The sequence below is a fragment of the Saccostrea echinata genome, unplaced genomic scaffold (assembly GCF_033153115.1).
Source record: "Saccostrea echinata isolate AGI-Se365-2 ecotype Australia unplaced genomic scaffold, CSIRO_AGI_Sech_v1 ptg000056l, whole genome shotgun sequence".
Taxonomy (NCBI): Eukaryota; Metazoa; Mollusca; class Bivalvia; order Ostreida; family Ostreidae; genus Saccostrea; species Saccostrea echinata.
Genome location: NW_026889805.1, coordinates 4,525,873 through 4,586,568, shown reverse-complemented (window position 1 = coordinate 4,586,568; position 60,696 = coordinate 4,525,873). Strand labels below are relative to the sequence as shown.

The window sequence follows — 60,696 nt, the reverse complement described above, 5'->3', positions numbered from 1 at the left end:
TAGGAGGAGTTGCTGATAAGAGATGGGGGTACCCCCAAATGTTATAGAAAGAATGCCTGTGTCCATGTTATCTCAAATATCTGTCTGATTAAAATGTAAAATAAGAGTTGCACAATGGGAATGTGTGATGAAGATTCTATGAGAATTAAATTTTATTCAGTGTTATAGGAGGAGATGCAGATAAGAGATGGGTACCCCCAAGTGTTACGGACGGAAGAACGGACAGACGGAAGGACGTACGGATGGAAGACAGGCACTCTTTTCACTATATAACCCCCCCCAAACTGGGGTTAATAATCAATAAATTTATTAGTTTGAATGAAACCACATCGGGATTTTCTCTACAGAATCGGAGCAGTATCTCCACCATTATTATCTTTTGGAAGCTTGCATCAATGAAGGCTTGCTTGCTAGATTTGAAACGTTCAGCAATTCCTAATTTTCAGGTTTATAATCCATGGGATGCTCGCTGTAGGACTTTGGTTACAAAACAAACAGCATTCGCAAAATTGCTGACAGTAAACCAGTTATCAACTACTTCTACCCGTCAACTGGTAGAAAATTTCCCTCCTAAGTACACCAGTGTTTAACAATTACCCTTATCTATCCTATCCTATCTTCTGAGATGAACTAGAATCTAAAACAAAGAATAATTGAAAAAAAAAATTCTCTGGCCATCCATGTGAAACCTACATGACGCATGATTTAAATCAGAATTCACTTAAATTTAACATTTTTCTGTCGAAATTAAAATCGAAGGAATTTTCAATTAATATAAAATTCATTTTCGTGCCAACAGAGCCTTAAAAAGCTGCCTGTGGAGTATGGAGATGAGATTTGATTTCACTTTTCAATCATAAAAGTGATTTCTTCACTATACTATCAAGAAAATTGGGAATCATTTCTTCGGTAAAAAAATTTGTATTCTAAAGAAGAACATTGATAAAATGATTATTTCATCGTAACCAGCCTACGTTAATTAGGATGTAAAAGTAATATCAAAATATAGTTTCTCTAACGTTTTGTGAGCAAACAAGGGTGGTTGCTCTGGTAATGTCAGAGGATGAGGGTGTAATGACTTTGTTGACGTTTCTGTTATAAAACACTTTTATCTTCAGAATTCAATGTGTCGTGTTGGATGTCATTTGCTGGCCAATTATAACACAGTAACAGAACATGTTAGTCGTAAAACTGTGACTTTTATACTCTATGCCCAGCCAGCTGTGGTAAGAGGCTGGCGAATGGCGGATGTTTATAAAGCCAGAAAGCACTTAGACGGGTAGCTGAAGGCTGGTGTCACAGAAACTTCTACATTGCTGGCTAACAGATGAATAGCAAAGAGATTAAAACTAAGTAAATTTAGATACTCATCTATTCGTTTTTCATTTTTCATTTGAAGATTCTTAATTAACTTTGATCTCTCTGTCAGGTGTGAGACCGCAGATTCAGTATGGATCATCAAGAACGAGAGTTTGGGATTCAAAGGTCATATTTCTGGAGATCAGACAGAAATTAATGGCAGACTACATTACAGAGATACTTCGGAGACCACCAGAGCTCCCACGTTGAAAAGACGCAGCCATTTTTGTCATAGAGTAAGTACTAGTACATGTTCCTAGAGTTAAATATTCTTATAAGGTTGTGATATATCACATGTCAATTATAACTATGAATTAGTTGTTCCCTCAATTACTCGCGGGTAATAATAAACATAACGTTATACACAATCCTTGGAAGTTTCGATTTAAATTTTTATTATTTTACAAAGATTTTATAAGGTACGATCAGAACAAATCAAACACTATTCATTCTGTTTATCGACAAAATAAAAAGGATTCTGCAAAATGAATTGCTTTCATATGATCTGGTATATAACGGAAGCGTAAAAACATTTCCTATGTTAATTGATTGATACTTTGACGTGATATAGATTCAGATCTTCTTGATCAATGTCTAAATGTGACATTACAAAATTGTTCTATTACAGTTCATAATGCATTCCGGCTTTCCCATCTCTGCATGAGTTGACATCGATCGCCACAATCTTATCAAATTTAATTGAAGGCATTTTTTTTAATTCCATTTTCTCTTAAAATTGTGGGATGAAATCAATTTTTTTTCTAAACATGAATAAAATTTCATTTCATTAAATCAAACATATATCCCGATCAGATCCCATTTTGACATGTACAATTGCAATAAGATATGTATGTTTTTTAATTATGTGCCTTAGTCACTCAAGTACATTAAGGGCGATGAAAAGCGCTTTTGAGAAGAGGAACGTATTGCTTTTTGTAGTAACTTAGACTTAAATCTTTTATCCTCTTGCCGCCCCCTCTGCTGGTTTGATTTGACACATCAAGTTTTAAGTAATTCTCCATCGGCGACACAGGGAATTATCAGTGGTTTAATAGAATTTTTACATCATTATCAGTAAGAACTTTGTCAACTTATAATAATGGCCTACACAAATTGTCAGCAAGAGAACTGACACAAGAAGCCCTTCAGGACAAGAGTTGACAGGACCATGTAAACCGGGCACCTAAGTCGTGTCTGTTGTCAACTCGTCACAGGCATGCTCAACTTCAACAATCCGGGTACTTTTGGAATTTTTGGAAGCCCCGTGCAATATAAATGCAAATGATTTCTAAAGAGAACACCTTCGCAATCAGGATTTTTTTTTTCTGTGATCGAACACATGTATGGAAATTTCAAGGAAATTTAACTTGAACAAAAACAAGAATCATATCCAATTTTATGAAGATTTTCTGTGATGGTATGTCATTCAGCAGATGCCATGAATAAAAAAACAGCCTTGAAGAAGAAATTTTTGAGAAGTCGCACGTTCGCTACCAGTGACAAAAAGGACAAACTGATTGCAAAAAGAACTAAAACAGACGTAGAAAATACACAGATATATAGAGAGAAATCGTCTTTATCGCCCTGTCCAGCGTCGCCATTCTTTAAAGGACAAACACTTAATGTTGTTCATTTGCTTAATACTGTTCGAATCTACCGTCAAGATAGTCAGGAGATAAAACAGCGAGCGAGGAGAGAAGCCGATGGGAGATCTCTACCCACCACTTCCTTACTGAATGCGGATAATAATGAATCAGAGAAAAAGAGAAAGCTCGAGGTAAAACTGATCTCCTTGCTTTCTTAATGTTTTTGTTGTTGTTGTTGTTTTTGTTTTTGCAAAGACAGCTTTAACCTGTAAGATTTTGTTTGTTTGTTGTATAACGTCCCTCTCGAGAATTTTTCACTCATATGGAGACGCCACCACTTGCCGGTGAAGGACTGCAAATTTATACCTATACTCGGCACTCAGGACTATTGAGCAGTGAGGGATCTTTTTCGTGCCAACACCTACTGCGACACGGGACCTCGGTTTATACGGTCTCATCCGAAGGACCGGTCTCCACGTCCTGCGACGTACGGATCAGCTCCTTACTCCGCGACTGTAGAGCAGACGCTCCAACAACTGCGCCACGCGGGCGACTTAACCTGTAGGGAATCCAATCTGTAAATAATTATCTTGTTTTTTGTAGGCCAAAACAACCAAACTAACCAAATAACCAAATAAAAAACAGTTCAATGTGTTTGATGTTCATTTGATTACCTCTCACCTGTTCTATAATTAATATATTTGTGACGATATATCAAACTTCTCAATACTGTTTACGATCGTTATTATGATTATTATGTACGATTTAGTCTGCTCACATGAGCACATATACACTGTACGAAGGTTGTCCCAGAAAAAAACGCAAACATTTTCAACATTTGTTGTTTCACTAATATAAAGTTAAAAATTGGCAAGCACCATAATCAACATTTTTTATGTGATACACAGAAATTTCAATAAAATATCTCTAAAAATAACATTATTTTCTCTAATAAATGAATCATTCAAAATAGCTATCGACGCAACTCCGACGTTTGTGAATTTGTTAAAAAAATCGTGCCTTTTTAAAATTCGTTCGAAGCATATATTCGATACTGCACATGATTTTCTTTTAGTTACCGAATTATCCATTTCAAACATACTACAGTTAAAAAAAATCAAGGAATTTCTTTAATAGACAATTTCCCAACCCTGACCATAAATTTAAGTGCTCGCAAAGTTATCGACGGTTTCCACCTATGACGTCCAGCACTAGACTTATCAGTTTGTTCATTTTTGTTGATCTACCAAACGCCTCTTCAATCGAATAACCAGTCCAATCTTTGAACATCTTTTAGAAAGTATAAACCAGTGTTCGATAAATGTGTTTGTGTCGTTCCTTCGTTCCCACTTCTTTTCGTATGAAAAGGAGTCAAATTTTGCACAACGTTGGCATATGATATTTTTGTCATTTCGACAGATTTCTGTTTCTAAATGCATAGTATAGTATTTGGTTACCTCTGCTACAGGTGGCAGAGGATAGTTTTTTTTAATGCCAAACATGTGCCGAGGGGGTACACATATACATGTGATCCATAAAAACATGTACATGGGGACAGTTTTCCAGGGGCTAATTAATTACACTTCATATGTCCATGGCTCACAAATTATGTCAACAAATTACATGTAATCTGCCTATTAGAGTGCACATGTACCAAAAATGCACCTGGGGACTCCCCAAATTTTGGCTTGTTTTTCCAAGATTTGGGCCTCAGTCGCACCCATACAACCCACCCCCAGGCCCGAGCGAGCAGGATAAAACACCCAGTAGTCTGTAAATCAATGCATGCCCTAATGAAAATTCACCAATTGATATGGGGTCATTCACCTTCCCTCTGAGATACACACCTTCTTCTAAGGCCTACTGCTTTTCAGCTGAATTTCCTCTGCAACTGACCACGTGTCTTAGTTTCGCATTTACAACTCTGTATATGATAAGCGTCATAGTGACACCTACATGTTGCACATCATTTTTTTCAGCAAACACTCTGCTACACTGCAAATGTGTCCCATAATTATTCTAATCATTTTTCTACATAAAATATCACATCAAACAGGGGATATCTCAGTTTTTTAAGAAATTTGACCGGGTCTTTAGTACGAAACTATCCCCTGCCACCACAACATAAATACTGTATGCTACAGATACATTAGTAACTTCTGTCACACAGATTTGCCCTTGACGTTATCGTAGAATTCACAGTGCTATGTTTGCAATTATAATACGTGCTTGAGTGCCTCAAGGGATCCATCCACATTTCAATTGTAAATCACATAACTTCAGTGAAGTATAAATCCAGAGTCCATATGCTATACATAGATATATCAATATACATGTTTGTCAGCCTTACCTTAGAATTTATTTACTATTATTGTATGAACTGCTATTTCATAATTTAATTACAAGCCATACAAATTTGTATTTCTTACTTTCCTGCCTTTTCATACTTAAATCAATGGTGACAAGTGAGACATTGTTTCAAAGCCTTATGTACAATTATATAAAACTTTTAAATGATATCATTTGCAAAGAGCATATGATTAGATAGCAGAAATATCGTCTATGCAAGTCCTCTCTCGGAGTTTGACACTTGCTGCATCTGTTTAAACGAACTGAAACATGTACTATTGCTTCCGTTAAATACCAGACAAATTTTATGCCTTTGTCAATAACAATCACTATAAAAGATTGGCATAAATAGAAATGTTTTTGTGAATCGACCGTAAGAAACACTTGAACACTATTGCAGCACTATTGACAACAACCTGAAATGTTAATCTCCTGTCAGAATAAGGAGTTCCTAATATTTCGTCCACCACGTGCATCTCATCTACTATACAACAGGTACGATAGCCAAAAACCTTGAAAGCAGCAACACATAACCAGGAAATATGATTTCCCTCTTTTACATGTACTTAAATTAAGGTTTCTGATTACAATGCATTGTTTTTGCAAGCAATTCAAGAGATATCCAATTTAGCAACACAATCATGTTGCAGGAAAATAAAATCAAGATATAAAAAGTTACTCATACCTGTCCCTGTGGGGTATGAGTGAAATTTAACCAAATATAGAATTGAGGACAATACTTTGCCGGTGTTACCGTGGAGTGTGATAGGGATTGATCTTCTTTACATAACTGTATTACCTCCTACATGATGTTTAACACTCGGGATTTATAGGGATAAACTGCACATTGAACAAAATATCTAGAGAACTTGATGACTTTGGAATGAATTACGCTAAAGGATGAATGTAACATTAATATAAGAAAATCTATAGATAATTGTGTTGGTTTTAGCTATAGTAGGCGATTAAGTCAGGCCTCCGAACCATGTACGGTCAATGGTTGACAAAATCTGTAATAAATCTTGTAGCACTGTGCGATTATTTCAATGTCGTCCAGACATATCTTGTCACCCGAATTGATTTAGATTTCCTAATAAATTTCACAAATATCAATAATCACCCAAAACGCGCCAGAAGTATGGATGTTGAACACCCTACATATTTACAATCGCATGTTTCCGAGTTACAGACAATATAAATTGTAACTGTTGAATTTATCGTGACATGATTCCATTCAACAGGAGGATTCTGAATTAATTTACAAGATGTACAGCCTAACTTACGTTGATGTGAGAACAACCACTATATACAAGTCCGGAGGTGTAATCATTACTTTTGTTGGGACTACACTTCTAGAAATTTGGACCAAATTCCGCAGTAATAATCCCACGTTGCCGATGTGTTTTGGATGACAATAAATACATATCTTCTCAGTAAACGACTTTTTCTTTCGAGGATTATTGAAGGAATATGAAGATAACAGTTTTTAATCAAGTCTCTCTAGCATACAGGAATTTTCAGTATTTACCAATACCACACAGAATCAATTGGAAAGTTTGCTCAGCCAATTGTAGAAGATAAGTCATCTGATATTCTGTTTACCATTAAGTGCAATTACAACTAATTGTTGCAGTTTGTCATTGTTCAAACATAATTAAGCGTTTTCTAATCATCAAATACCAGTATCGCTGGAAGATGATTCCCACAAGAAAATTAATTGAAGCTACGAAAGGCGAGGACAGAGTCTTCAGGCGTCGGTCAGATTCACAATTCGGGAGGAAGTTTAGTGATAGTAACATCCCTTATACATCGTCAAGTTCTAAATTGAGGAAAGATTCTCTTTCGGAGTTTCCACGGAGACTAAGCGTAAAATCGGATCAAGGTCATCAAAAGTCTAGGAGTAGCAGCATTGACGTTTTTTACCAAAGCAGACGATTTAGTCGAGATGACGTCATGGAGACATCAGGATTTACAAAGAGTAAGGTTTATCCAATAACCGAAAGGAAAATTTTAGAAAGTGTCGATGGACTGTACTTGTCAAAGACTAAACTGATGAAGACTAGATCAACAAATAATATTGGTCTACCACCATTGAATTCCTCAAAGTTATCGAAAAATTCACGAAAAACACAGCGGCCAACCGGAAAATTCCTAAGGCGGGTCAGATCAGAAAATAATGTCATTCCACCCCCTTTCAAGAACAGAATCTTGGTGAGTCTCTTAGTGGTGTTACTATGACAATTTGCTTATATCTTATTATTTAAAGTATTTACTAGTATTTCGTGCGGTTGCATTACACGTACCTGAGATATAGATATAACTATAGTAGTATAGAAACTTTGGAATATAAATGAAATACATGTGTTTGCCCTAAATTGTTGCGTAGTATCTTTTCTTCAGAGGACTGTCCAAATAAAAAATGCATCGTTTTATTGTATTATATTGCAAAAAGCATCCGTTGATACAACTAAACATGGATGACAAATCAGAAGTAATTGTTATGATGATGTTTTATATGATAGACACAGTAGCTTTGTTTACATACACACTGGTTTTACAATGCGCGTGCTAAATATACAAACATTTTGCAAAGAATGAACTATAGAGATAACGAACTGTATTCAAGCTCAAAGTCCATTAAAACAATACAAATTGGGAGCAGAGCAAACACGGACCTCCAAAAACATCAGAGGTTGGATCAAGTGGCATATTTTCTTCACTCTTATATTATTATTTTTTTATATAGATAGGCATGTTTCATCGTTGCTCTCATACAATTATTTTCAAAGGTCTAGTAAGAATATTGGTTAATTATTCTAGAGAGACAGCCACCACAGATCACAACTGAAATTGAAATAGACAACCTAGGCTATTTTGCATTTCTTTGTTATTTTTAATTCATTTTACTTTTTAAGGACACTTGCTACAAACCAAAAAAAGTCTGGTTAGTATTTTTGGACTTGTTTTGCTTATGAATTTTGCAAATATAAAATTAAAAGATATTCAGGAATTGTAGACCTTCGATGAAGCTCAAAATTCTCCCTCTCTGCTTTTCCCCTTATAAATCCATACAATATTTTTTTAATTACAGTATTGAAAAAATAACGAGAAGTCTTGACTTAAAAAAATTGGGTGGCTAAAAGGGGCATGAACACAGATTTGAAGTTTATAATCTTCAAAATTTTCGGTAGAATTTCATGACTTACATATTGCAAGTGCGTTTCAGGCCGATATATTATAAATACTCTTCAGCAACTTTTATCTGAAAATTAAAAAAAAAAGATGAGAATTTTAGGTGTTTGATTGTTATACATCCTTCAGTGCTCTTTCAGGAACTGAAGTAAAACTTGTCTTATTCGGACACCACTGGTTCCAAAGAAATTGACCGCATTAGACAATATTTCGGATAAGACAACATTTTAAACAAATGAATTTACTGAAAAGGACTGAAAGATAACATCGTATAGGGCAAGATTTTGGATTATACAACATCCGGATTAGACAAGTTTCATTGTAAAAACTATAATCAAGAAAAGTAAAAAAAGGAATGTAAGAAAGCAAAAAGAACAACCCAGTGTTGTCAGTTTGTGGTTATTGATGTGCGCAATGTTAGAAAATTTTCTTGATAAGTCAAGTCATTGAACTGAATTTAAAAAATAAATAAAGATAAAATAAAAAAATATTTAGAAATTCAAAATTGTAAACAAAACAGCAATGCAAGTGTGTCCATTATTTTACTTATACTTTTTATAATTTTCATTATTTTGAAAAAAAGGTTTGTTTGAAGCAAGTGGCCTTAATAATACAAATTTATTTGAATAGAAAATAATGTATAATCACTGTAAATCTTTTTAAATAAAATGTGGAAATTATGGAAATCCCCAAAGACTGGATAGCTGTTTTGCATGGTATTTTCTCTTGCTTCTATAAAACTTTCTAAGAGTAGTTTATCTTGATTTTATTTAACATTATCAATCTATATCATGTTTCAACGTAAAGACTAATTTTGTCAGTTTTTATACACTTTTACAGCAGCTATCTATATGAAACAAAATATTACCTTTGTAAAATTATACCTGTTTCTGGTGTTGTAAATCTCGCTGTACTTTTACATAAGGTACTTGTACTTTAGTTATGTTTATGACGTCGATAAAACAAAGTAAATTTTATAGAACATTATTTCTGTAAGCAATTTAATAAATCTCGATCGGATACTATATGATGTGATCAATTTATACGACATAAATATAGACCTTTCCCATTTTTGCAATTTCAAACAAATTTGCTGGCAAAAGAAAATATAACCGTACCTTATTGTGTTTTATTAGAAAATGACAACCCATTATATTAAGCTCTCTTGTAGAGTCTGTCTTTGAAGATTTACAGCACCCTAATGAGGAAAGTTAAATGGTTTAATGGGGATATTTCTGCCTTTATTATGAGACTGGAGGACGGGTATGTTTACATAGCATGAGAGTGTTATGCACGGAACACAGAAACAAATTTATTGCCACTACTGAAGATCACAATTAAAGCCTGCTGATAATTTAGTGTTAAATACACTATCGAGATTCAAGGACCAGATTCTCCAACCAACTTCCAATAAAAAAAGTTCAATGGCAATGAATCAGTGACAAAGAAGCCTTTATGGAGAAACTCCGTAAAAAGAAGAAAAGGTTGTCATAACATTCAAATTAATGAAGACTCACAGAGGTGGATATGGAGTTACCAAAGATTTCTGTACGGAAAGAAAAGTCTGGAGGATGTCGTTCTAGGAGAAAAACTGAAGAAAAACAACTTGAAAATTCCACTTCTGTCGATGTTGCTTCTAAACCAAGACGGAGCTTGCGAAGCACCAGATCCAGAGGGAGACGATGGGAGAGAATCTGTGGTCGTGTTCTGATTTGTAACGTGTTTCTATCCGCCAATCTGAAGAGTCCAGTCAGGGTCGAGGAGAAGCTTTCCAAATTTACCGTTAGCGTGAGTCATTTCTCAAATCTTTCTTATGATTTTGCAAATCTTTTCTCACAAACAACAAAGATTCCGAAAATCTTGAGATATGCATCTTTGTTTGCTGTTACTTAGCGTGTGAATGACCTTTTTGGGAAAGGTAAATTTATTGCTTCTTTCCACATCCCACGGAAAGTGAAAAGAACCTAAGATAAGATAAAGGAAGTCGTCTCCCTCCGGCTTCAAAGCATTATTCTGATCCATTGCCAGCAAGGATTACCTGTACATGATTTGCTGTTATCTATTTTAATTTTGTCAGTAAGATTTCGTCTTGTCATGTGGCTTCCACATTGAAATTTATCATATTTGCGCTTCCAATCACAATAGCGTTGTCATCTGGAACAATGTCGAAATTGAAAGGTGTTGATCTGATAGAAAGCCTTTGTTTGGACTGACCCCAGCTGATAACAGTGCTATGATGTGATCAGTCTAAACAGAAACAAGACAAATGACTCCCTCCATAGCTCCCCATTCCCCTCACCCAGCCACCATGCCCTGCTGTGTGCTACACTTGACGGTAAGTGAGCGGTTTTATTGCTGGATAAAATAGCTCGTTGTGACAAATTAGTAATTTGTATTTAATGACTTGAAAGAGTGGATGGAGTTTTAAGGATTTTTTTTTTGTTTTTATTTGTATGAATACATTTAAATGTATTTATGACATGAAGAAAAATGTACGATATTACAAGGCAAAATAAGGTGTTAATGATTGAACTAGTGTTTAACACATTTTAAATTGTCAAAGTCCATATATACAATTGGTTTGGTCATGCTAAAAAAATTGAATTAAAAGAAAAGAAAAAAAATCTTATTTAAAACAAACCACGGGAAATTCTAAGCAGAAGTTCTCTTATTCATTTGTCTGCAAATGGACAAATAACGATAAATCAACTGTAAAATGACAGATTAAAAGCAAACATTATATGTTGTAAATAGTAAATAATAAATCCATATGCCTGCATTATGCCATCGTCACAAACCACGGCTAAAATGTACGATCCTCTCCCAGGAGAGAGCTATGAACGGACCCCGGAACGCGGCTTGAGACGATGGCATTATGCACAATGAATTCTTCACAATTTTCATTTTTGTTGTATATGAATGAACTATAACGCACCTTTCGAGCGCAAGTGAAAGAATTTTATTTGTTGGAAAATGTCTTCATAATTGGATTGAATGGCGTTAAATTTGCTGTCAAATTTATAATTTGAAATTGATCCAGAAATATTCTTCGCTAAGTTAAAGAGATTAATATGACCTTTAATGGTATTATTATCTTCTTGGGCAGCTTTGTTGTGTTTAACAGCAAGGTAAATAGCATGGTATACATTTTTCTTATTAAAGTCTTTATGTTCCAACTGAAAATTTCTTTAGAATGTTTTTTTTTCTGTAAACAAGCTTTGGTAATTCTAAAAATAATGCTCTTTATAAATATCAGTGCACGTATCCTATTTGAATTCAGTGTGACTGACAAAATTTAAAATAAACAACATCTGCATATTAACTTGCGTTGTTTTTCTTTAATCAAACCTGAAAAACTGTGACCTGTCAATGTTAACAAGTGTCCTTATTTAAAATTTCCAATAGGTTCTACAAGGCTAGAGACCACATGGCTTTGAAGTTGTAAATTATACAAAATTTGACCAACCTGAGGCATATTATTCCATACAAATATTTACCAAGTTGCAAGCCTTGGTCCCTTTTAAAAAAAAACACCATCCTTTTGCCCCCGATTAAGTAAAATAGTGACAGTGGCAGTCCTATAATAACTTGATTCATCTGAGAATTGAACTATAATTAGTTATCTTTACCGAGTCTCCTATAGCGAGTAGAGCATTGATGATAAAAACCTTGTCAATGTACAACATAGAAATTCTCCTCTAGTAATTACACACATAGAAATTAAAGGTAAATAGCTTTTAAAACATTTGTTGAATACAAAAATGGAACGAAAATATTTTATTTATCTAATTTTGTAAAAAGACGTGGAACTGACGATTTGATATTGGAATATTTATTGGAACTTACTCTGGTCGCTTTGATTAATGATGCGCATTCACGACTCTAGCAGGGATCGACAAGAAATCAGCAGAAAATTAAAATTAAATTTTCCTCACGTACAAACAAATTGTCGATACCCCTTCTGTCAGTTTACCATTTCTGACACAAAAAGAGAGTTTAATAATGAACTCGGGCCGTATCTCAGTGTTTTGTGTGCAAGGACAAAGGGCTTAAGAGCATCTGGTTTCTCTACGTACGTGAGTTCCTCAAGAGAGACTTTTGCACGTCGTAATGCTTAAATGTTGAAAAACAGGATTAATTATTAGTTTTATGGAGCGCATGTTATCATCCCCCGGGGATTATCCATTCCCTCCCCTCAAAATAAAAGAAAAATTCACCAACTACTACAAAACATACATTTTACAAGATCCAGGAGGGCCAATGGATCCCAGAATTCTTAAGGAATCGGAAGAAAACCACTCTGCTGTCAAAAGACGATACAGAAAAAAGGATTATATTACTTCTCCAATTCTCCAAAAGCCAAGACTTACACCGATACGGTTATTTCATATTCCCATCAATTTACTGTGGCTTTATGAAAGGGCGAAAGAAAAACAGCTTGTAAAGGATGCATTACGAAAGCGTCGATTTGCAAGGAAAAAAGAAAAACTTCTGGAAAAGGTCGTTATAGAGGTTATAGAAATTCCAAAAACAGAACAAATTCCAAGAAACGTTGTGGAGGTAGGAAAGGACGGTGAAGGAATAGCAATATATATATATATATATATATATATATATATATATATATATATATATATATATATATATATATATATATATATATATATATATATATATAGGAAAGAGATGATATTCTACATGTCACTATTACTTTTTTTCAGAAGAATATTTTGTATATGCCAGCAGTCTTTGAAGATTTAACGCGTATTTTGTTTAAATTTCAGCCTTTGGTCAGATTCCGACGTGCAGTGAAAACCATACAAGTGCTCCTGAAGGCGACACTCACTAATTCTCAGGGACAGCGCCATGATCTGCTGTCTTGGGCCCACGAGGACATCAGTTCCTCCAAGAGGGAATATGAAATGTTTGGTCTTTCTTTCGATCCCGGAGACTTTAGAGCAAAGAAAGAGGTGAGATAATTTTCATTCAAGCTGTAGTATATAGAATACCTGCTTTATGTAGTACTTCACTAAAGCGAAATAGATCGCATTATTTGTATGAAAATTAATCTCAGTAATCAATATCTTATGATTCATTCATAGCTTGTACAATTATTTGACTTTGCTCAATTCTTCAAGTTTGTTTTTGATTATTCAAAAAATGAATCAAATATATATATATATATATATATATATATATATATATATATATATATATATATATATATATATATATATATATATATATATATATATATTTGCGAGAAATTGTAGCGTGGATATTATTCATTATTTCAGACTATTCTTAGTAATGAGGCCAAAGCCATCTTGTCCATGGAGCCAGAGCGTAGGACGGAAGAACAGATGAAGGTGGCGCTGCTGGCGCTGAATCAGGCAGTAGAAGCATTCAGTGAGTTTCCGATAACCATGCAGAAATCTTTGGTACGAGTCGGCTGGTATGAACAGTGAGTAAACGATTCACCTCTATCATTTTTCTATCATACATGGTGAGAAACTCTCATCTATTTAAAACTTTTTGTTAATTGGTGAAGAACGCTTTGTGTACTGCGATTGATGTGAAGAATTCATCATAAGATTATTTAAACTGAAACGCTCATATTAATTTTGATATTTTGATATATATTCTCTTTCTATCTGAAAGTCAATAAAACATTTCAATTATTCTCTGCGATTTGAATAGCAATTCTTCGACACTATTGTGACGAGGATTGATTTTTACATCGCCCAAAACAATCCAAAACCCAGCATAATGCAAAGAATATCTTTGTTGCTTTAACTTGAAGACTCTACTTTTCTTGTAGCTTTGAAGACAAACGGGTAATAATAAGACAAGGTCACATGGCTGACAATTTCTACTTCATTTTGTCCGGAACAGGTAATGCAAATATTTGGTTTTACAAATTGGACTTTATCTCCATTGCTCCTCCTTCTATTCCAAATATGATAGATGTAATCTGAACTCATACTTTTTTACAAAAACATAATTTTACTCGACAAAGTTTGTAAGTTAGGGCCTCTTTACACACATGGAGATCGTCGAGACACTCGATGTAAACTTGTCCGGTTTTTCATACATCTGAAAGCCTCGATAAGTCCGTTTTGTATAAACGTTTATAGGGAGATTATAATGAGTAGTGCGACGAGACATTAAAGATACTGCTTCCAAACTGCGGCATTCTCCCACTGATCTCACACCAATCTCCAAGATCTCTCAATAATCTCTCAAGCAGATGCTGATCGCCCATAGATCTCTGATACAGTTTCCAGTAAGATCAGATCTTAGGCATCCCTACTAGAAGACGCTTAACATACTAAGCATTCTTTGAAAGACATCTGAATGGTCATTAGGGGATACAAGAAAACTATCTGTGCTCTGTGACCATTGGGCGTTCTTTAAGAAATTGCTTACTCTTCAATTGGTTGAGAGACGGCTTTGGGTAGAATCAAAATTTTGAGTAGACCATGCAGACTGGAGACCTTTCGGAGATCGCTGAGAGATTATGGCGAGGGCTTGGCTACTGTTGAAAGATCGTTGAGAAATCTGATCAATTTTGCAACACTCAATTGTCGCCACCTATGTGTAAAGGGGGTTTAATACCGTTATTTGACTGTAAGATTCGGCTGACCGTTAGATTATGGATACAGTGAAATGACCGTTAATTAAAATTCCTACCTTTTCACTGTCATGTTGTGTTTTACCTTGAAAAACACGTCATCGGCACTTGCAAAGTCTATACGAATAAGACTCAAATTTATACTTTATATTAGGTCGTCTCAATCACATGAGTCTATAACTCATATTGTAGCACCCTGTATGTTGTTTTTGGGGTTTTGAGCTAAGGCCGGTACACACAGTAAGATATTGTATTATAATGCAAGTATTATAATACTTTGCAGTATTATACTTTTCAGTACACATGCTAATACAAATTTTATAAGATTGTAAATTAACGTAGATAAAATCACGTGCTGTTTTCCATCAATATTTCCCTCAAAACATTTTCAGTAGTGTTTGAACTACTCTTTGCTATAATGCTTTTATTTTATTTTTTAACTCTCTACCATAACAGCACAAACATTTAGCATTTTTGCATTATCTGAGTCGCTTAAATAAGAGGAGAAGTTCAAGGCATTATCGTGATATTTTTTGTAATCATGGAAATCTGTTTTATGTAAACTGTTTAATTAGAATTTTTTGAGTCAAAGCAATTTACAGGCAATATAAATAAAAATAGGAAGCTTAATACACCCTGCTAGACATACAGAACCATCTGATTGGTTGGGATAAAAGGTCACTAAGATTTGTATCAAGAAATAGAACGTTACTCCAGAACATAGCTCTATTCTTGATACAATTTTATAAGATATGAAAAATCTTATGATACCTTGTATTAAGAGTGTATACACGGTAAGATTCTGTATTAAAATACAAGTATTATCATACAAATCTTACCGTGTGTACCGGCCTTAAAACTGTATAAAGAATAGAGCATTGCTCTATTTCTTAATACAAATCTTAGCTGATCATTTATAAAGCAGGGTCGTGCATTACCATCTTATTTTTAAATTTAAAATTACTAGTAACAAAAAGTTGTGTAGGTATTATTAATTTCATTTTAAAAGTTGACATGCATACAGATTTTCAGAATCACAAAAGTATTTCATATATCATTACCTATCATTCACTTCTTCCTTCTGTACTAGAAACTTAGTTAAATGCAAAAACACCTAGTCTTCGCTGTTATAATTGTATACCACTGAAAAAATTAGAAAGATAAGAAGTGTATTCAGCCATTTTTGATATTATTTTGAGAAAAATATGGCGGAAAAAGCACATTAAAAATTTATGTTTAGTTACAATCTCATAAGATATGTATTAAAGTGTGTACAGGAGAGTACTACAAGTTTTATAATACTTGTAACATGATACAAGTCCAAGAATGTGTACCGCCCTTTACAGTAACGATGCATCTTATTTTATACACTTTGAAAGATCACGAGTCTGGGTATAAGTTTATATGAAGCGACAATTTTTTGTCTTACTTATTTTTACTTATATGACCACATTAACATATATTATCAACATTTATACTTAAGTCAAACTTAAAACATTTTTGAATTTTAGCTGTTGTCACTATCCTGCAGACAGACCCCGAGACGGGGGATCAGGTTGTTCGAACAGCAGCTGTCTTGAAAAAAGGGAACAGTTTTGGGGTGAGTTCTATCGAAAGAAATGTCAAGAAAGATCCACATTTCTGATACCTTGTTTTTTTTTTTTACCCGGTACGTTTTGGCCAAAATTTAGATTTATTGTCCTTCGAATATAGTCATGCAAATGATAAGATTATCCCTTTTTATCATATTGTGCTTTTTAAATAATTATATCTAGGAGTACCCTCACGACATAATACTGATTGAGTGAAATGATTGATATTGGAAAAATCCTTTTCTCCAAATAAATCACTAGTTTACTTCAATTACTCCCAACTATCACAGAGACCGTATATTTAGATCTAATACACCCAGGTCTTGAAATACATTAAACAGTGATATTTAAAGTTTTAAAAAATGTCACTTTTACGATCAAAGAAGTAAAACAAAGTAGTCTAGGATCTAACCATCAAAGATACGTTAAAGCCAGATTTACAAGGGAGGTGAATTAAAGTTCAATAACGCATCTGTCATGTTTCAAAACATTCTAAATAAGTTGTAGAGGAACTATTGAAAGTAAATTAGGAATTCAATACCACAGATTCATTCGGTTGCGTCAGATTTGGAAATTTACCGACATGGTTTGACGTTATTTACAATAAGAAACTCTTTATGATGACAGTTTTAATTACCATTAGAAGTTTTCGTCAGAAGTATTGATGAACAGTATTAAAGCGCTGTCTATCATTCAGTAGGCTCTTTAGAAGGAAATATTTAAGCATAATATATGTTATATTCCCATCGATATCAATTGAAAACAAACTGCCACATGCAGAGTTTGCATTGTTACTAAGATTTTAACCAGTTACCCTGGAAGAGTAAAGATTTCTGCTCTCAAGTCTATCGATTGGGATGGAAATCCTTTTTTGCAGCATAATTTTACCATTGATTGAGAATAGAGCTTTTTTTCTATAGGAGTTGGCGCTTATGCACGGTGCGAAGAGGAGCGCTACGGTTACTTGTAAGAATAGCGTGGAGCTTCTAGCGGTGGGTAGAGAGGACTTTGTGGATATATTCATGCCCATGGATAAAGATCAGGAACCTGAGCACATCCGCTTCCTGCGGACGGTCCATTTACTGAAAGGATGGCCAATAGAAAAACTGCCGTATCACGATACCAAGACTTGTTGTTTTACTTACTTTAGGTAATTTTATTTAGGTATTTTCAAGATATTTTCAAGATTGTTACATTTTGACTTGGTTGAGGCTGAATACATTTTAAATTTTAAAAAATAATTGGAATGAAATTTTTATAATGATTTAGATCTCTTTTTTTGAGGATTTGGTTTTATATTTATTTTTATTGTATACCTTTTCCTAATAGGAGAGGATTGCTATTATGTAAAGACAGTAACGTTAGTGACTGGGTCTACATCATCAAGACAGGGTCCTGTAGGGTCCTCAAGTCACTACATTCTGCCAAACCAAATATACCAGGATTATTATCCAACCAAAAATTAACAAGGTCACTGCTTCGTAAGTATTTTAGTTATTAATTATATGTATATCATTACTCTATAGATAGAAAAAAAAATATTCTTCATCAGATTGGTTCTGATAGAAATAAAATTCACGGATATATTATTTGGCAAACATTTAACTGGTGAGTTTTTGAATGCTCAATAATAAGGTACACATTTTTAAAACATTATAATTTGACCTTTTCAACGCATTACTTATTCACATCATTGAAAGTGAGATCAAAGCAAAAATAAACATACTTGCACGTGAAAGGTTAAATACCTTGAATTCTTTTCTTGGATCAACTATACTTTACCTCAATGATGAAAAGTGTTGATTTTGATAATTTTAATTGTAACACATTGCTTGACATTTAGACATACAACCAGGTTATTTAAATCAGTATCTTATATAATTATTATTTTAGTAGTGGATATAGATCTTCATACAGTGATAGATAAAAAATCTTTATGAATGATTTTTCTACAAAGATCTGAAGATAGCAGTAATGAAAATAACAAAATGCTGAAATCTCATATTTATAAAGGAAATACATGTATATACCCTACCTAAGCAGTTTTGGAATTGTTCAAGAGTACACGTACCTGTACGTTTTTGTTAAGCAAATCATATTCTTTTCTTTGAAGTTTCATGTCCTGTTCAATTCATTGAGTAGAAGTTTTCTTGGATTCTTTCCCTTTCCTTGAATTATTAAAATGGGATGTAATAAAGACTTACATTGTACTTTTCCACTGCTTACCTGAGTTAATTTGATATTAACAATTTTGTTTCAGGTCTCCCTCCAATATCCCCACCAAAGTCTTCCAAGATATCATTGTCTTCATCTACGTTATCATCTGACAAATCTCCTCGCTCAGACTCCTCATCTGGAACACCACGCCCTCAGAAACATAAATGTACAATACAGCATCTCTCTGACATTCTTCATAAACCATATCATGAGGGTATGATGACATTGTTAACGTCATATATATAAATGAAATTATATTTACATTAATATTAATTAAACTGATTTGACAGTTGATATTTTTATTCAAAATTATGCAAAAGATAATGTATATATTGTTTTTCAAAAATTTATTTCAGTGCATAATATGCTTAGTTAAAAATATTAGAGAAAACACTGATAAGACGATAATTCTGCTGCCATCTGTGTGTTTAAAAATCTCAGAATTAAATGATAAGAATGATTAATTACTACAAGAACTCCAGAACTTTGGATATTTTTGTGACTATACGCTCGTGGGGATTTTAAACGTCTTCAAGCTTACTGTGTATTTTTCCACATGCGAAATGATCACTTTTACAGTATTCAAATATGGAAGTGCACGAGATAGCATTTTCAGTTATATCAGTTTATGCAATATCTTGATACTGGGGCTGATTTTTATTTTAATCTCAGATTCAACAGAACACGAAGAGCACCAAAGACTGCTGGACCAAATCTTTACTCAGAAACATGCCTACACATCTAAATGGGGAAAGGTAAACTCAATACAGGGTTAGAAAATTGGCTTAAAGTAAACTATTAGAATGTTTGGTTGCCTCTTTTATAAATAGATATGACTTTGATTTAAGTAGATAATGAAAAGGGTTGCTAAATGTTTTCAAATTAATCTTCTTAATTTTTTATTTATAGATCAAAAATAATCTGCGGATTATATTACGTGAAAAGGTTAACAAATGAATTACTGTTTGAATGAAGTCTGTTCAAGGTGTCAACTGGCTTAATACCTACTTCAATCCTTAATTCTTAAGTGGTGATAGGTCTTAGAATCTATGTAATTAGAAAATCAAGATTTAGCAATTTTAAATTTTTTAGACATATTTTTCTTTGCGCTTACCGACTAGGACAAAAAGCTGAATATCATCATTATTTCACGATTAGTATTAATATGCATCTATAGTTAAAAAGTAGTTATATAAGTTAATTTTTTAGGCAAAGATAAAACCCATAAAATTTAATTCCTTAATCATTTCAATTGAAATACAAGAATGCACACATCTATGTTTGTAGTTTAAACTTAGCTTTAGGCTACTGTTAAGACTTGGTAATCATTACCTTTAATAAGTCCAAATCTCTCACTGCATTTCATTTCCGGAATTTTGCATTGCATTTCCGACATTTTTTGTTTTCATTTGCGACATTTTTTTTTATTTTCATTTCCGACGTTTATTTTTGGAGGATACCTTTCTTGCAATTTAATGTTATTCAAGTAGGTAGAGATAGAATTTGAACAGAAAATAAATATTACTTTTTACTCAAACCCTTATTTTCCGATTTAAAACATTACAATACATACAACATAGTCTAGTAGAAAGTTTTGCATGAGTTAAATGAGCATGCAATCTTTTTCACCAAATTTCATGTACATTGAATAATATGTCGCGGTGATAGCATCGAAAAACAGAATCCTCTCGGTATAAAAGGTGGTTTGGTTTGAAAATATTTTATTGTAGTTTCTAATTACAAAGGGATTGGGCACAAGTTCTAAAAACTTATTACGCCCTCTCCCTACATGTAAATTACAAATATTAGATTAGGTCACAGTTAAATATGTACATTCAAAATATTCAATATTTGTGAAATTTACAAATCAATGCAGTTTAAAGAATCATACATATAATTATATATATATATATATATATATATATATATATATATATATATATAATGATACTAATACTAACATGTTAATCTCTGCCAGAATGTTTGGACAATAGAGAAAAGATGTTCATTCTCCGCAGCACTCAATGAATCTATCCCCTATAATAAAACATGTGTATCTAAAATGTGAATTTTATCAAATAATAAAAATTTATCAAGAAATTCCTTTCTGGTTTCTTTATACTTTGGACATATAAAAAAATAATGATATCTTTTTTGCCACGTGAGCATAAAGGACTTGAGATTAAATTACATCTGTAGAGGTCAATATTTAATGCACAATTATGTCGAAGTCTGGTCTGGAGAACATTCAGTCGCCTGTTACCATATTCAAAATATGATGGTGGGCAGATTTTTAATACTTATTTTAGATTTAAAATTTGACAACAATTGTAAGTTTCTATTTTCAAGTGGTAATAAGTTCCATTCATTAACTACAGTAGGAATAAACCATGACTTATAAGTCTGTAATCTACATTCTGGAATATCATAATTTTCAGAATTTCTAGTAGAATAGCTAGATGTATTGCATCGCATATCTGGAAGTATGTCCATTAGATAATGTGGTACTAAATTATTATGCATTTTCAAAAATGTCTTTAATCTTTCTGCCTGTCTTCTACAACTAAGTGGTTCCCATCCCGTGTTGAAGTAAAGTGAATAAAAAGTTAACAAAGCACTGTAAGATACACGTTATATTTACAACCTAGTATGTACTTCACAATATGAACAAATGAATTTTGTTTTAACTAAGCCAACTTATTTGGTAAAAAAAAGCCTATATTCACATGTTCCACTGCCTTTTGTTAGAGTAAAAAGATCGCAATGATTAAAAACTGAAGGATATAATCTGTACACTTTTACTTAAAAGTCGACATGCTAATAATTAATAATGTTGACATTCTACAAGTTTCTTCTGTCACCGTCTGAGGCCTAGCCAGCATAAATGTATTTTAATATTAAGGACTCCGGCCCGGTATTATGTATTTAAGCATTAGTTTCGTAATATTATTACGAGAATAAAATGCTACATTTGCAATGTTATATGAAGCTAACACATTCCACTATATAATGGAAACTAACACATTCCACTCTTGAAAAAAAAATAATGAAGATTTTAATTTGTTTAATAGAGAACATCCCCAAAAGTTTCCGAGCCGGATAGTGCATCCAAACGTCACAAACCAGACACAGTTTACGTACAAATACAGAAATTAGGACCAAGGGAAACTTTCGTAAGTTTGTCAGAGTACATGAATTTGTAATCAAGAATCTGTTTCCAAACATTGTCAAACTTTGTTTTCAAAAGAATCAGAGAATAATGTCTTGAAGTAAAAAAGTAAAAGTAAAGAAGATTACGAACAGTGATCAATCTCAAAAATTCTACGAACAAATTTGTGAACAGGATAGAAAACAGGGACCCCCAGAAATTCAAGAGGCGGGATCAGGTGCCTAGGAGGAGTAAGTATCCCCTGTTGAGCGTTCACACCCGCCGTGAGCCCTATGTATTGATCGGGTAGGCGGAATATTCTGTAGTCAAATTTATTGTAGAAACAAAAGGCCTAAAAATCTGTATGACACACATCAGCCAATATACGACCCAATGATAGGTTATATTTGTGAACAAGGTCATTGTAACCACAACATAATTTATGAAATGCTGACTTTCAACGAAATTGTTATAATTCTTGTAACATCATCTTTTTTGTCAGTAGCCTGCCTCAGTTTAAAAATTGATCGTATTCAGAGCATGCTCTTGGGTATTGAATAAGTTGGGAGACGTTAACACCATATGCAGGTGATAGTGGAATATTACTACATAAATAAGGAACGTCGACGATGGAAAAGCTGAAGTCATCTCGTTTGACAAACAATTTAGTTGTTAGTTGGCCTTTATCGTCTATAGTCAGTAAAACATCCAAATTTGAAACAGATTTAGATATATCGAGTCGACATATGAATGGAAGTAACTATTGTTAATTGGTACAAAGTCGTCGTTGTGCCGGGTATCTGAATGTCGAGTTGAAGGCCACATCAAATGTTTTCTTCTTCACATGTAGAAGGATTTGAATAAGGAATATAAAAAAAGGTCGGCTGATAAAGGAGCACAATTAATGCCCTTGAAATTCCAACAGTTTGTCGGAAGACCTGGTCTCCGAAGACTACTGATAGTTTCATAAAGTAATGTTTTCTATTTAAAAATAAATGAATAAACAAATAATGAAATATATGGAGATAATGAACAGTATTCATGCTCAAAAGTCCATTAAACATTACAAAATAAGTGCAGAGCAAACACGGACCTCAAAACATCAGAGGTGGGATCAGGTGCCATGGAGGAGTGAGCATCCCCTGCCGACCGGTCACACCCGCCGTGTGCTCCTTGTCATGATCGGGAAATAACGGGAAAATCCGTCGACAATTCAGTGTGTAAATAATGGCCTAACAATTAGTATGAAAAAGGTCAGTCAGCATTTGACTCAATGATAAATTGTATTTGCTGACAAGGTCATTGTATCGACCATAGAACTTACGAAATGATGACTTTAAACGAGACTGCTGATATTCTTGTTTCATCAACTTGTTTGTCAATAATTTACCTCGTTTTAGAAGTTGTACATAGGTAGAGCATGCTCTTGCGTATCAAATAAATAAAACACAGAAAGGTGATTTCTGAGACATAATTTGTTTGTTTGATTTGTCATTTGTTTTTTATCAATGTTAATCTTTTGAATTTTAATAACTGATTTTTTTTAATAATTGTGAAAGGGTGTTGAACAAGTTGCTTTTGGGCGAATTGGAAAAACTACAAGCACTATTTTGGTTTCTGAAGGAGCCGAATGCATCTTAATCAATAGGAAATTTTTCCAACAATATTTAACTGACGAAGAGGCAAAAAGAATACGGAGAACAGTAAGAGACAGAAAGTGTGAATTTAATCTTTTAATATACACTGAATATTCATTGTATCAACTGCTCCAAAGGTAGCATGCAATACTCAGATACTGGTGTGGATACACTGAATACTAGTAATAAGTGTATTCAACCGTACAAGCAGCATGCATACTAAAATTTTGAAACAAAAGTACTTTGAATATTCAGTGTACGCAATAATACAGGTAGAATGAAGCTAGAAAATAAAAATTACATGAGAAAGTTTTAAAGGTGTAAAAGTTTTCTGAATTTATGATCATTTTTGTTTTCAGCTGCAACCAATACCTTCTGAGGAGAGCCTGCAACGGAAGTTACAGGACAGTACAAACTGGGAGGCGTACAAAGCCCTCACTGTTGTCAACCATAAGGTGCACCAGAAAACCCATAATGACGCCCATTTCTTCTGAAATTACCACAGCCATATAAAGTGGTTTATATTAAAATTGAACGCAACCTTAAGCAACTCTAAGATTTAATGAACAAGATTTGTTAATGATTTAATGAAGAGCAGAGAATAGGAGAGAAAAGAAGTGAAAGCTGAGCGATCTACTTAGATATTGACATTAAATTATATTAATGAATCCCATTTGTAGACATCTGAGATGTAGTTATTCAGCACATGATCAAAACAAAAGGTGTTTGTTCTGTCCTTATCGTGCATAAAGAACTACCGGAAAAAATTGTTCTTCTGTGTACAGATGGTAAAAAATGAAAAAAAAAAATGTTTGAAGCGGTTGTCTATAATAGACAAAATTCAGATATGACGTTGTTAATTCTTTAACCGTGTTGAAATGATGTGTCTTTGAACAGGACATTAGTAAATTTTAACATGACGAAAAGTGCAATATTTAAGATATTTTTGTAATAAAAATATATAATAATAAAAACTTTGTATTGATTTTTTTCTTCTCACTTTTATTATCTAACATTATCTTGTAGAAATATCCGAGGATTACAAGGACATGATGCTTTTTAAATTTTGAGAAAATCCGGAACCTATATAATTTAAAGTATTTTAAGTGGGCAGTCATATGAGGTTTACATCCTGAACTTGGTCATATTTTTTATAAAAAAACAAACATAGTTTCGTCATGTAATGCTTAAATCAGAAGTGAAAGTAGTACTATATAAATATTGAAACATCTTTTAAAGCAATCCAAGTGCGAAGAACATGCCTCACTTTTTATTTTGATATAGATGAAATAAACAAGTGGTTGAAATAGAATGTGGTAAAAGAATTCAAGTTCATGTACTTTGAGGGAAAAATTGTTTCTTACTGTAAAGTTCTTTTTTCTTTTTCTTTTTTTTTTTTTTTGAAATAAGATAGTATATGATTACATGTAATTGGAATTACTTCACAGTGGTTAAAGCCAGTCAACAGTCCATTCACTGGACGCCATGATCGAAATTAGCTTGTTTCCTTTTCCTCCTTGGAATTTGCGAATGTGGCGAAGTATTTTCCACTATCTAGATAATGTTTTTGTGAAGGAAGGCTAGTGTTTTTTACGAAAGCCCATTTAGGACCTATCAAAGATATGAATTTGTAATTGTCGATTTGTTAGAACGAATTTAATTTGCTATAATAAATTTGTTGAATTCGTTATAACGAATTCAAAAATCTGTTATAACATATTAAATTCGTTAATTTGTAATAGCAAATCGAATTTGTTTAAACAAATTCTAGAATTTGTTATAACGAATTAAAGTCTTTTAATCGAATTCGACTATTCGGGCCTTTAGAAAAGTATTTGTGAATTCGATATAACAAATTGTCGAATTCATTTAATTAATTCGCTATAACAATTTTTTTTAATTCGTTATAACGAATTCAAAAAATTGTTATAGCGCATTAAATTCGTTTTAACAAATTCAACAATTCGTTATATCCAATTCAAAATATTTTTTGATTGGTCCTAAATGGGCTCTCGTAGTTTTCATTGAATGATATTGAAAAAATGATATGAACAATATGAGCGATGTCTATTTAAAAAATAAAATAAAACTTCTTTCAGTTTAGATTATTAGTGTGAAAATGTTGAATCTAACTGATAAATCAGACAATTTTTTTTCAGCAAAAGTTATTGAGTAAACAAATAATTACTAATTCAGAATCTTTCTCTGTTGAAACCTGAGGGTTGGTCAAGTTCAGGGTTGGGGTAATGCTAAACGTAATGGTAATGCACTGCAATGCATTACTTTAAATTGAAGTAATACTAGTAATGTGTATAATGCTGGCATTACATGGCATCACAAAGCATTATTTTGTGTATACTCATTTCTTAAATTTAAAAAAATCAAAATGAGCATATTAATTATTGTTAAGATTTATATATAAAAATTTACATATAAAGATTTATATATAAAAGGTAAGAAAATTATGTTAAATTAATTAAAATTAACAATTTATGTTATTGAAATAAACTAAGTTTCTGTATATTTGAGTAAAAATTTAATTTTTATAATAAGTTTGAATTACTACTACACATTATAATTTTCATGGACGCGACGTATAGAAAACCGTGGAGCGGATGTAAGATCTAATTAATAATTAGATTGGGATTAATTAACAGTCCAAACAATGTATTGCTTTGAGAAGTGTTAATATACTAACCCATTATCTCCTCATTTTTCTAATTTCTATCTCCTCAATATAATACCCCCCTCCCCCATGGAATTTTGTTTCAAAATGGAAAAGATGAAAAGATCGATGTCTAGTAAAAAACTAAACCCAATCTGGTAGGGGGAGGGAGGTAAAGAGCTCCAAACGTTTTGTTGTCCGACATTGATAATTACACAAATGTAATTGCACATGAGATTTTTTATTAAATTGGTAAATGAAATGTTTCTTCTTACGGATAAATGGATAAACAAAGGAAATATATATGTTATTTACATTGTAAAAATACTAGTACCAGATAATCAAATTTTTATCAACATTCATCACAAATATAATGCATTACTTCAAGAAAATAAAGTAATGGTAATGGTCATTCATTGCCTAAATTCTAGAAGTAATGGTATTGTAATGCATTACTATGTAATTCGCCCTAAATTCTAGAAGTAATGGTATTGTAATGCATTACTATGTAATTCGCCCCAAGTTTGGTCAAGTTTATTAATTTGGTTATAGTCCCGAGACTATAATATATGTTACTGTAACAGGTTTAGCAACTTATAAGGTACCATAAATGTCTCTATTAAAACCATTTATCAACGGAGTTCCAGGATATTTAAATACATTTATTTAAAGTTCAGCATGAAAAGAATACTCATCTCTACTTACGCGGAATTTAGTTTCAATTGTTTTGTTATTTAGCGGACAAAGGGGACTATTTTATACCATGTTTATCATTTAAATAAAATGTTTTGACCACCAAAATCAGTCATAATATCATAAATTATGAACGACAAATCCCATTAACCAGTTCTTCATAACAGAATTGTGTAACCGCTTTTAATTAATATTATAATCCCTTAATCCTAGTGATATTCATATTGTGAGTGTTATTTGTTCAATCCCAGAAAATACTAGTGAACTGACTGAATGGACATAAATAGAATCCTAGCAGGTAAAAAATTTAGTTTACAATTAATTTTTAAGTTTATTGATGAAAATAACTAATTAAGTAAACGCAAGAGAAAACAGAAAACAGCGTTATATATACATTGTATGCTGTGGTGTGAAGAATTTCCCCACGAAGTATATACAGATACAACTCTGCTAAAGAATGAGATAGTGATACATGTACATATTATATTGTTTGATTGACTTTTTAAATTATTTTAAATTTTGAATTCAACCTAACACTTAGTTCTATGTGAATATTTTTATAGGGATATAACATCATCATATCTCCTAAAATTAGAGTAGAATACTATATACAGAACAACTGATTACTTGAATTTTACAACAAAATTTGAAGTGGAAAAGGAAGTAATAAAAGACCAAAAACACACCTTTGAGTTGGTTTTTATTTCTAGACGTACCACATAGGTATTTAAAATAAAGAAGGACAACAACCCAATACTCGTACTAGTAACGATATCGATTAATGGATTTATTCTTAATCACTAGATACAAGGTTTTCCCATATCTGTAAAATGCTACACTGCATAAATTTGATCTACAAGTAACTGCAAGAAGTAACATCGATCTGTGTAAAGCCTTGCTATAAGAAGTTTTGAATGTTTGAATTATTCCACTACAATTTTTTTCATTATTTCAGAACTTCATTAAAAGGCATTCTGAACTGGCTTTGTGTCTGATATCTGTATGAATAATTTTGTAGAGCGTACATTGTTACTACGCGAATCCTTTACTCGGTACCTTGAGTTAATGAGAAAATGTGACTTTGAGTATCAAAACAGAATGAATAGCATCTCATGGCTATGTCATCGAGTTCAGTCAAATTCAAATGATTAAAAGTTGGCCCATTCTGGTATATAATGGAATAAATATGTTGAATACTTCAAAACATGCGCTTTGATAGGTTCTTTCTCTTTCATGGTTATAAATGCCAAATTAGAGAAGGTTCCTCGCCATGAAGGGACTTTTATTATCGGAAAGACATTGAAAAATAAATCACACAATACACTGACCTGTGGCGTGCCGTTTCTGCAGATATTTAGAATGACTGGCAAAATATACTCTTGAAAAAATGTCGTTTGTAATTTTTAGGACCGTTTCGTGACAAAGTGGTGGATATTTGAAGCACATTGGAGACGTGTTGGAAATCAAACCAGAGGCAAACATGGCACTGACGATGTCTTACGATAGTCAGACAAGGAATCTGTTGAGTCAGGCAATGCAACAGACTTCACGCTTCAAACAGCAAGTGTTGTGGAAGGATGCGGTGAAAATAGTGAATACTAATCAAAACGTGGTCAGAATGAGGCTGATAGATAAAAGGCGGGAAAACGCCAAAGTCAAGGCTAAGGTCAAGAGAGACATTCTCGGCAGACCCCAACTCATAGAGTTCTTAGGATTACCAGTGTCAGTAAGTATTATTAATATCTTACTTAAGTATATGTGCATAAATGTGTTGCTTAAAGATAGTGTTATGTAGAGTAATCAACAAAACATACGTAATATGTTAAAGTCGCTGTCCTCTGATGACAAAATTATTTTGGAGATAGAATGAACAAGATTTCACAGTTACAAGAATTGCAGTGATGTAATCTTAAATAAATATTACAATATCGTTCGCATTTATCTTGTTCTTTTTTGTGTTTGAAAGGCAGTGTTTTTCTACACATTTACAAGATCAAGAAATGTCCTTATAGATTGATCCATGTCACAAAAGGAAATATTTTTCCTACTAAATTGCATTAACATTTCCTCACACTCTATTCCGTGATATTAAAAAATGTAAAATCTCTATCTATTCCGTTCTAAATCCCCACTGCACTGGAGCTTTGATAGATCATTGGATGTTTAAGGTAGACTATGCTTAGCGTTCAGTAATCGGCTTCGATTTGGGTGTCAATCAGTTCGGCTCCTTTTCAACATTCTCGCTGAACATTCTACTCCATGCAGACAACGTTAATAGTGATTCAGGATAGCACTGGGTTAATAAAGTTGTCTGCCTGTTTTCGCCTAAGCGGAGTTATTTAATAAATCTTAGCATCAATTTAAATAGTTGCCAATAAATCTATAATTATGATTCAAACTTGATATTTACATTTTGTTCAGCGAGGACCACCTTTGATTGAATGTCATTTGGTTTCACAAATGGCTGGGGAAGTGAGGCATTGTGAAAGCTCCTTGTCTTCAAACAACTTGTTGCATGTTTACCATAGAATAGTAAACACTTTTCATTTCGTCTGAATGTATTTCTATTAAGGTTGACACCTTTGATGTTCATTTTTTCGGGATATGATGATTACAGATTGTGTACAGTATATTATTCCTTTTGTGTGTGTTTCCTATGTGTACCGTTTCCTGATTTTTTTCTTGCCGATCAGATTCATGAATTAAGACTTATTGCCAACAATCTCTTAATCGTCTTTAACAAGTCTCATATAAATGGGATAACACATTAAGGTCGCTTTACCTCCAAATAGGATTTAACGTAATAGTCATTTTTTTTCTCTCGCAAAGTGCTGACGGATCATCAAAATTTGGAACTGCGACCAACTTTTTAAAAAAAAATTCAATCACCAACGATTGACGGAATCGATTAAATACATCCTCTAAATACGAGCTATCTTTGCACCCCACTGTGACGTGTCATTGTTCTAACAGACGTTCGGCAAGCAATCAGTATCTTTTAATCTTCAATAATGTACAACAAAGACACTGGAAACAGTCTTGGTGGACTTTAATAAAGACAATCCGCTGTGTCGAGAACCGTTGTCAAGACCTGAAAAATTGCATCTTTTCTTTTCAAAGATTTTAAATCGGATTCAGTGACAATTTGCAGGGATTACTTCTATGGATATTATGAATTAAGAGGGACATGAATGTGCTGTACATGTGTCTTTAAATTTATGTTGTGGTTGATCTGACCACGCTCCGAAATGAGTGAAAACGAAGAAGACGAGGAGGGATTCCAATCCCCCAAACCCCCGCCCTTTAAGAGAGCGCCCAGTTTCAGTGTGGTTATTGACCCCATGGACGAGCCCTGGGAGTGGCCCGCCAAACAGGAAAAGACAGAAACAAACAGCGACGACAGTGACGATGATTTTTTCGGAAGAGGAAGTTCGGCCGGCAATGAGGAGGTGGGGTGGCGCTTTCAGTTTGTCCTTGTAGGGGTCTTTGGATTATTTTTCGTGGATAGTATCCACACCGGTATTCTACACGGAATATATCATTTAATGTGTACATGTATACCGTCAAACTATTTCATGGGTTCTTGTTAAATTTCTGTAAAATTCACCTAAAGTGAATCAACGTTTAATATAATTCTGTATATCAAAGAGATAAATGTTTGTAGTGTCGGTTTTATAGAGCTTAAGGTATCCCGGTTGTCAAGTTTTGTGTATGGTGGTCTTGCTTTACTGAGTTTACTGTGTGTATAATTTTTATGTAATTTCCAGATTGACCGCATTGAAATATAAGTACTTTTGTCGACGTGTTAAAGATGGCCTGAGGATTTTGATTACTAATGAGATTATGATATTATACATTATGTTTGACTTGACCTATATAATGTCATAAAATAAAATCTACGAGGCATTTATTCTGAGATTGTATTAACCATGGACGGCTACGATAATTTGCCATGTTTAAGTGAAGTGTGAAATGATTCTAGAATTTTTATCATTTCTCGTTTGTTGTTTAAGACTAGTTTAAAGTGTATGTACTTGAAAAAAAAAGAAAGATATTTTTAATGCAGAAATTGACATGAATATACTTTACTTTGCTATTTTTAGCCCTATATAAAGTTTCGAAGAATGGCTAGAGCAGTAAAAATGTTGATTGGAGTTTGTCACGTTTGTCGGAGGTGAGTACAAGATCTACTGCTAAAAATAGCAGCGATATCATAACTTTGAAAGAAGGGTAAAATGTTCCCAGAAATTATTGAGAATTTTTTCGTGATAATGTTTTTAAAAATAATGCAAAATAAAATATTTATAGTTTGATATCACATTTTTATCAAAGGACAATTCTTGATTCTTTCTCAAGTTATGAGCAGTTTTCATGAATTACGTGTACTTACCGTTCACTTTGTAAACTTCCTGCCGATTACTAAATGTTCTAAACGAGTGCTTTGACAACAGAAAGCCTATTGTATACGTGTATTATTAAAGGATTGCAAAACTAATGATACTTCTGAAAAACTGAGAATTCCATTGTCTACTTTATTTTTATTTTTTATTTTTATTCTAATTATACAAAATATTGTCCAGTTAAAAAGGGAATTTAGCAGATGGAAAGACCTGCTGGGGTTGGGAAAGTAACTATTTTTCTACACTCAGTGTTGTTCTCACTGATCAGATATCCAGCCTTCTTTGGTTTACTAGGCCTACCGATTCCTTTCTTGTACTGATATCCTTTTCTTTGTCAATATTTTGTACCACACAGATAACATAGACAGTGAAACACTTAGTATCTATACTTATAAATTAATAAATTTTGCAAATAAACTCCAAAACGGGTGCACCAGAGTTCTACTTACTCCTCTAAGAATACACACGATACAAGATGATGTCCGTAAACTATATTTAGATTTCACTTGCATTGTAAGTATCGTACATTAAATTAAAAAGTCTACTTCTATTTTCTATAAACAGCCATGAAATAGCAAAAACGTGAGTACGGTGGCGTTTCCGGTTGGCGGATCAAAGTTACTGTCAATTTTTAATGAAACTGACAACAAGCAATCGTTTATTTATTTCCTTGAACGTCATTACTGAATTATTCAATCAAAACTTGATTTAAATGATATAAAAAAAAATAAGTTGTGATAACCGATTAAAAAAGGGAAATGTGTAAGTTATTTTCGTCATTCACCGATCGTAATATTGACGGAAGCTTCTAGAACATCATATAGCATCGAGCCCGATGTTAAAAAGAAAAAAATAGCTTTTGTGTAAATGGTCATTGAAATAATGGTAAATCATTGATAACACTGTAAGTTGTGAATATATTTATATATCGAAAGACTATTACATATATGTTGTAGGTTTTCCTAATAAATTTATCGGTAAAATTTGTATATATTCCTCACTGAAAGCATCGTGGCAACGAACCCGAAGTACAATTTGTACTTCGTAATAAACTTGCTCACATGAAAAGAGAATATCAATGAATAAGGCATTATTCAAGTACAATTATGTTGTATAATTTTGTGCTTTAATTTTTTTTCTGAATACAGTCTTTTGTATCAAATACTCGGCCTATTCCAGTGGCGGATCCAGGAATCTTCAAAAAAAAAAAAGGGGGGGGGGGCAACCAGTTTGGGGTTGGGGCCCACGGACACACCAAAAAAAAAAATGATTTAATAAATTTTACGTATATTTTGGACAGAAAACGGGAGGGGGGTTGGGCCTCCCTCTAAATCCGCCAGTGTATTCATAGGGCGTTAAATAAAAGCTAATTTTTACACAGGTACTTTTAGGTCTTGGATTATAAATACATGTATGTATACATGTACCTTATTGATATGTAAAAAAAAAGAAAAAAAAAGAGGTAAGATACAGTTTTTACACATCAATAAGGTACATACATATTTATAAACCATCCAACAAGTACCTGTGAATTTTTACCAAAAAAAAATCTATTTCTCAGTAAAATGTGCATATTCACTGCTTTTATTCGTGAGGGAATTGAAAAAAGAGCATTTGAAGTACAATATCCATAACATAGTACATTGTGTATAACAGGTTTCACAATAAACGTCAATTAATGATTTTGTTATTTAAGTTTTACGGGGGTTGGGGGGTGGGGGGGGGGGTGGAGACGTACTTCTCCTTCATGCGGGATTTTGAACAAAGTATTTCTTCCTGCTATAAGCCTGTAGGCTGTCAGTAGAAACTACAATATATATATTATTAGATTTTTTTCTGTCGGTAGTGGTATAAATTCAATTCCCCGCGCTTGCGCGGGATTTCATATAGTTTCAGAAATATTACCAGATTTTACAATCCCTTGATAATACATATCTTAAATAGGCTCTCTATTCTCAGAAGCACTAATTTTGAACAACAGCAGCCAACAGGAAGTATATGATTTATAAATGGGAGGTTATTAATGAAAACTACATGTATCATAAGTAGTGGGTATTGTCATTAAATAAAAAAGTAACATTTCATTACATGTTATTAATCCAATATTTAGATAAATGTATTACTTCTCAGTAACTTCTGGAACTCTATATGATACAATTTGTTTTAACTCTTTATTAGCCTCTTGGTGAATTCTGTTTCCCAAGAAAACTGGTTCTCGTTGCTGGATAATCTCGTTGCGGCAACAACGCTACAGCAATCGCAAAAGAAAGGAAGGGCTTTTGTTGCACTGGTCACCACCGAAAAACACAAAATGGAACAGCTGACCTTTGACATCAACGATTATAAGCAACAACGACATACTAAGGTTCAGCATTCAAAATGTTTTTAAGCATCAAGTTTTTGAATATTTTCCGGATAATTTCTGAGTAATTTAAGGTAAAGTTTTATGGCTGTGTGAATACAATGCATTGGGCATAAAAAGAAATAATATTTGATATATCATACAACGTTTCATGAATGATTTTATGGCTGTTTGACTGGCGGCGGAAGATCGTTTCGTCAATAGCACTTTAATTGTTGATATGTAGCCTTTTATGTGTAACTTTAGCAATGTTTTAACCTTAGCAGTAATGAATCAATTATTTCGGTATAAAATTCAGGCAACAAGATCTTGTTAATCCCCAGAAAAAAACCCATTGTTTATGTGGGATGGCCACAATTCTACATGTACTCCAAGTTCTCCATACAAGTATTTGATATTACGTTTCTAACTGCGTTTATTTATCCATTGATGTCATAAAAGTTTGGTGCCATAGACTTATCTTGGCAGGAATGTAGAGTCGAATTTACATTGAAAAATCTTTGGAATGTCTTTCCATAAAGGAAACTCAGAATAAGGTTGTTTTTAATACGATTCTTGACTCTGTTTTCGAGTTGACTTTTAGATTATGTCATTGTGTCAGTTTATGAGTTGACTTGATGCCTTTTTAATCATCTTTTTTTCTTAAATACTTTGTTTACATTTAATTAAATTAAACAACAGTATGTTTTTGAATTAGGATTTGTTTACGGACGATCTCCGGGAGATAATGAGGCAGAGACCTGGAACAAGGAGCCCTGAACAAATCATGGAGGTATAGTTTATAGTCAAAGAGTTTGTGAGGCGAAAGCAAGATCCTGACTACTTTACATCTGTGTATTGTGGAAAGGAAAATTGTTTTACATGTATTTCAAAGAGTAAAGAAGGGGATTTAGCACCAAATTGGGTATCAAAAAAGGAGTAAACTAAAACCCCTCAAGTTTCTGAGGTATTCTTCTGAAGAAGAAAAAAAATAAACTTCAAGGCACCTATACTTATAGTTTCAGTGCTTGTGACGTCACAATCATTACCAGTATTATATACATGTTGTAAAAAAAATTTGTAATTTTCATCTGCACTATACTATCTGTCTTCAAGACTTTGAATTCAGCAAGAAAATAATGTAAATATTAAAGCTGAAATAAACCTGTTAGAAAATGAACCTTTGAACAAAATACAAGATATCAAAGCATAGAATAAACTGAATTTCTTTAAAGTTATGGTGATTCGATCAATTATTTCGAATATTGCAAATGACAAACTAATTATTTCAGTAAATGCATAATATAAAGCGATTGAAATGTGTTGTAGGTTGTGAGAGTACTTAAAGCCATGTCAAAGCAATTCTGCGAGTACTCTTTAGCAGTTCAGAAAAAGATATGCCAGTATGCCTTTTACGACAAGTATGTAACATTCAGAACTAAGATTATAATACTTAATGCAGGAGACTATTTTTACAAATTTTAAACAACTTCATACAAAGTGTTTTACAGTAACTGTATATGAAATCACACTGCGAAAACCTCTTTTCCAAGACTTTTCATTCTTTCATGAAACTGTTCTTTAGAATGACAAATATGGTTTATACAAAATGTGAATATGTGGTTAAATCTCCATCAATTGCAAATCAAAAACGTGAAAAGATGAATTTCTATATTTTCAGATACCTCCACAACCGTGTAATTATACGGCGGGGACTCCCCCCAGATGGAATCTATTTTGTCATCAGCGGAACTTGTAAGTATTTATCAGCGATCTAGACAGACTGATTACCTAACTGTACATTAACCGTGGGTAAAGATGAAACAAGTAAATTAAGTACTATAGTACTTATGAACATACATGATCTTTCTCCTTACGTTATGTGTTTCTATAATTGTTACATGTCGTCCCCACCAGATGAACATTGTGACCGTTAGAATGTCTTGACATTCAATTTTAAGGATCTTTCTCGTTCATGTTTTTCATATATTTTCTGTATAGTTTATATTTCCTCTCATTGTTCATTTTTCTCAGTTTAATTCACTGTAATCCTTGACTTCTGAATAAGTAAGGGCGGATTTGCTGCATTCTTTCCCTTCCGTGTGTGAAGTACATGTATATATGTTTATTTTAAACGCTTTGACTGCAAAAGGGGTGCATTGTGTTACGGAATGGAACAATGCTATCTAGCTATTTACCACTACGGCATGATATTTTACATCTTAAAGACGGGTATTTAAATCTGATATTTTATCACATACAATTAATCACAATGAAGATTTAAAGTCTTCAGAAATAATAGTTAAGGCTTCATAATGGCCAGAATATTATTCTTATTTACTTAAACAACACAATGAACTGAATAAACATTTCTAATTTCCGCCGTGCCCTGGTCTCTAACTAAAAGTTCATTATGTCCCATGTACTGTCATATTTATAGACAATTATTCACACCGAAGTCTTTAAAACGAGTTTAAGGAAAACTAAACATGTCTGAGATTTAATAGATAGTATTTTTATCGGTGCAAATTGATTTCTGGTGTAATCGAGGTCACAAAACTAATTGTTCTGCCATATCCTGAATTTGATTTCTTCTTTGAAACTACATGCAACAACAAAGCCTCATTTGATAGGACCTCGTGTGTGATGTAAATCGTAACTTTTTATTATTTTTCATAATTGAACTGTAAATTAGAAATCCTACTGAAAACAAAGGTAACGTTTCTGATAAGGTCGAACAACGTGTTGTCTGGAGGCAATTATATTGATATTATTCGCTCCAACAGATATTTACGAGGAAATTGTGAAATATTCCGATTTTTTTTTGGATTCTGTGGGAGCAGTAATTAGCTTTAATGATTGATTCTGTATTATTTTTAGTGATCAGTAAACCTGACGACAAAAGAAACCCGGATGAACTCCATGCCGGAGAAAAGTTTGGGGTGAGTAAATTAAATATTTTAACCTAATAGAGAATCATTTTATATAAAATAAGGTTTTCATGTGTACTTTTTCTTACTAGTACTGCTTGTATAGGGTCCTCGAAGTTTCCAGTTACTAACGGTACCTTTAGATCGCTAGTCATATCACTGTCAATGCTGTAATACCTTTGTTGGAGAAGGGATTAGTAAAATACTTATAGACAGACAACAGAACTCCGATCGAACAAAGCAGTCATATTTTGATGACCATTGTCACTCTTTTAAGACCTTGTCATTAGAAATTCTCGTGATGTTCAACAGAGATTGACGATGTTGGAGGTCTCCTTAAGTCTGTATAGTAAGATAGGAGGTCTCCATAAGATAGGAGGTCTCCTGAAGTCTGTGTAGTGAGATCGGGTATCTGTGTGTTGTTGCAGGAGGAGGACCTAGTCTGCGGCTGTGGGAGGAGGGCTACGGTGATCACCAGACAGGAAGTGGAACTTCTATTCCTACACAGATTTGTGAGTACTTCTACTGTCCTAATATAAGCATCAAATTGGTATTGCTTTTGAACTCTCATTTTTAACGTCTAATGAAGTTCAGATTTAGAAATGAAATGGAAGTAAATCAAAAGTATTTACAAAAGGTATGAATTTCAACAATCTAAACCTTAATAATTGTTCTCTAGAAACTAAAAAAAGAATTTAAAGATTCAATTACCCATTTAAAATTCAATGTTGACTGAAACCTATGATATGGCGGTATTTCTTTGGACATAAATTTTCCATTAGCCCAAGGAATCTCCCTTTTTCCAACAAGCAGTTATCAAATGAAACGGACCAAAGTAATATTTCTTAATACAATCTTGATCGAATTCCTTTGATCTAAAAGTTAATTTTCCACAACACATATATGTGCAAACACTTGCAACCTAATATGTTTGAAGATATAACTTGGAAGTCTTGAATTGATTGCACTTGATAAGTAAAATCTGGATGCAACTAAAATGATCCTACGTAATCCAAAATAAAATTAAAAAGAGTTAAAATATAGACGGGTCGATATGGCAAAGCGATATAATTCCAGCGAGTGTCTGTTTATACGCAATTCTTATCTGGCCAAAACACTTATTCAAGATACTCAAGAATTTTTTCATAAAACCAGACATATAGTTCAATCCACGTTTAACTGATTAGAAATAATTGGTTAAAAATCAAATATGCCCTTTAGAAAGCTCCATAAAGTCAGTCTAGAAAAAATAGCAGTGGCTGACATGTTATTGTTTCGCGGTCAATGTCGATAAGAGCGTGTGCCGATTCTTACTTGATATGTATCACAGGTTTGGATTTAAATGCATGTTCTCTCTTCAATTAATTGACAAAATGCTGTTCATTTTTAACATTATTTGAAAACCCACCAAGAAATAATTCAGTGATCAAATAAACGCAGTTTCAGTGAAAAGTTGTGATTTTTTTTTTTTACAGGATTATATGGAAATCTTCGATATGGCAGCGGATTGTAATGACCCAAAGAACTTGAACATTTGTCGGTAGGTTAAACATGGACCACGTGTTACAACACTAATGATGGACATTTGTGATTAATTCATTGCATCTTTGTTTTGTTTTTACTTTTTAGCTCACCTAAACCGAAGGCTCATGTGAGCTTTTCTGATGAAAATTTGTCCGTTGTCTGCCGTTGTTGTCGATTACTTTCCACAATTTCATTTTCTTCTCCAGAACCACTGGGCCTATTTCAACCAAACTTTGCACAAAGTATCCTTGGGTGAAGGGTATTCAAGTTTATTCAAATGGTGGGCCACGCCCTCTTTCAAGGGGAGATAATTACAAATTAGTAAAAAATAAATGGCATCATTTAAAAATCTTCTTCTCAAGGACCATTAGGCCGGGAAAAATGAAACTTATGTGGAAATATCCTCAGGTAGTGTAGATTCAAATTTGTTCAAATCATGACCTTCGGGGGTAGGATGGGACCATAATCGACGATCAAAATTTTACATAGGAATATACCGGTAAAGGAAAAATATTTAAAAATCTTCTTCTCAAGAACAGCAAAGCCATGATTGGTCATATTTATATGGAAGCATCATCAGGTAGTGTACATTCCAGTTTTTTTTTTTCAAATCATGAGTGGGGCCACAATGTAAGATCAAAGTTTTTCATAGGAATATAAAGGAAAAATCTTTACAAATATTCTTCTCAAGAACAGCAAAGCCATTATTAGTCATATTTATATGGAAGCATCAACAGGTAGTGTAGATTAATTTTTTTCTTACCGTGATCCCTGGGGGTAGGACGGGGCCACAATGGGCGAGCAAATTTTTACATAGGAATGTATAGGAAAAATCTTCTCAAGAACAGCAGAGCCATGGAATACATAGGAATGAAAAAAATCTTCTCAAGGATTGGTCATATTTATATGGAAGCATCCTCGGGTAGAGTAGATTCAGGTTTGTTAAAATTATGACCCCCGGGGTAGGATGGGACCACAATGAAAGTTCAAATTTATAGGGAAAAAGCCACAGTTTGTCAAAGAAGTGTGTACACATCCTTATTGTAGATTCAAGTCTGTTCAAATCATACCCCTTTTTTAGTATACGTTGGGGCCATATATGCATTTGTACTTTTTTAAGTACTGGACTAATTTCTGCTTTTTCTCCTAGCCACAGTGTTCAGGTGAGCGGTGTGTACCATGGGTCTCTTTTTTTGTAGCAAGGATGTGGTGCTGCGACATTTTCCACTGGAAAAACTAGAGGAGAATCCGGGAACGTGGAGTACGCTGAAATACAGGTATGTGTCATTATTAATACTTTTATTTGTGACTTTGATAGGACAGAGTACTTGACTGTATAGTCAAATAAATGTATGAACATATAGTTTCTATCTCATACATATGATCAAAGTTAAAAGACAATGACAAACGACCAAATCAATAGAACCTTCTTTCTCATCGGTTTGGAATTTAATGAAAAAAGTGTTTAAATGAAAGCTCGAAGTTTAAATATATGTAGTAGATATGTTTCGGGATCTATTTTAGATATTGTTAGGTAAAATAATCTATATTCCATATTTGATTCAATATTTTGGTTGATATATAGATATGGCCGCCTGATAGTCAAAGACAGCAATGAAATGGAATGGATTTATGTTATCTTGTCTGTACGTATCAATTTTCGGATTTACATTACAAATGTAGTTCTTCACCGAAGTCTTCAGACATGGATTTTCATTTCTAAGAGTTAATTAAATATCGAACTTTGATTGATTCCTTCAGTACATTAAATTAAAATGTCATAAAGGGAACTTATTTAAAAGAAAGTCCCGGTTATAGGGAACAAATAAAAATTCTTGGACCGTTTGATGTATCAATTTTTAAGGAGAAAAATATTTATGAAGAACTTATCGGAATTATTGGTTAAGGAATCATTCTGCAGTTTGAATTACCTGTAAAACAGACAATAAAGTCTGTTTATATATAAACTGTTATTTATCTTTGAGAGCTGGAAAGTAATTGTTATATTTTCAGATTACATACATTTTCCTTACATTCTTAATTTTAGTTCAAATTGTTAGTAGGACACAAGATAATAAAGTGGATATACATACATTTGTATGCTGGTTTACACATTCTTAGAGCTTTCTTGGCTTGATATTTATGCTATATACAAATGTCTCCAGAAATCCCGTGTAAGCAAGTCTCAATAATTGATTGTTTTGATATAATAACAATCTGAGTTAGGTATATCAGGTATATCACGGTGTATTACAGGGAGAAGCACGTGTGATAGCCCGGCTAAAACCGGACACCATAGACATCAAGGCTAGAAGGCAACAGATTCAGAAAACAATTGAACAGGACTCACCCTTCTACAAGAAAAAGAAAATCCTCAACTTTGTATCTGATAGAGCGCATGGTATGTATCTTAAACTGGAGCTAGTTAGTGATACTTCTAGAATATTTCTTAGAATTAAACATAACATTAAATGTTACTAAAACTGTGTTTCATTCATCTATTCAAGGTTTTTCAATAAAAAGAAAGCCTTATCAACTACTTTTGGTTTCAATGGTGTTTAGAGGGCTGTGTGGTCATGGCCATTTTTAGACCATTGAAACCTCACAGAAAAGAAAAACCTTGTATAAATATATAGGAAATAACATTAAATATTATAGCTAGAACATGTTTTTTTTTTAAAAATAATAGTTTATGGCAAGAAAATCACTTTAATATTTTTAGATAGATCTGTTGGGTAATTTGTTGACCACCCAACCTCATATCAATATTTGGTACCTTTTTCCTAGTAAAATCAAAGTATAGTCCTGCTACATATCATCCTGGGTTACGGAGAGATTTGATGTCAGCGCCACCTGCACCAGGGCACAGGAAGTGTCTTGATGACATAGCATATAAAAGTGTGCCAGACTCTCCCAATGCTGTGAAGTCAGTGCGCGGATTCCTCAGATCCAAGTCAGAAATCATGGACAGGCAAACGCAAAAACTACCTAAAATAGAAATTAAAGAAAGTGATGAAGTGGAGTCTAAAGAGAAGACAGAAAACGAGGAAAACATAAGACCTACCTCAGTCGTGGGCGGAGAAACTGTACAATTAACGTTTACTGAAATATCTGCTGACAAAAAGTCGTTTTACCAAAGAACTGGTCGTAATCCAGGAAACAGCAAACCAAGACCCAAATCTGAAAACCTGCATATGGTGAAAAAGAAACGTTTGACACACGAACAAATGATGGAACGACTACAAATGGCAGAACGCAAACGATTAAAGGAGAAATACACAAACGCGCCAAATATCAAACCACAACGCGTGGTCATCACTCATGAAAAAGAAACCGCAGAGCTTCCTGCATTTGTACAGGTGGAAACGCTTCATCCAGGGCAAACCTTTGTAAGTGCCATCTTACTGAAGTTATATAAATATCAGAGTTCAACTCTTAAAAGAAGGAAATGTCCTATGATAATTTACATTATTTTCACAAGTATCATTTAAATAATCATTTATCAAATTTGATCAAAAAAGATCATGGTTTAAGGACAGATGATACAAACAACCTTTTTTTCAAAAACCATGAAAATAACAACTTAGTCATGCTTATAGAAGTAAAATGAATAAGTTTAACCGCATAGATTTTAATTTTACATTCAAAATTTTACAATGTCCTATAAAGGGATAAAAAATTGTATAGATTTATAAGGATGGTTGTTCCTGTTTAAAATCAAATTTCTAAAATTTTAAGAAATTGTAAACGTTTCTAGGTAGAATTTTGAACATCATACATGTAGAACATTTAAAATTCTACCTTTCTAGGTAAAAATTGAACATCATAGAACGTTTACAATTTCGTAATATTTCAGAAATTTGATATTTGTATCATTTACAACCAAAATAGGTCCTAAAAATATAACTGTTACCAATTCAGGTATATATTTTTTTGTTTTTATCATCTTTCCTTTAACAAAAAATTACGAATAGTTGCATTGGTTTAAAGTAGGGTAGATGAATATTGCAAAATTGAGATGTAAAACAGTTAATATGACTGTGTCTTAGTAGCTGCATTGAGGAACAAACAATAATATAATTTAGTGTTTTTACATCATACATATATTTGTTATTGACATATCATAAATAACAAATATTTCAATGAAGTTCATTTGTGGACCAGAGATTTTAGAACTTCGATATCAGTATCAATGTCAAGAGACATTACTGTCATATATTTCTTAGATAATGAAGAAAATTAGGAGATCATCGACCTTGTAACCTGACAAACATGTGCTGGTATATTTTTTAGGTGTTTGCTTTTTCCATATGATTGAGGAATGTATTGGTTGATAACAATACGGGAAAGTTAAGAGATCATTGACCTATTAGCTTGACAAATCTTTGTACTTGATATGTTTTTATCTTGCTTCTTCACATTTTCTCATATCATTGGGGAAAGATTTCCATAAATGTAGGACAGCAAATAACACCTTGGTGTTTATTACATATGGAGCATATATTTATTTTAATATACGGTACTATAATATACAGTAACAGAAAATGTTTGATAACCTACAAAATCATTTATTAAAACAGATTCTATTGTTCTAGCGCATTTGATTTCTCTAAAATACGTTGGTTTAGCTATTGTTTTTGAAAGGTTCTTAGAATATTGGTATCTATTCTAGCAAGGTGCGTTTCCCCACTACCTGCACCATTCTGACAAATTAAGGTTACGGACACAATTATAAAAGACGTACAAACTTAAGACAGGCCAAATTTTCACACACAAACAAGCACAATTTCTGTAATTTCTAAATCTCCTACCCTTTTCTTTTAACAAAATTACATACATGAACCCATACAATGTCTTTTTGACAGGGTTTTATCCAAACTTGTGGGGTTTTAAAAAATCAGGCGATATTAACACATGGGCATCCATTTCAATTTAGGTTGCCATGTAAGGAAAATTTAAGTTATTACCGGTATGTGTTTTTTTTCTCACTACAGGGACTTCGATCTTGCTTAGAATCCTACGAGAGAGGACCATCAGTGAGTCTGGTAAGTAAAGCAGCTTAATAAATCTGAAACATTATTTGGAGTTATGAGTATTATGAGTGATTTAAAGTTTTTTGTCTTTAAAAGGATAGGTTAATCATGATAAATAAATACCGACATGATGAATTTGTAGGTTAGTGGAGACTGTGAGGTGCTAGCTATCAACAAGAAGTTCTTCCTACGTCACTGTGATGACGCCATGTTCAGTCTCATCAGACTAAAGGTAAAACTAGAGGCGTAAGGATAGAACAATTCAGTCTCATCAGACTAAAGGTAAAACTAGAGGGGTAACGATACAACGATTCAGTCTCATCTAGCCTGGTTCCCTGGCTCATCCTTGCCAAGGCAGGAGAGCCAGGTGGATTACAATCGATGCTGTCCCTTGATTGGTCAGCACAACTCGCGCTTAATCGTGTTTTTTGTGCCGTTGCCGTTAACCACGGAAATAAATATTGACGTCACAATGATGCATTATATCGACGGTGTAGAAAAATACGACGTCACAATAAAATTCTACACCGGAAGCGCAGCTAAATTCGACGTCACAATGGGCTCAGATTCAGGGCAGATTCGCCCTGAATCCATTGTAGTCCACCTGGCCCTAGTGACGCGGAGTATACGAAGCATAACAGGGACAGGGAACCAGGCTAAGTCTCATCAGACTAAAGGTAAAACTAGAGGGGTAACGATACAACGATTCAGTCTCATCAGACTAAAGGTAAAACTAGAGGGGTAACGATACAACGATTCAGTCTCATCAGACTAAAGGTAAAACTAGAGGTGTAACGATACAACGATTCAGTCTAATCAGACTAAAGGTAAAAGTGGGATTATTGATAGATGTGTAATGATACAACAATTCATTCTCTTCAAACTAAAGGTAAAACTAGGATTATTGATAGAGGGGTAACAATACAACAATTACGTCACATCAGACTAAAGGTAAAACTGGGATTATTGATAGAGGTTTGACGATACAAGAATTCATTTTCTTCAAACTAAAGGTAAAACTAGGATTATTGATATAGGGGTAACGATACAACAATTACATCAGACTAAAAATAAAACTTGGATTATTGATAGAGATGTGACGATACAACAATTCGTTCTCTTCAAACAAAATGTAAAACTGGCATTATTGATAGAGGTGTAATGGTACAACGACATATCGATCGATTCGATCATGAGTTGTCTTGATATATTTGTATCATATCGCCATTGTCGTACGTGTATTGCGATACTGCTTTCGAATTTCTTCTATTATTAACTTTACAAACACTAATTTATAATTCAATTACATCAGCGTGAGATAGGTCAGTATTGAAGAAAAACATGTCCCAGTCTTTTTTGCCTTGTCATTTCTGTTATTCAGTATTTGTTAAGCTAAATAGGCTTTGTTACTGATAATAAAACAAAGAAATACAAAAAAGGGCTTTGCGATGTGCTCTGTGATACCAAAGTCTAATTAAAAATTGTCATTTGGTCCTAGAAGTCCATTTGTATTTACCTGTGTTGATCCACCTTTTTTCCCATCTTTTAACGGTTTTTAGCTCACCTGAGCTGAAAGCTCAAGTGAGCTTTTCTGATCACCCGTTGTCCGTCGTCCGTCCGTCCGTCTGTAAACTTTTCACATTTTCAACTTCTTCTCAAGAACCACTGGGCCAATTTTAACCAAATTTGATACAAAGTATTCTTGGGTGAAGGGGAGTCGAAATTATTAAAATAAAGGGCCAAGTCCCCTTACAAGGGGAGATAATCAAAAAAAGACAAAAATAGGGTGGGGTCATTAAAAAATCTTCTTCTCAAGAACCACTGGGCCAAAAAAGCTGAAACTTATGTGGAAGCATCCTGGGATAGTGTAGATTTTAAATTTTTAAAATCATAATCCCCGGGGGTAGGGCGGGGCCACAATAGGGAATCCAAGTTTTACATTGAAATATATAAGAAAAATCTTTTAAAATCTTCTTCTCAAGAACCACTGGGCCAAAAAAGCTGAAACATATGTGGAAGCATCCTGGGATAGTCTAGATTTTAAATTGTTAAAATCATGACCCCTGGGGATAGGGCGGGGCCACAATAGGGAATCCAAGTTTTACATTGAAATATATAGGAAAAATCTTTTAAAATCTTCTTCTCAAGAACCACTAGGCCACAAAAGCTGAAACTTATGTGGAAGCATCATGGTGTAGTGGAGATTCTAAATTGTTAAAATCATGACCCCCGGGGGAAGGGCGGGGCCACAATAGGGGATCCAAGTTTTACATTGAAATAAATAGGAAATTTTTTTTAAAAAATCTTCTTCTCAAGAACCACTAGGCCACAAAAGCTGAAAGTTATGTGGAAGCATTCTGGGGTAGTGGAGATTTTAAATTGTTAAAATCATGACCCCCGGGGGTAGGGCGGGGCCACAATAGGGGATCCAAGTTTTACATTGAAATAAATAGGAAATTTTTTTTAAAAATCTTCTTCTCAAGAACCACTGGGCCAGAAAAGCTGAAACTTATGTGGAAGCATCCTGGGGTAGTGTAGATTCTAAGTTGTCAAAATTATGACCCCCGGGGGTAGGGCGGGGCCACAATAGGGAATCCAAGTTTTACATTGAAATATATAGGAAAGATTTTTAAAAATCTTCTTCTCAAGAACCACTGGGCCAGAAAAGCTGAAACTTATGTGGAAGCATCCTGGGGTAGTGGAGATTCTAAATTGTTCAAATCATGACCCCCGGGGGTAGGGCGGGGCCACAATAGGGAATCCAAGTTTTACATTGAAATATATAAGAAAAATCTTTAAAAATCTTCTTCTCAAGAACCATTAGGCAAGAAAAGCTGAAACTTATGTGGAAGCATCCTGGGGTAGTGTAGATTCTAAATTGTTCAAATCATGACCCCCGGGGATAGGGCGGGGCCACAATAGGGATTCCAAGTTTTACATTGAAATAAATAGGAAAATTTTTTAAAAATCTTCTTCTCAAGAACCACTGGGCCAGAAAAGCTGAAACTTATGTGGAAGCATCCTGGGGTAGTGGAGATTCTAAGTTGTCAAAATTATGACCCCTGGGAGTAGGGCGGGGCCACAATAGGGATTCCAAGTTTTACATTGAAATATATAAGAAAAATCTTTAAAAATCTTCTTCTCAAGAACCATTAGGCAAGAAAAGCTGAAACTTATGTGGAAGTATCCTGGGGTAGTGTAGATTTTAAATTGTTCAAATCATGACCCCCGGGGATAGGGCGGGGCCACAATAGGGAATCCAAGTTTTACATTGAAATAAATAGGAAAATCTTTTAAAATCTTCTTCTCAAGAACCACTGGGCCAGAAAAGCTGAAAGTTATGTGGAAGCATCCTGGGATAGTGTAGATTTTAAATTGTAAAAATAATGACCCCTGGGGGTAGGGCGGGGCCACAATAGGGAATCCAAGTTTTACATTGAAATATGTAAGAAAAATCTTGAAAAATCTTCTTCTCAAGAACAACTGGGCCAGAAAAGCTGAAACTTAAGTGGAAGCATCCTGGGGTAGTGTAGATTCTAAATTGTTCAAATCATGACCCCCGGGGATAGGGCGGGGCCACAATAGGGATTCCAAGTTTTACATTGAAATAAATAGGAAAATTTTTTAAAAATCTTCTTCTCAAGAACCACTGGGCCAGAAAAGCTGAAACTTATGTGGAAGCATCCTGGGGTAGTGGAGATTCTAAGTTGTCAAAATTATGACCCCTGGGAGTAGGGCGGGGCCACAATAGGGATTCCAAGTTTTACATTGAAATATATAAGAAAAATCTTTAAAAATCTTCTTCTCAAGAACCATTAGGCAAGAAAAGCTGAAACTTATGTGGAAGTATCCTGGGGTAGTGTAGATTTTAAATTGTTCAAATCATGACCCCCGGGGATAGGGCGGGGCCACAATAGGGAATCCAAGTTTTACATTGAAATAAATAGGAAAATCTTTTAAAATCTTCTTCTCAAGAACCACTGGGCCAGAAAAGCTGAAAGTTATGTGGAAGCATCCTGGGATAGTGTAGATTTTAAATTGTAAAAATAATGACCCCTGGGGGTAGGGCGGGGCCACAATAGGGAATCCAAGTTTTACATTGAAATATGTAAGAAAAATCTTGAAAAATCTTCTTCTCAAGAACAACTGGGCCAGAAAAGCTGAAACTTAAGTGGAAGCATCCTGGGGTAGTGTAGATGCTAAATTGTTAAAATCATGACCCCTGGGGGTAGGGCGGGGCCACAATAAGTATTAGAAGGGGGAAATCTGGTAAAGAACAGCATGGCCAAAGTTACTCAGGTGAGCGATGTGGCCCATGGGCCTCTTGTTCCAAGTCTTTCCCTCTTTGCTATGGAAAATCGACCAACGAGCGACATATCCCCTTTCAAACAATCTGAAATTAACCAGTACAGTACTTGTATTGCAAAATTGAATAAATGCATCTTTGTTACAACAGAAATATGAATAAACGCATCTTGTAACGGCAGAAAAACATGTTATTATCAGTCAATAAATTGTATTTTTTCCATAGGCAAAGCCTTTTCCACAACAGAGTGAACTGGTTGATCGTTTAGATATAACGCTGCAGTGGGACGAATTCAAACAGGAGACATTGAGGGACTATCTCAGGAGGCGGATCAGAAAACACTGATTATAGGAAAGACTACCTCAAGGGGCGGATCAGGAAAAACCATGATTATAGGCACCAGTGATCAAGGAAATAATATCAGACTCTTAAAAATTTCAATGTTCGGAACTGAGGATGAAAATCGACGCAATATTTCCCATAATACAGCAATTCTCGCTGGGATTCGTGCTGTGGAAATTGTGTGTACCTTTGTGCTCCCCATTCAGTATTATTATTTATTTGAATATAAAACGGAAAGTCAATAGATTTTGAGTTTTTTAATTCTCGTAATATCTAATAATGTAGAAATAATGAAGGTCAAATAGTGTGACAATGCCTTGTCAATCCACACAAATCAGCTTTCTACAGCTGTTCCTTTGGTAAACGTGCGTATGCTTTGTTCTACACATCTTGCTTTTCATTGTCTTGAGAATATTTATTTTCCAATCTTCAAACATTATCGTTTGGGGAGGTGCTGTAATGATATTGGGTGACCCCAGACACATTACATACTTTTTCTCTATTTTCGTAATATTTCTTTCATCTTCTATTCATCTGTAGTTGTTATCTTAGATTTTAGCCATCAGAGTTCCCTTATACTAGTGTATATAATATATTTCTTATTCCTACATCACAGAGGCACTGTTTCACCACCTTTCACCTATGTTCTTCACAACAACACGATCCTTCTCCAAAAATTTTGTCTCTGGCTCGACTATATAATCCGAGCCTCCAAATGTATCCCTGGCATTATTACTTCACTCCTAGGGGGAATACAAATATTAAAAGTGTTCTTCTAACGACTACTTCAATATACCAATAATCGTGATGCTTCCTTCAACATGTCCTTCTTTCCTACGTTGATGTCTCCAGTGCTTAATATGAATTCTCCGTGGTTTTCTACTAGATGATTTCTTGATGATGTATTACTGTTTTTTTTTTTTAATTTTCTCTCTAAGTTTCCCTTTATTCCTAAGTTTTGAACAATTCCTAAGAATGTGCTTTTTTCCTTGCAATAATAACAAACCACCCCATCACTAGCTTTCTTGAGTGGCCATTGTGATTTTGTATGTCTTAGACTCCAGTTTTGATAAAGAAACTGTTTAAAAGGGCAACTATCTAATAGTATTAGTTCTGTTGACAGTGCGGATTTTACACGATGGCATTCTGTACTCTCGTTCATCACCTCGTTACTCAGTTCTATGATAAGCATTTACCTCTTATGCAAGCCGGATTGCATACTTTAAAAGATTTTCATGTTTCATGTGCAAGTGCAAATCTTAGGTAAGCACTGCATATATGAACGTAAATCAATCTACAAATAGCCTTTCCCAATTTAGACGTCTCAGAAGCTCTTTGTTTTCCTCTCTTTTATCTGCGCATGGTATAGTTCAGTCTGATTGGGCAGCGCAAAGGGTTCTTTCTTGAAGAACTTTCACTAACAAATTAACTTCCCTCATTTCTATTCCCATGGTACTAACTGTGCCCCGATATTAGCTTACCTAAGAAACAGAATTTATTCAAAAGTAAAGTCTCTTGCTGTTGCCTTCAATTGGACATTTAGATACACATGTACCGATGACGTTTTATCAATTTACAATATTTACTTTCATTCCTACGTTGAGTCCATCTGGACTCCAACTGGACTCGAAATAAAAGACGCCATGGAGTCTGACACATCTGCTTCATATTTGAATATTTTACTAGAGAAAGACATTGATGGCAAATAACAACAAAACTTTATGATAAACGTGATGACCAACTTTTCTATCGTAAACTTCCAAAGTATTTATGTATCAATATACCATTATCACTGGCATATGGAGTTTATGTCTCCCAGTTGATTTCATGCGAAAGAGCATGTTCTACGTACGAACAATTTCTAAACGAAGCAGGCTATTGGCATACAAGTTGATGAATCAAGGATATCAACAATCTCATTAAAAGTCAACATTTTGTAAATTCTATGGCCAATACAATGACCGTGTTAGCAAAAACAATCTGTGGTTTAATCAAATGTTGAATGAAGTCTTTCATGAAAATTGTTAGATCATTATTTTCACACTGAATTGACTACGGATTTTTCTGTTTAACCGAGCACACGGCGGGTATGACCGGTCGACAAGGGATGTTTATTTCTCCATGTCATCTGATCAAACCTCTGTTTTCAGAGGTCTGTGTTTGCTCTGCTCTCAGTCTGTTTAGTTTAAATGGACTTTTGAACATGATAACTGTTCGTTATCTTCACATTTTACATTTCATTCTAAGTACATCCTGTGCTGTTCCTCTTAGTGAACCAGCCAAATTAAGACTTTTGTCTTTCTCCGACCAATTGTCAATGAGTCAGAATTAGTCAGAATGGGTCTTCGAAGAAAATTTATTTTTATTTGTCTATTATTTACAAGTCTACCTAACCAGAAATCAGTCATTTTTTACGCGCTTTTGCCTGTATTGTGAGACGTGTGTGAGAATAGATGTTATGACGGTTGAACCTTCACATATGTATTGTTTAAGGTAGTCCGATCCACAGGTTCTGAAAATCAGCTTTTAAGTAATTGAAAATGATCACAAAAATGTTTCTTATTTCACAGAAAAATGTGAATTTACCCATGGTATTTCTTCAAAGTTCATCATTATAGTTAATCATATTATATGGGAAAAATTATCAAATCTCAAATATATTTTCAGGAAATGTGAATAAAAACACCAGCTATGCATTTTTTAATTGATCAACAAATATATTTTAGGATAAAATAAAATATAGGTATCCAGGCATTTGGAGAAAACTGCATCTTTTTTTTTTTTTTACGTTTAAACAGTATTTTAGTTCTTATATTTTCTTCAATTGTTATATAATACATAGTGTAAAAAGCTTGTGCTATCATTGCTAGACATCACAGATCATGTCTAATTTCATTCCGTGCTAATTAGCATTGGTATCTACTGCTAGATTTAAAAAATTCTCTTAAAATGAATTCATTTATTTTCTTTTATGGAATACAAATGTCAACTTTTTACAAGACCTTTTCTAAGACTTCAAAGAACCTTGAATCATACTGAGATGATAAAATGAAAATTGTTGCACTAAAAGATCTCAGTTTCAAGCTTCATTTTGAGACTTTTTAAATAAAATAATAAATTTAAGAGTTATCCTTCGGAGTTCCTGGCTGAGGATCAGATATCCTTAAGGTAGTAACAGAGGTTGTTTTTTGGACAATACAGAAATGATGTCCGGAATAAATCCATGGATTATGGTATCAGGGTTTTGCAGATAGTCAAAAAGACGGTACATTAATTTCTGATTACTGAGAATACTGTGATCTTATTCACAGAGACGGCAAAGAATTGAAAGCTTTTTGATGTCAATTTCAGCAGTTATTGGAAATATGCATGGTAGGCTTTAATACATGTCGGATCTGGTCTTTTTAGGTAGAGAATAAAATGCTGAAAGGTGCTGAGAACTTTTATATCGGAGATCACACGATAGTTTGCTAAGACGGTAGGGAGCACCATCTTCAAGTTCGCGATGGTTGAAGGGTTTAGATTTCATATGTCTTCAGAGCAAAGTAGGCTTGACGTCCCTTCCTACAAGCATTGAGGGTTCTCTCACTCGGATCCATCTTACAGTGTAGGAAGTTCCCAAGATGGTTATAGGTCTCAGACAGATGTACAGGTTCTTCACCTAATTCCAGGACAGAGAGGTACTGAGACGGTTACCGGATAGGGGGAAGAAAAGTCCGCTTGACTTGCTGGCATTAAATTAAAACCCTTTCACATTCAGGCATTTTTTTTTTTGCTAAATTTAAAGGCTGAAATAAGATTTTCCAAAAAGGTTTCCTAAATTAAAAATACACACCTGAGGATACATGTATTATATGTGAAAACATTTGTATGGATGTCAAAAATAAATACATGAACTAATACCTGAGTTGCCATGGCAACATGTTGCACCACGGTCGAAAAAAAAAGAACTCAAACAGCAAAATTATTCTGTAGAATAACTGTATGCCAAGTCGAGCATCTCCTAAAGCCCTACAGGTGACAGAGTTCTGCAGGAATTGTCATCATCGATGGTTGCATTTGAACTTCCCAATATAGCTGCAAGTACTTTGGATTTCATTAAGTAGATCGTTATTGAACACTAAGTATGGCATGTCAAACGTTGCAGTATTCCATCTTTTACATTTGTATTGTATAATTTTCCATTTACGGTATATTCTATAATTTTCCATTTGCATTGTATTATTTTCCAGTTTTTCATTTATATTATATAATTTTTCATTTGTATTGTATAATGTTTATTTGTATTCTATAATTTTCCATTTGTATTCTATAATTTTTCATTTGTATTGTATACTTTTCATTTGTATTCTATAATTTTCATTTGTACTCTATAAGTATTCTATAATTTTTCATTTGTATTCTATAATTTTTCATTTGTATTGTATAATGTTTACTTGTATTCTATAAGTTTGTATTGTATAATATTACAAAGCAAATGAAAAGTATACAATACATGAGAAATTATACAATACAAATGGAAAATTATACAATAAAAATTGAAAATTATACAATACAGATGGAAAATTATACAATACAAAATCAAATAATGCTTTCGTTGTGTTCATAGCAGTAAGATACACTGTAGATTCATGTATGCCAATCAGTCCTCCCATCCGTAAAAATTATGCGGTTATGTTATTCTATGGATAAACAGTGCTTGAAAACAGACCCCCCTCCCCGTTATAGACTCACGGGTGTTTTCAACTTTTTAAAATTATCTTTTAATGACATATTTTTTGTGATCTCATTTGATAAAAATTTCTTCCCCATTATACGTTATATAAACAAAGAATTTATATTGACCAGTGCACTCAAGAGCAAACATAAAAAATCTTTGGTTCATAAAAACTTGAATTCTATATAATAAAAAGTTATACTCAAGAAAAAGACCATATGTTGATTTACTCAGAAAAATATCTGAGAGATCCTCTCTTAGTAGAATTAGGCTGAGTGCACATAAACTTGCAATAGAAAGTAGTAAATATATTTCCATCAAGAAATGGAAGATGTGATTGAGGATGAAATTCACTTTCTTTTTCACTGTCAATCTTATTCTTAGCTAAGAAACACATACCTTAGAAATATTTATAATATAACAAATAAAAATATTCTTTACAATGAAAGATACATGTTACAATCTTATGTAAAAAGTGATAAACATAAAGTCTTAAAAGTTACTGTGAAATTTACTAGAGAATGTTTTGAAAATAGAAATCTTTTACTAAATAACATAAAAATTAGTATGGCGGGGGTGTTCCTTAGTGATCCGCCTCAAGAATTTCGTGTTGTTTACGACATAGAAAAATTGGTCGTTTTATTTGTATATTGATGACAATTTTCAAGATATTTAGATCAAAGCTAAAAGAACAGCGAAATAAACTGTTATTATGTGTTTTTCATGTGTTTGAAATGATTAGCCGATCTATGAGCGTAATGAGTATTGACAGTCGCAAATCCGGATATTAGTAACATGCGAACTGCTTTTCGGCAAATTTTGACAAGTCACCAACCGATATGGATGTCGGGGAAGTAAGAGTGGCAGAAGATGCCGATTTTAACAGACTAAAAAGTTTATGTGACGAAACAGATGGCTGGAAACTAGAATACAACAAAAATAACGTAAAGGTGTGGACTAAAAACAACGATAAATCTGATTTTAAGGTGGTGAAAGTAAGTACCTGATCGATTTGTTATCTGTGTATGTTTATCTATCAGCTGTTTATTGCTTTATTTTTAGATGTTCACAAAGCTACGGACAAATACCATGCTAATATGCCAAATTTATTAACACAATAGAAGGGGATTTTATTTTGATAAATTGTATTTAGAGTAAACATTTGCCAATTTAATAGTCAACATGGTCAGTATTACGTATCCTCCACGTTTTTAAAAAATCCCTTAAAGTTTGGATGAATTCAGAAAGCACAGGTACTTAGGACTTTTATAAATATGTATATCTTTTTTTTTAAAGTTTGGGTGAAAGCACAAATATTGAGGTTTTATGTACAAATATATCTTTTTACATATGATATCAATGGGTAATATACAAATAAGTACTGTACATGGGGAAAATAACTCGCGTTGTTAATATTCCCTATATTCACAGTGTTAATAAATCTGTGAATTCAAGAAACAGTGAATAAGTTTTCAATAACCTCCATGTTTTATTTGGAAATTTGAGAATAGACTATGATAGGTATATATACATGTACGTGCAGTACATGGTCATTTGAGTAATTACGAGTTGTACTTGTCATTCAGTTATTTTAATTATCACGCTTACTTTAATTCAAATCAGCAGTTAATAACCTGTATTTGTTTAAAAACTATTTTAATAGCCAGTGCTACATGTTTCATCAATCAAAACATGTGGGTCATGAGTTTTGATTAGGCCTACCTGGTGTAACTAATGTTACCACGTGTAGTTGTTACCTGCATTATCATGTGTATTAGTTTTTATCGACATTTTGGTTTTAAAAAATCATTCAAATAACTATCAAACTTGCTGAAGACGTGGAAGGATATTATTTCATTGACCTGCATTAACACATTTATTAACGTCCAGTGGTTTTTCGCCGCGAGATATTATCCCTTGGGAAAGATCTTGGGGTGCACATGTACTCATCGTAATAGCATATAAGAAAGTCATTCGACGTTTATAGTCAAGGACTTTTAATAACTGCACTTGTTTTGATTAATAGTCAATTAATTATTAAATCTAACTATTTTATATAAACCTACCCTGTTGTTCGTGAAATGAATACATAATGCTGATTAATGTTGTTCTAGCTATACTACGGATTAAACAGATAGAGACAAAGGAGGTAACTTTTATTATATACCAATTCCTTGAATCCAATAAACCGCGATCGTGTCAGAGGAGAGGAAAACGTGAAAATTACAACCCGTGAAATTAATCCCCTATACAATACCTATGGATGATTCATCAGCCGTCCTGTATTTTCCACACTAAAGGGAAATGTCAGAGTGTATCTAAAATAAATATAATCACTTCCTTATGCCTTTGACTCTTCGCAATTTGTTGTAAATTAAAAAAAATATCCATTTATTTTCACATTGAAGGAAATGTGAATTGAGTTTTTCACACTAATTTGTTTTTTAAGGTTAGAACAGTCTTTGATGATGTTAAACCAGAAGTGCTGTATGATGTGTTACATGATCCAGAATACAGAAAAACCTGGGACCATGCAATGCTGGAAGGCTATGAAATCTGTGTGATAAACCCAAATAATGACATTGGGTACTATGCAGGTTTGTTCTAGTTGCCTTTTTCTGAAAAAAAAGATAAAAATATACACCTTATTTTGAGAGACCATTATATTTTATATGGTATTTATAATAGAGAATTTTTTTCTCATAAAATTTGTTTATTGCTGTACATAATCCTTAATTATACAAATATATGCAGGAATGAAATTTTTGCATGGAAGTTCTCAAGTAATTATGCAAAAAAAAAAAGTTTTTTCACAGTGTATCAATATTAATGCAGATTTGAATGTAGTGGTAAGCTTTGGGTTCAATATTAACTCTGATTTTGATACTAATTTAAATTTGTAGTAAAGTGTCCCCCTCCTCTAAAGAATCGAGATTTTGTCACTCAGCGATCATGGTTAGATTTAGGCTTAGAAAAGTGTATAGTCAACCATTCTGTAAATCACAAGGTAAAAACTTAATTTTTTTAATGGTAAAACCAAATGTCATTTCATTCTTCAAGTACATTTACTATTGATCACATTTTATTTCAGTGAGAAAATAAAGTTTTCGTTAATAACTATCATTATTTTTTGTACTGAAAATAAGTGAACTACACGAAGTTCAGTTTTTTATCATTGTTTGTGATAATGTGTGAACATGAACTATCTTTCTCTACAGAAAATGCCTATCAGAAAAGGCTTTATACGAGGTATATCATATGTTACTGGATATCTTGTACGGCAACAGGGACCAAAGAAATGTCAGTTTACATATGTCTCTCAGTCAGACCCTAGGGGTAAGCTCCTCATTAAACTAATGATGCATATAATGTATTCAAATAGTTACATGTAATAGGTGAATGATCTACATACGGGATTGTTTGGTAATAAACATGAATAGTTTATTGCAAGGAAAAAGTGCTTCTACCATATGCCTTTGATTCTTCTTTTAAAAGATATATACTTTAAAAATACAAACAGCAAAAATGATTATGATATTTTTTTTTCACTTAATTAGGAAAACTTCCAGTATGGGTTGTGAACAAAGGTACACAGTATTTTGCACCCAAGGTAATTTAGTAAATATATTTTTCTTCAGTTGATATGCAGTGCATGAAAATGTGATTCATGATGAATATTCATATTTATTTACTTAATTTATTATTTTTTTTAATATTAGATAATATCTAAGATTTACAAAGCCTGTCAGAATTATGAGGCCTGGAAGTCGAAGCATAATCCTGGTCATAAACCCTGGCTGTACCCAGAACAAATGTCACTACCTCGATTAGATATGAATGACATTGGTGCTGAGTGTGAGTTCACATCCAACGAGTCAATAGATGAAAGCAATGTGAAAGAAGAGGATATAGACCAAGATTATGAAGCCAAGATATACCTTAGTTAATATTGTTGTTAATTAACTTTGACAGGGAGATATTTAAAAAAAATATCATGTGAAAATTGAAAAGTTAATGTTTTATGGAAATGCACTTTATATTTTATGCAGGGATGAAAGAAAGGTATAAAATCAATGCATACCATTGGTATCATTAATTTTTTGTAAGATATCTTCCATGTAAAATCAGAGCATTGCCAAAATTGATAACTTATTTATTTGTTTTTTAATAATTTTCATAATGCATTACCGGGTTTTATACCATAGAGATGTACCTGGAGCAGAGTCTATGGCTGTATTGGAGATAGGTTGTAATTTCTGATTCTGGTTAAAACAGTTATTTGTATATATATTTACAATTTAGCATGCTAAAAGGTATAAGAAATGAAAAACTTTGATTTATTAAATATACTGTTTATTGATGCTATATCATTATTGACGGCATTTTAACCAATGTAAACTTTTAGAAAAAAGTTCTTTTTGAGTCAGAGGTAGTTTTTGTTCTAACATCTGATTATCTAACATTTCTGCTTAGCTTAAGTAATGCACAGTATATGGTGTTTGTGTCCTCAATTACACTGTAAGGTTCTATAACCTTTGTAAGTAAGTAAATGTAGTATAATATATAGGATTAGTGATTTTTTGGGGTTTAAAGAAGTTGATGAGAAATTTGTTGTTACTTGCACCATGATCTGAAAATCCACAGATATCTCACTTGTCTCTCAATCTCTCTAAAGTGACATTACTCTGGAAATGTGTCGTTATTAACAAGACTTGTATGTTTAATGTGCCAAAAAATGTCACTTTTCAAAATAGCTCTGAATATTCTTAAGCTTGTCTCCTAGTGTTGCTGGCATTGCAATTAATGTTTTTTTTAGACAGAAATAGGCAATTTTCTGAGTCTTATCTACACAATCTGTCTCGTGTTAAATGATGATAGTGCTATGTGTGGTTGAGTTGGATGAGGTATAATGTGATAATTTTTGTATTTTTTTTTTCATGCATCCAACTGTAATAACTGTTTACGGCCCAGAACTGGAATTGTAATGCTTTTGCTTGGTTAGATTTATGCTTATTGATTTCTGTTTTACTTTTTTTTGTCATGGATGGGCATTATTTTTTGTGTTCTTGTGAGTAATATTTATTGTGACTTTAGAAACTGGGAAGTGTATGTATTTCAGCTCCTGTAGTGTATTCATCTCTTCAACTGGAATCCGTAATAAAAAAATTTATTTCTCTCAAATGCACAGCAAGCTTAAATGATATAAATGTTACAGAATATTTAAAAAGAGTGATATTTTGTTAATGTTATGTTTTTTTCTTTTCTATTGACAAACTTTGGAATACTGGAAATAAGAAAAATGTACATCTATTCTTGTAAACTTGTACAAGCTTGCTGATAAGAAAACATCACATTTATAAGTAGTCTGCATTAAATTTCATTCCATTAGGCGCTCTGCCTTGTGATAGGTAATAGTAAGTTATACATGTATCATATCACAGTCTGTGCTTTCTCCTCAGAGGAAAATTTGGTGCTTAACATCAGTCATAATAGGAATACTGTGAAGTTTGATAATGGAAAAGAAAGATAGGGCCAACATATATTGCAGGACTGCCATGTATTCAGACTAGTCTCTTGAGGGCCCATTTCTTTTCAGATCTAGTGGCCAGGATAACTTTTTTTTTTCTATTTCTTACTTTCAAAAGAACTGAAAGCATATTACCTTGAATGAATAAAATGCCTATTTTGATTTGCTTTATTCATAAATTTCAAATTTATTATGGGAAACATGATTAAACTGATTTAATATTATACCTTGATCACAAGATCTTTTGAAATGGGCCTGTAGATCTTGCTGTTTGATACTCTATACCACTGAGGCCTTAATTTTGTGTAATTTATTTCATGTATGATTATTGAAGGATATTTACTGTTTATTTTACAAATGTTATTTTTTCCTTGATATGTGTGATGAGTTGTAACTGAGTCTTCATCTGCAACATTGATAAATTCAACCTGTCAATCTTTAAATTATCACTAAGAAATGGAAAAAAAAATATACATTATTGTTATTGTTATGAAAAGACATTCCAACACTGATACATTAGACTGACTTTAGTTAAATGTCTGGCACAAAAACTTCAGTTTTCTCTCCTTTTGTGTTCATTATTGATTTCATGATATATACACTTCAGACCTCTTGTTAAAGTGTTCTACAATCTGTGGACCAGATTATTATTGTATGAAGTTAATATATTTTTCTCTTTTTATCACTAGTTGAATTTTGATTTAAGAAATAATAAAGAATTCTCATTAAAAAGACCCCTGTTTCTTTGTGTCCGAGGACAGACTGTAAACAGTAAAGTAAGGATGAGACAATTACATAATCATTGATGTCTCTTACTAGACCTGCCAATATTTGCACCTTTCAGGTAATTACTAGTATAACCGACGGCAATAAGTACATAACTAGGATATTGAAGGAGAGTATAAAGGATGGAATACCTTTCTTGACACCTTAAGATATTGAAGACGTTGCTTTATCATTTACATAAACGAAAAAAATAAATGTAATGTATTCAGTTCCTCTTGGTTATGTGCTTTCCCTGGATATTATACCCACGGTATAAGTTGGTCAGATTTAAGGTATTCAATGTATGATGAAGGGATGTTGAACAAATTTGAATCATTTTAAACTACTTAAATATGTATTGCTAGATAACGATAAAAGTGAAACGAACCAAAGTCCCATGACTGATAACATATAAGAAGCCAGTCATTTTGCACCTTAAACGTTTTTGAAGAGTTATCTGCTCTTGATGAAAAGATTTTTCCAAAATATCTATGGTTAATGATTCCTTTTTCATATTTTTAATAAAAAAAGAGTTTAGGCATATTTTCACCAAGAGATTTGTATGAAGTAAAATATGGAGATAACGAACAGTATTCAAGCTCAAAGTCCAGGTACCATGGAGGAGTGAGCATCCCCTGCCGACCGGTCATACCCGAAGTGTGCTCCATGTCAAAATCGGGAAATAACGGAAAAATCCGTCGACAATTCAGTGTAAATAATGGCCTAACAATTAGTAAGAAAAACGTCAGTCAACATATGACTTAATGATAAATTGTATTTGCTGACAAGGTTCAAATTACGTTTTACAATATCTTAATAACACATTCCCTCCCCGTAGACTTCAATATTAAATTCAAGGTGCAATTAATTGGACAATAATCAAAATTCTATGAATTCCTTTGGTGGAGTATTTTTATTTGATAACACCTTCAAAATGCTATCATGATTAAAAATATCATACCATTCATTTATCAAGTACAAAATGTGGTCGTTATACATTGAATACCTAACAAAAATAAGGATGGAGATGCTCTGAAAATATCAGAACTGTCACACTTGGTGCCGATCCATGAAAAAAATGCATAAATTTAATGTATTCTCTTATTTTAATTATTTGCGTTTTTAATATGCAATTCTTTTGTACAAAAACAAGATGTGATGCACCCGTATGGGAGCTCAAGACAAAGTTAAAATTTTTCAAATGTAGGTCAAGCTCCAAGGTCAAGGGATATGTTGATACCCAAAGAAAGGACTTGTCACAAGAAATATACATGTGAAATGTAATAGCCCTAGTACCAACCATTCAGACAATATGGCCAAAGTTAAAGTTTTTCAGAAAGAAAGTCTTCTCCAAGGTCAATGTCAGGAGGACAAAAAAATTATGGTACCAAAGGAAAGGTCTTGTCACAAGGAATGCATAACTGAAATGTGAAAGTCTTAGCAGAAATTCAAAAGTTATAGGCAAGGTTAAAGTTTTTTCAAATACATAAAGGTCAAACTCCAAGCTCAAGGTCATGAGGTCAAAAATGTCGGTACCCAAAGAAAGGTCTTGTCACAAGGAATACACAAGGAAATATAAAATCCCTAGAGGCAGACAGACGGACGGACAGAACAGAAACCATATGCCCCTGAATCTTCGATTATGGGGCATAATAAAAATATCAAAAACTTCTGCTAATGAATGTAAATTGATGACAGAAAATGAGACTGAAATTAAGAAGATTCTATATACCATACAG

The 60,696-nt window shown here is 33.3% G+C and overlaps 3 protein-coding genes across 3 annotated transcripts; all 3 read left to right on the top strand.

Moving 5' to 3' along the window:
* Positions 1–6,197: 6,197 nt before the first annotated feature.
* LOC133173024 (cyclic nucleotide-binding domain-containing protein 2-like) lies at positions 6,198–24,639 on the top strand. The gene is made up of 12 exons (XM_061307903.1): positions 6,198–7,505; positions 13,271–13,456; positions 13,784–13,950; positions 14,308–14,381; positions 16,632–16,720; positions 17,633–17,862; positions 18,042–18,193; positions 18,973–19,143; positions 19,602–19,684; positions 22,001–22,102; positions 23,637–23,780; positions 24,074–24,639. The coding sequence occupies exons 1-12, from the start codon at positions 6,990–6,992 to the stop codon at positions 24,206–24,208; spliced, it is 2,049 nt and encodes a 682-aa protein (XP_061163887.1). The 5' UTR covers positions 6,198–6,989; the 3' UTR covers positions 24,209–24,639.
* A 3,804-nt stretch (positions 24,640–28,443) lies between these two features.
* On the top strand, positions 28,444–48,173 carry LOC133173092 (uncharacterized). The gene is made up of 16 exons (XM_061308012.1): positions 28,444–28,798; positions 31,176–31,246; positions 33,651–33,837; positions 34,532–34,606; positions 35,143–35,234; positions 35,495–35,568; positions 36,694–36,755; positions 37,172–37,255; positions 38,219–38,283; positions 39,467–39,544; positions 39,853–39,913; positions 40,524–40,668; positions 41,055–41,656; positions 43,262–43,312; positions 43,443–43,532; positions 47,832–48,173. Exons 1-16 carry the CDS (start codon positions 28,553–28,555, stop codon positions 47,949–47,951), a joined length of 2,103 nt encoding a protein of 700 aa, XP_061163996.1. The 5' UTR covers positions 28,444–28,552; the 3' UTR covers positions 47,952–48,173.
* A 5,316-nt stretch (positions 48,174–53,489) lies between these two features.
* LOC133173758 (START domain-containing protein 10-like) lies at positions 53,490–58,874 on the top strand. Its single transcript, XM_061308781.1, has 6 exons — positions 53,490–53,660; positions 55,115–55,262; positions 55,569–55,672; positions 55,884–56,001; positions 56,223–56,275; positions 56,385–58,874. The coding sequence occupies exons 1-6, from the start codon at positions 53,505–53,507 to the stop codon at positions 56,610–56,612; spliced, it is 807 nt and encodes a 268-aa protein (XP_061164765.1). The 5' UTR covers positions 53,490–53,504; the 3' UTR covers positions 56,613–58,874.
* The last annotated feature ends 1,822 nt before the right edge of the window (positions 58,875–60,696 follow it).

What these genes read in the sequence shown, in the direction of transcription:
- LOC133173758 (XM_061308781.1), top strand. Translation starts at nt 53,505, where the DNA reads ATGGATGTCGGGGAAGTAAGAGTGGCAGAAGATGCCGATTTTAACAGA. An exon ending in CTCTCAGTCAGACCCTAGGG is followed by an intron (nt 56,002 to 56,222) that starts GTAAGCTCCTCA and finishes TCACTTAATTAG; the next exon opens with GAAAACTTCCAGTATGGGTT. An exon ending in CACAGTATTTTGCACCCAAG is followed by an intron (nt 56,276 to 56,384) that starts GTAATTTAGTAA and finishes TTTTAATATTAG; the next exon opens with ATAATATCTAAGATTTACAA.
- LOC133173092 (XM_061308012.1), top strand. Translation starts at nt 28,553, where the DNA reads ATGGCACTGACGATGTCTTACGATAGTCAGACAAGGAATCTGTTGAGT. An exon ending in GCCCTGAACAAATCATGGAG is followed by an intron (nt 34,607 to 35,142) that starts GTATAGTTTATA and finishes AATGTGTTGTAG; the next exon opens with GTTGTGAGAGTACTTAAAGC. An exon ending in TGTATCTGATAGAGCGCATG is followed by an intron (nt 40,669 to 41,054) that starts GTATGTATCTTA and finishes CCTTTTTCCTAG; the next exon opens with TAAAATCAAAGTATAGTCCT.
- LOC133173024 (XM_061307903.1), top strand. Translation starts at nt 6,990, where the DNA reads ATGATTCCCACAAGAAAATTAATTGAAGCTACGAAAGGCGAGGACAGA. An exon ending in TGTTGTTTTACTTACTTTAG is followed by an intron (nt 17,863 to 18,041) that starts GTAATTTTATTT and finishes TTTTCCTAATAG; the next exon opens with GAGAGGATTGCTATTATGTA. An exon ending in TCATAAACCATATCATGAGG is followed by an intron (nt 19,144 to 19,601) that starts GTATGATGACAT and finishes TTTTAATCTCAG; the next exon opens with ATTCAACAGAACACGAAGAG.